At 43.6% G+C, this 72,089-nt stretch overlaps 3 protein-coding genes across 4 annotated transcripts; 1 reads left to right on the top strand and 2 right to left on the bottom strand.

The window, feature by feature from the left end:
- Positions 1-9,262: 9,262 nt before the first annotated feature.
- RPL14 (ribosomal protein L14) lies at positions 9,263-21,622 on the top strand. Its single transcript, XM_073599067.1, has 6 exons — positions 9,263-9,319; positions 13,381-13,482; positions 15,210-15,304; positions 20,176-20,275; positions 21,119-21,172; positions 21,519-21,622. The coding sequence occupies exons 1-6, from the start codon at positions 9,317-9,319 to the stop codon at positions 21,582-21,584; spliced, it is 420 nt and encodes a 139-aa protein (XP_073455168.1). The 5' UTR covers positions 9,263-9,316; the 3' UTR covers positions 21,585-21,622.
- Positions 21,623-23,851: 2,229 nt separating this feature from the next.
- Positions 23,852-47,153, bottom strand: LOC141107962 (uncharacterized). Of its 2 annotated transcripts, none has more exons than XM_073599066.1 (8): positions 47,074-47,153; positions 41,827-42,346; positions 38,353-38,438; positions 36,527-36,583; positions 35,386-35,527; positions 32,664-32,771; positions 32,464-32,559; positions 23,852-29,465 (listed from the first exon to the last, which is right to left on the bottom strand). In XM_073599066.1, the coding sequence occupies exons 1-8, from the start codon at positions 47,116-47,118 to the stop codon at positions 28,696-28,698; spliced, it is 1,824 nt and encodes a 607-aa protein (XP_073455167.1). In that variant the 5' UTR covers positions 47,119-47,153; the 3' UTR covers positions 23,852-28,695. The 2 variants fall into 2 exon arrangements, with proteins under 2 accessions (XP_073455167.1, XP_073455166.1); XM_073599065.1 differs by having other exon boundaries at positions 32,664-32,774.
- Positions 47,154-69,522: 22,369 nt separating this feature from the next.
- LOC141107225 (olfactory receptor 8D1-like) lies at positions 69,523-70,455 on the bottom strand. The gene has a single exon (XM_073597946.1). It carries the CDS (start codon positions 70,453-70,455, stop codon positions 69,523-69,525), a length of 933 nt encoding a protein of 310 aa, XP_073454047.1.
- Positions 70,456-72,089: the final 1,634 nt, after the last annotated feature.

Raw genomic sequence — 72,089 nt, forward strand, 5'->3', positions numbered from 1 at the left:
AGAGGGAAGTTTACATCCTCTTTAAGGATTTTGGGTTGCATTGGTGGAATCTACATAGTAATGGTCAGCCCAGTCGGGGCAGACAAAGCCAATGTCCTCAAATTCTAACTCTTCTTCACTTGAAAGAGGAGTCTTCCTTTCTTCATAACGAGATAGCTTTATCTCTTCTTTCAAATCTGCATCAATGGAGGCTCTAGTAGGTTTTACAGGGGAACGCACTCTGCCAGCTTCCAGATTTTGCCAATTAATAGTGCAAAAAAATGGGTGTCCCCTTATCCCATCGGTAAACCTTGCTCTATCCTTTGGTTCTTTTATCAATAGTTTCCTCACAAGGCAGCTTCCTTTTATATTAAGATTATAAAAGTCTGGATCCCTGTGAATAATCATCCCATGTATTTGTGCTATTGTCCTTCCATAGAAGGGGAGTTCTCTGGCCAGCATCTCGAAGACAGTTACTCCGAGTGAAAACCAATCAGCACTCACATTGTAGGGCTTGCCTAGTATTACTTCGGGGGCTGTATATTGTGGTGTCCCAGCAGTTCCATATTTTTTAGGTTTCCAATCAGGATTTTCTAAGGCAAGGCCAAAATCTGTGAGTTTTACATGTCCATCGCTTGTGAATAAGACATTGTCAGGCTTTATGTCTCTATGGATAATGTATTTGCTATGTAAAAACTGAATGGCACACACTAGTTCCGCAGTGATAAATCTCACCACTGTAAAGCTCAGTTTTCTTTTGCGCTGATATATCAGGTTTTGAAGGGTCCCTCCTTTTGCCAGTTCCATAACATAATATACATAGTTATCATTGTGGAATGCCGCATACCCAGCAATTAAAAATTGGCATCCGTGTGTTAGTTGCAAGACATCGTGCTCCCCAATGAAACCTTTGCAACGTAGCAGTCTCCTCTTTTTCAATCTTTTTACTGCTACATGTTTTCCTTTCTCATGATCGGTAGCCAGCAAGACGCGCCCAAAGTGTCCTGCCCCAAGTAGCTTGTGGAAGGTGAATTTTTCAGCCGAGAAGACGACAAGGCCTGTCTGGAGGCTGGTGCAGGACTGCCCTGGTTTTTCATCTTCTCCAGCAATCAAGGGTACAGGTTCGGGGTCTATAGCTGCTGGTTTTTCTGAAGTGCTTTCCGCAATCGAGGGTACAGGTTCGGGGTCTATAGCTGCTGGTTTTTCTGAAGTGCCTTGTTCTTGTTTACTTGATGCTTGTCTTGAAACTAAGCCTCCCTCTGATTTAGAATTCATCTTTCCCCCCATCTCCTCACCTGATTCACAAGAGTAGTATGTATCACTGCTTGTATGCTCGTCGGATGCTGAGCTACTTCTTTTCTCTGAGCCAGTGATGACATCTGGTGTTTCCTGATGTTGGAATTCTTCTTGCTGTGACTTCTTTGGAAAATGCTCTGTGGAGCTCCTTCTCTCATTCTCCAGAAAACCTTGAGGAATTTCTGGGCTCTCAAGAACTACTGGCTTTTCTGGGCTCTCAAGAACTGCTGGCTTTTCTGGGGTCTCAAGAACTACAGGCTTTTCTGGGCTCTCAAGAACTACTGGCTTTTCTGGGGTCTCAAGAACTACTGGCTTTTCTGGGCTCTCAAGAACTACTGGCTTTTCTGGGCTCTCAAGAGCTACTGGCTTTTCTGGGGTCTCAAGAACTACTGGCTTTTCTGAGGTCTCAAGAACTACTGGCTTTTCTGGGGTCTCAAGAACTACAGGCTTTTCTGGGGTCTCAAGAACTACTGGCTTTTCTGGGCTCTCAAGAACTACTGGCTTTTCTGGGCTCTCAAGAACTACTGGCTTTTCTGGGCTCTCAAGAACTACTGACTTTTCTGTAGGGCTCTTTTTAGGCTTTAGGAAAGCTCGAACTCTCTCTCTGAAGCCTCGTTTCGCCTTCTTTGTTGGAGTCTTTTTCTCATCTTTCTCTTTAGGACACTCATCCTTTGTCCTTCTAAGCGAAGCAAATAGTCTTACCCAGAATTTTTTCTGGGTCACCTTTTCATCATGCTTCCTTTGGTCTGGCTTTTCTGTTGGTGCCTGGGTGTTCTGTCCAACATACTTACCTTGTTTTGTTTCCTCTTCCGGTGACTGGGGGTCCTTCCTTCTCAGAAAATCGAAAATTTTATTTTTAAATATCCTGCATTTCTTTGCAGGGCTTTTTGTCTTTGTGAAATACATTAATAGATGTTGTTAAACTGAATACAATTTAAAAAAAATCAAGATAATTCGCAATAGGAATCTCTGAAAGTCACAAATTCACAGGAGCAATGTAAGCTGCTTCCTCTCAGTTTGAAGGTTTGCAGTTCACTGATCTGGTCCTGAACTGTTACAACTGTTTTAACAGTTTTTTTTTTTTTTTTCAACTGGACCAACTTTATTTGTCATACTAGATGAACATTTGATTTTTTTTAACCTAACCTGTCTAGCTATGTAATATTCTGTTGTTACAATATGTATTTAACTTTTTATGGAGATTTTTCTTTTACCGTATCCATTGGTGTAATGTGATTTCTATGTACATGATTACTTGTAAAGCTGTAACAATTGGAAATATAAGTAGGTGACATCTGTATACAGGGCTTACTACGGCATATACATAAGCGGAGTATGATGGGGGCAATTTGATGAGGCAGTATGATTGGGGCAGTATGATGGGGGCAGTTTTGATGGGGCAGTATGATGAGGGCAGTTTGATGGGGCAATTTTGGTGGGGCAATTTTGATGGGGCAGTATGATGGGGGCAGTATGATGGGGCAGTTTTGATGGGGCAGTTTTGATGGTGGCAGTATGATGGGGCAGTTTTGATGGTGGCAGTATGATGGGGCAGTATCATGGGGCAATTTTGATGGGGCAGTTTGATGGTGGCAGTATGATGGGGCAATTTGATGGGGCAGTATGATGGGGCAATTTTGATGGGGCAGTATGATTGGGGAAATTTGATGGGGCAATTTTGATGGCCGCAGTATGATGGGGGCAATTTGATGAGGCAGTTTTGATTGGGCAATTTTGATGGGGCAGTATGATGGGGGCAGTTTTGATTGGGGCAGTATGATGGGGGCAGTTTTGATGGGGCAGTATGATGAGGGCAGTTTGATGGGGCAATTTTGATGGGGCAGTATGATGGGGGCAGTATGATGGGGCAGTTTTGATGGTGGCAGTATGATGGGGCAGTTTTGATGGTGGCAGTATGATGGGGCAATTTTGATGCGGCAGTTTGATGGGGCAGTATGATGGGGCAGTTTTGATGGTGGCAGTATGATGGGGGCAATTTGATGGGGCAGTATGATGGAGCAGTTTTGATGGGGTAATTTTGATGTGGCAGTATGATGGGGCAATTTATGGGGCAGTTTTGGATGGTGGCAGTTTTGATGGGGCAATTTTGATGGGGCAGTATGATGGGGCAGTTTTGACGGTGGCAGTATGATGGAGCAAATTTTGATGGGGGCAGTATGATGGGGCAATTTTGATGGTGGCAGTATGATGGGGCGGTTTTGATGGGGCAGTATGATGGGGAAATTTTGATGGTGGCAGTATGATGGGGCAATTTGATGGGGGCAGTTTTGATGGGGCAGTACGATGGTGGCAGTATGATGGGGGCAGTCTTGATGGGAAAATTTTGATGGTGGCAGTATGATGGGGCAATTTTGATTGGGGCAATTTTGATGGGGCAGTATGATTGGGGAAATTTGATGGGGCAATTTTGATGGTGGCAGTATGATGGGGGCAATTTGATGAGGCAGTTTTGATGGGGCAATTTTGATGGGGCGGTATGATGGGGGCAGTTTGATGGGGGAGCTTTTTATATTTCTAGATTTATAATCTTTGTAAATGTAGATAAACTTCCTGGTTCCTGGGGGGGGAGAGGTTTCCATAGCTAAGGGGCAGCAACTTCCTCTGACACTGCTGTTGCTATGGAAACCTGACCTACAACCTATTACACCGCTCGTGCTGCTCTGAGCATGCGCGAGATCTGGAGGTGCATGCTGGGTAACCAGCATGCATGGAATACAGGAAGAGATACAGTCTGGCTTCAGATGCCCACACGTGAGATAGCCGCGGCCTGCTGGGATTTACAAATGTAAGAAATGCATAGTTGCCAACAGTCCCGATTTTCCCGGGACAATCCCGAATTTGGGACCCTCGTCCCGATAGGAGGCCATCCCGAAACGGGATTTTGAGTTTTGTCCATGGAAAACCGGGAACGTTTGGCTCTGGAGCAGTTTTCTGGCTCCTGGCTCCAACAAAATGGCCGCCGGCGCCCCTGTGAGAGCTTTGCTCTTGTGTTTCAGCTACATCACCTCTTGTTCCTCATGTTTGGTGGAGAGGGGAGGGGCCGATCCGTGCAGCCAATGAATCGGCTTCTCTCTTCACAATTCTCCAGCCTGGGTTAGCTGCACGGATTGGCGCCTCCTCTCTGCACTGAACAGGAGGAACAAAATATCTCCCTGGATGGATTTAAAGGGGTTGTAAAGGTAAAAGTTTTTTCACCTTAATGCATTCTATGCATTAAGGTGAAAAAACTTCCGACAATACCGCCGCCCCCAGCCCCCCCGTTTTACTTACCTGACCCCTCGAAAGTCCCGCGCTCGCTCCCGACATCCATTTCGCTGCTCAGCCTGGCCGCTGATTGGCTACAGTGGATGGATTGAAAGCAGCGCAGCCATTGGCTCGCGCTGCTGTCAATCACATCCAATGACGCGGCGCGCTGGGGGGCGGGGCCGAGTGATACAGTGAGCGGCTGTATCACGGGAGCAAGCCCGCAAGAACTAACCACCATGCGAGGGAGCTCGCATTAAGGTGGTTAGTTCTCTCGGGGAGGAGCTGAAACAGCTGCCGAGGGACCCCAGAAGACCAGGTTCGGGGCCACTCTGTGCAAAACGAGCTGCACAGTGAAGGTAAGTATAACATGTTTGTTATTTAAAAAAAAAAAAAAATTACCTTTACAACCCCTTTAACTTCATCCCCTTACAGGAAAGCAATGGTAAAGAAGTTGGTGAACTGAGACTGATTTTAGATACAAGAAGGATGGATTCATGATTTTAAAATGATGTGAAATGACTAACATTCCTATGTGATTATTTATATTATTCAGCTCACTAAAATGTCTAAACATAATAATATACTGTATAATGTTCATGCTGTGCACATGGGGATAGGAACATATTGTCTTAGCCTTGCAGTTGCATTATGGCTCCTCTGATTTCTGTCACATGTGGAGATGTTGGATAAGGAGGTTTTTGCAGAGCTTGAATTTTCACTTGTGTGCAGAACTGCAGAGCTTTCCCTTCATGCACTGTGACACATGACAGACTGCGGAATTATGCAGAGCTCCGCATTCAATACACCTTCAGATAACATGCTAGTGTCCTAAATGGGAATTCAGCACCAACAAGTATTCTATGTGCTGAGGTATCTGTGGGAACAGAGCAGCAAACCATAACCTTCCAACATGTCATGTGTGACAGGCATGACAAATAACTTCAACCGCATATCTGTAAATACTGCTAGTGCTATGAGCAATATCAGTTTTTCTTCCTTCTCCCTCTCTGATTGGTTGTTTTAGTAGTGAGTGAGCAGTAGTGGCCATATCTATACCCGAGAGGCCCTAAATTCCAGCAATACTATGAAAAGTGATTTAATGCCAGCTCTTCTTCCCACCCCCTCCACAAACTTCTATTCAAAATGTTGTTTTCTGAGACCAGGAAGGACTGCAAGGCCCCTTTCACCCCGGAGGTGGTTTGCAGGCACTATTGAACTAAAAATAGCGTTTGCAAACCGACCCGAAACAGCCGCTGCTATGTCTCCAGTGTGAAAGCCCGAGGGCTTTCACACTGGAGCGGTGCGCTAGCAGGACAGGATAAAAAGTCCAGCTAGCAGCATCTTCGGAGCGGTGCTAGCAGGATCTCTGCAGAGGAGCTTTGTGGTGGTTTTTAACTCTTTCTCGGCCGCTAGCGGGGGGTAAAACTGTCCCGCTAATGGCCAAATACCGCCGCTAAAACGACGGTAAAGCCCTGCTAATAATAGCAGCGCTTTACCGCCGACGCACCTCCCGCCCCAGTGTGAAAGGGGCCTAATGTAAGCAAATAACTGCTAAAATGTAGGGACTCCTTATTGCTTCATTCTGCTTGGTTGTTTATGGATGAGCAGTAGAGGCCACATCTATTCCTGAGAGGCTTTAGATTCCAGCAAGACAGTGCAAAATGATTTGATGCCGGCCCCTCCTCCCTTTCTCTACAAACCCTACTCAAAATGGTTTTATCTGAAGCCAAGGACTGCAATGTCAGTAGGGAACTGCTGTAATTTAGGGTTTCTGGGTTGTTTTAGTGGTGAGTTAACAATAGTGGCCATACAAAATAATGTAATGCCAGACCCTTTTTGTCTCTCTCCACAGCTCCGCTGCCGAGGACACCAGATGTAAAGGAGGGCTCCGCTGCCGGGGACACCAGATGTAAACGAGGGCTCCGCTGCCGGGGACACCAGATGTAAAGGAGGGCTCCACTGCCGGGGACACCAGATGTAAAGGAGGGCTCTGCTGCCGGGGACACCAGATGTAAAGGAGGGCTCCGCTGCCAGGGACACCAGCTGTAAAGGAGGGCTCTGCTGCCGGGGACACCAGATGTAAAGAAGGGCTCCACTGCCGGGGACACCAGATGTAAAGGAGGGCCCCGCTGCTGGGGGACACCAGATGTAAAGGAGGGCTCAACTGCCTGGGACACTAAATTTAAAGGATGGCTCCACCGCCGGGGACACCAAATTTACTGGATGGCTCCGCTGCCGGGGACACCAGATGTAAAGGAGGGCTCCACTGCCAGGGACACCACATGTAAAGGAGGGCTCCGCTGCCGGGGACACCAGATGTAAGGAGGGGCTCCACTGCTAGGGACACCATATGTAAAGGAGGGCTCCACTGCTGGGGGACACCAGATGTAAAGGAGGGCTCCACTGCCGGGGACACCAGATGTAAAGGAGGGCTCCACTGCCGGGGACACCAGATGTAAAGGAGGGCTCCACTGCTGGGGACACCAGATGTAAAGGAGGGCTTCACTGCTAGGGACACCAGATGTAAAGGAGGGCTCCACTGCCGGGGACACCAGATGTAAAGGAGGGCTCCACTGCCGGGGACACCAGATGTAAAGGAGGGCTCCACTGCTCCACTGGGGGCTCCTGATGGCTTCTGGTGGCAGGCGACGTGGCAGGTGACACGCTCAGGGGTCCCACTGATTCTGGATTATGGTGAGTTGAATGATTACATTCTATATTACCAGGTAATAATAGTAATAATGCGCTTCAATCACCTGACACCATAACAACCATGGTGCCGGGATGATTGAAGCGCTAACACCAGGTGTTTGGAGTGTTTTTATCTGCTGATTTGTTAAACTCTAAAATACACATTTCTCCATTCTTTCCTTCCCTCGTTCTTTCCTTCTTTCTCTCTCCATCCCTCTTTTCCCCTTTCTTTCTCCATCTCTCATTCATCTCAGACTCTAACCACACCCCCATTTGAACCACGCCCATGTAAGCCACGCCCACTAATGTAAACCACGCCCATTTTTGGTGCTGCACGCCACATTTTTCCTCTTTTTCCCATGTAACGCCTACAAACGCATGCCCCGCCCCTAATTACAATAAGACTCCACCTACAGCCAAAAAAGTGTCCCTAAAAACTTTTTTACAATGTTAGCAACTATGGGTGTCCCTCGATTCCATCTTAAAAGGTTGGGAGGTATAAAAATGACCTGGGCAGGAAGGGGGTGCAAGTGTCAAATCCAATCCATTTGAATCAGATTTGTTAAATCTAAGTAGATCGGCCAGTGTGGAATGTTATTTATCGTTTGAATACGATGGTAATTTGATGGATCAGATAATAAGATTACATGGTGGGATCGATAATTTATGATCATATATTGATTAAAACCCCATTCCCATGAGTGGCATATTGAACGCATTGGTTGGTGACTACAGATGTATTATTCCTAGATTCCTGATTTAACCGCTTGCTGACCGCCGCACACACATATACGTCGGCAGAATGGCCCAGGCAGGCGAATGGGCGTACAGGTAAGTCCCTTTAAATTTGCCGCCTTTCAGGCACGCATGCTGCGGGAGCGTGCCCGCGGGTCCCGGGAACTCAATGCTCTCTGTCGGCCCGTGATTGCGGTGTGGAGAGGTAGAACGGGGAGATGTAAACAAAGCATTTCCCCGTCCTGCTTTGTGTCATGACAGAGATCACTGCTCCCTGTCATCGGGAGCAGTGATCGCTGTCATGTGTGTTGAAACCCATTCCCCATACAGTTAGAATCACTCCCTATGACACACTTAACCCCTTCATCACCCCCTAGTGGTTAACACCTTCACTGCCAGTGTCATTTACATAGTAATCAGTGCATTTTTATAGCACTGATCGCTGTATAAATGCCAATGGTCCCAAAATAGTGTCAAAAGTGTCCGATGAGTCCGCCATAATGACGTAGTCACAAAAAAAATCGCTGATCGCCGCCATTACTAATTAAAAAAAATAATAATAAAATGCCATAAAACTATCCCCTATTTTGTAGACGCTATAACTTTTGCGCAAACCAATCAATATATGCTTATTGCGTTTTTTTTTTACCCAAAAATATGTAGAAGAATACATATTGGCCTAAACTGAGGAAAAAATTATTTTTTTATATATTTTGGGGGGGATATTTATTATAGCAAAAAAGTTAAAAAAATAGTGTTTTTTCAAAATTGTCGCTCTTTTTTTGTTTATAGCGCAAAAAATAAAAACCGCAGAGGTGATCAAATACCACCAAAAGAAAGCTCTATTTGTGGGAAAAAAAGGACGTCAATTTTGTTTGGGTACAATGTCGTACGACCGTGCAATTGTTTGTTAAAGCGAAGCAGTGCCGAATCGCAAAAAGTGCTCTGGTCAAAAGGGGGTAAAATCCTCCGGGGCTGAAGCGGTTAAAGAGATTGATTGGAAAATAAATTGATAATTTTCGGCTCCGCCCATTTACCAATTCAAAGCCAATAGAAGCTGTAAATCATGTGGACCAATGGTAATGCGCCTCAGGATTGTGAGCAGGACTGGTCAGACTGGGACTATTGGCAGAATGAGTAGTGAGTGGGGAATGTGTATTGGTGGGAGGATGTTATTCGTCAACCAATCGCTTAACACGTTTTTCTCTGCTATCACGTTACCTTATTCTGCCTTTCTGTTACTAAGAACCTTGACGAAGCCTTTGCCCTTTTTTTTCATTGGTCAAAGACCAAGGGATATCCGGAAAGCGCTCCCGCTGCTCCCTCCTTTCTGCTATCCGCCGCCATCATGGTAAGTAGTCTGTGCTTGTGCTCTGAGAGGCCGAGACCGCCGTGTGCTCCCTGGGGGGCAGGGAAGATGGGTGAACGAGCCCCGGAGAGCGGGCAGGGCCCGGGCTGTGTTGGAAGGCTCTAGGTTTGTATAGAAGGGTGTAGTGAGGGGATGTCGGGGCGGCATGGAGAGCGGAGCTCCGGCCTGGGGAAGCCCGGCGTGTGTGTTCATGTGCTGGCAGTGTGCGGCGCCTCCTGTGTGAGGGAGGCCCGGGATCCACATGGGAGCTGTGTGTGTGTGTCACATGGCGGGGCCTACTACTCCTCTACACTGGCCGATCCTTCCCCACACTTGCCGATCCTTCCCCACACTGGCCGATCCACACACCGATCATTGCTCCATGGCACCATTATATGCACCTATGCGTTCTGGGTTTTACCTCCCATTCATTTTAATGTGCAATTAGTGCAGGTACTCTTCCAGATCGTATGGTATGTGGTTTGATGGATGTGTTTGGGGTGCTATTAGCGATTGGCCCCCGTGTGCCCCTCACCAGGGCGATATGTTTACATGGAGTGCAGGAAATGCGTTGTTCCCACACTGCATTCAGGTGTGATCAGGCCGTTAGTCCTATGGGGGTGATGTGACACCCTATGGTGGTTTACTGCTTTGCCAGAGACAAGAGAACTAAGTCACCCCTCCATTCTTTGTATGACATGGACCCTTCTCAGCCTGGACCAATGAGATGGATCCCTCTGATCATTTGCTGATACATATTCTGAAACGTTCAGGGGCCAGGAGGGGAGCGAGCCGGGGAAGCTGACAATCACTACTACATAGCAACATGTTACACTTGTATTTGGGGTGAAACGTGTTGCTAAAACTAACCAACAGGGGCCTCACTACTGGGGTATATTTTTGGTACATGGCTGGAGTGGGGCTTTACTTGGATGCTCTGCGAGCAGAATAAGGTAGGTACATCCACCACTTACCCTAATGATTGGTGTAAGTGGTGGATGTTCCTAACTTATTCTGCTCGCAGATTGCAGAACATCCATGTAAAGCCCCACTCCAGGCACATACCAAAAATATACCACAGTAGTGAGGCCCCTGTTGGTTCGTTTTAGCAACACGTTTCACCCCAAATACAAGTGTAACATGTTGCTATGTAGTAGTGATTGTCAGCTTCCCCAGCAGTCCCTCAGGTATGTATACTAACATTGGGATAATCTGGACCAAGGTAACTGCAATAAAGAATCATGCCTGGAGTTCAGCTTTAAAGTGGTTGTAAAGTCAGAAGGTTTTTTCTTCTTGATGCATAAAGAGAAAAAAAAACCTATGTGCAGCAGCTCCCCCTCTGTCCATCGATGTCCATGCAACCCTCGGCTGTCCATGACTTTCCCTCCTGATTGGCTGGGACACTGCAGCGGAAGCATTGGCTCCCACGGCTGTCAGTCAGTTAGCCAATCAGGGCAGAGGGGCAGGGCTGACTGGCAGCTCCTTGTCTGAATGGACACAGAAAGCTGCAGCTCGGCTCAGGTGCCCCAATAGCTTGCTGTGGGGGAACTTGTAAGGAGGGAGGGACCAGGAGCAGTGAAGAGACTTTACAATCACTTTAATGCACTAAGATAAAAAGCCTTCAGTGTGCAGCAGCCCCTCTAATACCTGAGGCCATCTTGATCCAGCGATGTTGCACACAGGTCTCTCCCTTCTCATTGGCTGAGATAGCGAAGTGCCATTGGCTCATGCTGCTGTCAGTCGCAGCCAATGAGGGGAGGGTGGGGCCAGGCAGCAGCTCCGTGTTTGAATGGACGCACAGAGCAGTGGCTCGGGTGCCCCCATAGCAAGCTGCTTGCTGTGGGGGTATTTAACAGGAAGGGGGGCCAAGAGTGCTGAAGAGGGACTCAAAACCACTGAACAAAGCGGGTAAGTATAACATGTTTGTTATGTTAACCACTTCCAGACCGCCCGCCACTGTTTTACGTCGCTACTTTGAAGAGGAATACCGTTGTTATGGTAGCAGCTGGCTGTCATAACCCCGGTATCCTTCAAGAGCGGGTGGTCCGCTTCAAGATAAAAGTGGTCCCTGCGGCAAATTCAACGCAAGATCACTTATATCGGTGATCACTCTCCGGTGCCCCCTGCCGCTTACGCGAGCCGTTGGTAGCGGTGGAGGCAATCGGATCCTCTCCCTAGCCTGACATGGAGACGAGTGAGGGGAACATTCATTTTTTTTATTTTTATTGTATTTTAGTGTAAATATGAGCTCTGACGTCTTTTTGACCCCAGATTTCATATTTAAGAGGTCCTGTCATGCTTTTTTTCGATTACAAGGGATGTTTACATTCCTTGTAATAGGAATAAAAGTGACTCTTTTTTATTTTTAGTAAAAAAAAAAAAAAAATAAATAAGAACTTTTTTTTTTTTTTTATTTAAACGCGTCCCGCTGAGCTCGCGTGCAGCGAACGAAGCATACGTGAGTAGCGCCTGCATCTGAAAACTGTGTTCAAACAACACATGTGAGGTATCGCCCCAATCGTTAGAGCAAGAGCAATAATTCTAGCCCTAGATCTCTGTAACTCAAAACATGCAACCTGTAGAATTTTTTAAATGTCGCCTATGGAGATATTTAAGGGTAAAAGTATGTCGCCATTCCACAAGTGGGCGCAACTTTGAAGCGTGACGTGTTTGGTATCAAATTACTCGGCGTAACATTATCTTTCACAATGTAAAAAAAAAAATGTATATATGTTTGGGGGTTCTAAGTAATTTTCTAGCAAAAAAACTTTAACTTGTAAACACCAAATCTCAAGAGGCTCGGTCCTAAGTGGTTAAAAAGACTTTATCACTAGATAACAAACATTTAACCCATGCAGAGAGGGCCTCTGCAAGGGTGGTGGTTATTTTTAATTCCTAGAGATCAGCTTTAGGCCCCATGTACACTGCTGCTGCTAAACGGGCGTTCAGAGGCAGTTGGACACTTTTTTTTTTTTCAACTGCCCCTGAACTCATTCAATGTTATCTTATGTGTACATGTACACAGGTTTGTTTACTGTCGTTTTTAGGCCTTTTTTTTGAAGCGCGTTAACCCGCGTTTAGCCGTGCTTCGTTTATAGGCGTTTTTCACTATTTAAAAAAAAAATTTTTTTTTACTCTTCTAAACGCGGCATGTAAATGCTGCAAAAAGGATGTTTTAAACGCGGGTTACTGTCTGTCAAGTTAAATAGTTCAGGAGAGGTTGTAAAAACGTCCCTTGTACATGAAGCCTTACAGCAGATCTGTCTTCACTTCCTAGTGGAGACATGGCAGTAAAAATATGAAGGATTACCTAGGTCTTCTTATGACAATATGATTATTGAAGATTTTTTTTCCCTTCACTTCCTGTCCTGTTTGTGAGGATTGGAAGTAAGAATAAATGTCCCCAACAGGGACACACCAGGAAAAACCTAATTCTTGTTCGCATTATCAAAAACTAAAATCGTGTTTTTAGATCCAGTATATGGCTGCGTAGATCTGGTGTATTGTGATTTGCAGCAATTTTGCAGTACTTGAAGTAATACTTAAGTCTCCTTTTTAATTTTTTGTTAAAAAAACAAACGTTATACTTACCACCTCTGTGCAGTGGATTTGCACGGAGCAGCCTAGATCCTCCTCTTCTCAGGTCCCTCTTTGGAGCTCTTAGACCCTCCCTCCTGTTGAGTGCCCCCACAGCAAGCAGCCATTCAGACAGAGCCATGGCCCGGCCCAGCCCCCTCTCTCTCCCTCATTGGCTCGCTGAGTTTGATAGCAGCAGAAGCCAGAGGTGCATTGCTGCTGTCTCAACCAATGAGGGAGAGTTCTGGACATCCGGGTCTTTTGTGCAACATCGCTGGATAAAGATGGGGCTCGGATAAGTATTAGGGGGGCTGCTGCATGCTGAAGGCTTTTAATTTTCACGCATAGAATGCATTAAGATAACAAAAAACTGCCTTTACAACCCCTTTTAAATTCTGCAATGTTTTAAAGTTTAAAAATAAAACACTTTTTTGTCTAGCAAGTTAGTCTGACTTTTTTTTTTTCCTCCTTTTTTTTTTATCTTGCAGGTGTTCAAACGCTATGTGCAGATAGGCCGTGTTGCCTATGTCTCTTTTGGTCCCCATGCTGGTAAACTTGTGGCAATTGTTGATATCATTGACCAAAATAGAGTAAGTATTAGAATTACTTAGAACATAGTTTGTTGCTGAGATTTTTGCTATAAGTGTATGAAAGCAGTATTTATCCCAAAACAAAACATGTTTTGTAATGTAGTTTACCAATTCATGTGGTTGCTTTGTTAGTTTTCTTTTTTAGCACCCCCCCCCCCTCTGTTTTAACCTGGTGATTTGGCCAATAATACACCTAGTATTGGTGCCTCCACTCTGGAAGAATGAGCACAGGGGGTGGATTTGGACTGTAGCATTGTGAGTCTGGGGGCTGGGGGGAGTGTTTAAATGTACTAGCAGATTTAAATATACAAACAAATTGAAGCCAACTCCAGCTAAGGCAGTTCCTTTTTAGGGTTTTACAAAATAAATGAAAGCTGATCATTTTAAGCACCTCTGCCAGTGTTAAATTGTTTGTTTCATCCCTGTAAACTGCAAGAAAGCTTGTTCTTTGGAAAAACAGACTTGCTGGCCAGATTAGCAGATAAAAATAAAGCAAGGAGAGCCTAAAGAAAATTAATGCAGCCATCGCAAGAATTGGTAAGCTGCAATATCATTTTTGTTTTGGATTTAATGCCACTTTAATGTGACTGTTAGGTTAAGACAGTGTAAATAAACCCAAACTATCTAGTGGGGCCCTGAAAGACACTGTGTACTGCCTCCTCTGGTGGTGGCCTTATCTGCCCATCTTTTTCCTCTGTTCAGAGCAGCTTTTCTCCATGTCTTCAGCATCTTACACTTCCACAGGTGTTGGAAGCCTGATTCCCCGTTGCACATTAAAAGTGGAACTTCCACTTAATTGCTTCCCTCACCCCCACTCTGGTGTTAAATTTGGCACCTTTCGGGGGGGTGGGTTGACAGGCTCCCTCGAAGTTTGCCCTCCGCTGCGCTAATCAGAACGCAAAGCACGCTTTGTACATTCGCAGTAGGGAACCGTCTGTTAAGACCAAAGGCTTCACTGCCAGGTTCCCTTACCTGGAATTGCAGCGACTGCACCTGACTGTCGATCCGAAGATCGGCTGGGGTGCTAACATCGCCGGGCCCCTGGATAGGTAAGTGTCCATATAGTAAGTCAGCAACTACAGTATTTGTAGCTGCTGACTTTTTTTTTTTTTTTCCCCCCAAGTGGACCTCCGCTTTAAGCTTCATCCTCTAATCCCCTACATATCTTCTAATCCCCTACATATCTTAGCATTTTCAGTGGTGTGTTAAACAGTTCATTTTTCATTAATGTAAAAAATGCAAAACTATTGCTGCTTTGAGGCTTTTTTTTTCTGCCCCCTCCTCAAGCTGCAAAGGCAACCAGATAGGTGTACACATGCTGTGGCTGCAATGCTTTTCTTCACAGCTGTGCTAAAAATTATTATACACCTTGTCTGGCTCAACAGGTGGTACCACCACTAAACTTGACCCATTCAAATGACATGGGCTGCAACAAAAGTGCATGTAATGCACGATGATGCAGCATTTTCAGGGTAGAAACTTGGCCTTTATGTATCTGAGTAATTTTGTGTTGACTGTACATATTTAAGCAGCCACTGTCAATACTTTGCAGAAGAAACGGATGCACTGATGTCTGTCAGACGGTGTGCCAATATTCAAAATCAGGATTTTACCTTCTTCAATATGCTTGATTAAATCCATTTTCAATGTCAGAGCAATAATGTCACAAGAGCATTGCTGTATATAGCTTGCTTGTTTTAATTGTCTTCTTCTTTATCTTTCTACAGGCGCTTATCGATGGTCCCTGCAGTGGTGTGAGAAGGCAAGCCATGCCATTCAAGTGCATGCAGCTTACTGACTTTGTTCTGAAGTTCCCCCACAGGTAATTGCATGTTAAATACTAATTAAACTAAAACCACCCTTTTAAAAAAGATGCTTGCCTTTCTAGTAGGCAGTGTCCTAAAACTTTACTGTAGTTCAGATCTTCAGCTGCTGTTGGTATCTGACACTTTGAGGCTGGGTTCACACTGGTACGACACGACAGCCGTCGTACTTTGGATCCGACTTTGCCCTGCGATTTGAAGCTGACATACGTCCGACTTTCAATGAATAGGGATCCGACTTGGATCCCTGCCAATACCAGGCACTGTGTTTGGTATGAATCTTGAGGGGGAACTCAACGCCAAATTTTAAATAAAAAACCGGCATGGGTTCCCCCTCTTAAGAGCATACCAGGCCCTTCAGTTTGGTATGGATTTTAAGGGGAACCCCCATGCCGAAAAAACAGCAAGGGCCCCCCAAAAGTCCATACCAGACCCTTATCCGAAAAGGGGCTGGGGATGAGCGAGCGAGCCCCCCCCTTCCTGAACTGTACCAGGCCGCATGCCATCAACATGAGGGGGGGGCCCCCTACACTGCGCCCCCCACTCCAAAGTACCCTCTCCCCACGTTGATGACAAGGGCCTCTTCCCGACAACCCTGGCCGTTGGTTGTCGGGGGGAGGGGGGGGCTTATCGGAATCCGGGAGCACCCTTTAATAAGGGGGAGGGCCCCCACCTTATGTGAATGAGTATGGGGTACATCGTACCCCTACCCATTCACCTGGGGGTAAAAAAGTGTCAATAAAAAAACAGGTTTTTAAAGTAATTTATTAGGCAGCTCTGGGGGGGGGTCTCCTGCTCTTCGGTATCTTCTGCCGGGCTCTTCCGCTGTCTTTTGCCCGCTCTGTTGCTAGCGGTGGCTCGGTCTTCTCCGTCGTCTTCTTCCTTCTCTTCTGATGTTGACACGACGCTCTCTCCCGCTGTAATGCCGTGTGCGCAACGACGTGTATAGGCATGGGGCTTGGTCACGGGTTGTGTCACCGCCCCATCATGCCCCTGGCAGTGACGTCATAAGGGGTGGGGTCACTGGGTGACATCACCCGGCGACCACGCCCCATGCCTATATAAGTCATTGCGCACACCGCATTACAGCGGAAGAGAACGTCGTGTTAACCCACCCCCTTTCCTGACCAGCCAGGCTGCGTGCGCGGATAGGGGTCTGGTACGGATTTTGGGGGGACCCCTACGCCGTTTTTCTGCGTAGGGGGTTCCCCTTAAAATCCATACCAGACCCAAGAGCCTGGTATGCTCTTGGAGGGGAAACCCATGCCGGTTTTTCATTAAAAATTTTGTGTGGAATTCCCCCTCAAGATCATCAGAGCACAAGTCGCATGCCAAAGTCTGATCAGGCAAGATGGCGTTTCGACTTCAATGATATTCAATGGGCTGAAGCAGGATCAAAGTCGGACCAAAGTAGTGTTGGACCAGTTAAGACGGCTCCCATAGGGAAACATTGATTTTTCACACGTCATGTGACATGAGCTCCCAATGTCGGAGGATTTGTCGCACCAGTTTAAACTCGGCCTCAATGTGTTAAATGCCTGGTCCCCTGCTGCATGCTGTGGTTCCCATCATTTGTGCCTATGCAACTATATTAAGCAGTAATTTCAACAGGGAAGGGAATTGGATGGGCTTGCCCATCCTGTTATAGAAGGTTAAAATGGTTGTAAAGGCAGGTTTGTTTGTTTAAACCCCAACAAAATATAAAAAACAAGTCCAGAAAATAAAAGTCCAAATTTCCAAAGTAGTAAGTGTTCAGTATAAGTGTGGATGCTGTTCCAAAATGAGCTATGATTGCTCTTACCAGAAATCCAAAGATATAAGCAGATGGCAAAAAACCCTTGCCAGGGCCTCTGAGGTATTGGACCAATCAGCACCGTCCGTGGTCAGATCAAAATCCCCTCAATAAATGCAGGAGAAAAACAAACACAAGAAAAAACTGGCCATAGTGTAGTATGTTAAATGTTAAACATGGACAAACGAACATACCAATCACCCTGGTGTGCACATAAAAACAACCAAAAGAAAGGGGGGGGAGGGAAGTGAAAAAAACCCCACCACCGTGGCTGTAGATTGTGCTTACCAGATCACGATGATAAACAGATTCTTAGTGGGTTAGGAGCTGACATAAAGCACCTTGATACGTCCTCATTAACCCGAAGTTCACATCGTCAGTAAACCACCCAGAATATAAAAGGTAAACTCTCCATGGTGAAGTACGTTTAAAAACGAATTTAATAAATTAAATATTGCACTCACAGAATAAAAGCACTTATATCACATAAGTATATGTCGCCGGCCGGCATACAGGCATGGAAGCGAAGCTCGTCCTACTTCCTGGTCTCGTAGCGACGCTACCACGAGACCAGGAAGTAGGACGAGCTTCGCTTCCATGCCTGTATGCCGGCCGGCGACATATACTTATGTGATATAAGTGCTTTTATTCTGTGAGTGCAATATTTAATTTATTAAATTCGTTTTTAAACGTACTTCACCATGGAGAGTTTACCTTTTATATTCTGGGTGGTTTACTGACGATGTGAACTTCGGGTTAATGAGGACGTATCAAGGTGCTTTATGTCAGCTCCTAACCCACTAAGAATCTGTTTATCATCGTGATCTGGTAAGCACAATCTACAGCCACGGTGGTGGGGTTTTTTTCACTTCCCTCCCCCCCCTTTCTTTTGGTTGTTTTTATGTGCACACCAGGGTGATTGGTATGTTCGTTTGTCCATGTTTAACATTTAACATACTACACTATGGCCAGTTTTTTCTTGTGTTTGTTTTTCTCCTGCATTTATTGAGGGGATTTTGATCTGACCACGGACGGTGCTGATTGGTCCAATACCTCAGAGGCCCTGGCAAGGGTTTTTTGCCATCTGCTTATATCTTTGGATTTCTGGTAAGAGCAATCATAGCTCATTTTGGAACAGCATCCACACTTATACTGAACACTTACTACTTTGGAAATTTGGACTTTTATTTTCTGGACTTGTTTTTTATATTTTGTTGGGGTTTGGTCACACTATTAACTCACCCAACACATATAATTTTTGTTTTAGCGCAGTTTATTTATTTTTATTTGTTGGGTTGGTGTTGTCGCACTGTTTACTGCTGCTTATTCTTTTGTATTTCTAGCGCGGAATTTTTTCTGTTTTAGGTTTGTTTGTTTGTTTTTTTTTTTTTTTTTTTTTGTTTTTTCTTGCATTCTATGCATTAAAATAAGCCTTCTGTATACAGCAGCCCCCCTAAGACTTACCTAAGCTCCATCTCGATTCAGTGGTTTTGCACGAGTGTCTTGGCTGACCGGGACCCCCCTTGGCTGGGACAGCAGTGCAGCACCCTTGGCTCCTGCTGCTGTCAGTCCACCAATGAGGGAAAGGGGCCGGGCCATGGCTCTGTCTGGACACAGGGAGCTGTGGCTCGGCTCAGGTGCCCCATAGCAAGCTGCTTGCTGCGGGGCACTTAACAGGAGGGAGGGGCCAGGAGTGCCTGTGAAGGACCCGAGAAGAGGAGGCTCTGGACTGCTCTGCAAAACCACTACACAGGGCAGGTAAGTATATCATGTTTGTTATTTAAAAAAAAAAAAAAAAAAACTTTATCACTTTAGGCAGCAATGACCAACCCCCTTGAATTCCCTCTCCTATGTACAGCCATTACTGTGATAACGGCACTTATGTCTGCTGTAGATAAAAGCTGGTGGTTGGCCAGAGCTTGCTCCTTTGGAAAGAAATTTGCAATGGCACTTTCTATCCTGATGTGTCTGAGAAACATCCAGTTCAGTAAGCATTTGAAAAGGTTTAACAGTTGTCAAGCGGCTTTCTTGAGGCCCTTAAATCACTCTTCAGCCCAGTCTTGGAGTGATGAACGTAGAGAAGGAAATAAAGGGTTTTTCTGATAACCTTGTTCTGAGAATACTAGGTGTCTGGACTCCTTGCCTTGTATGTCAATGATCTGCAACAAACGTGTAGTATGTTTTGTATAGTGCCGACAGTTTACGCAGCGCTTTACAACTTGAGGGTAGACAGTACAACAACACACTTTAATACACGAGGAATAAGAGGGCCCTGCTCGTTAGAGCTTGCATTTGAAAGCGTATTGGAGCTCCTGATTTTAATGTTAATGGTCAGTGGGCTCAACATTGACAGCTTACATATTTTCTCTGTAAAGCTATCCCCAAATGGGAGTGAGAAATGTAGTTTTAACAAAGCTTCATTGCTGCTGCTAAAAAAACTTTGTATAAAATTACAGCAAGTATTCAGTAAGGAACTTGGCATTATTGAAATAAGGGAGCTGTCATTGCAGATATGGTGCAGGCTCTGTAGAAGTAATCGTTTTATAATACTCTGGGGTCATCCTTTTTATTATGCTCTGGTTCATTTTAAAGTGTAATTAATGTGTTTTTTTGCATTTGAGATAGATTGGTAAAGTAAGAAACCTTGTCTGTGTTTGGTGTGGGTTTTTTTTTTTTTTTTTTTTTTTTTTTTTTCTGTCCCCACTTGGAAGGTTCAGTCTCTTGTTCTGGTGACCATTGTCATTAAGAAAAAATAATAGGAAATGCAAACATTTTACAGTTAACAAATGAGGAAGTCAGGTGCAATCGTCCAATGACACTGTTTTGGGACCACTTTCTGGTGAGGAACTCCCTCACTATGGGGGGAGATCTACTCTTATTTCTGTTATGTTGACAGGACAGGCAGATCTTCCCCCCCCAATCATAAAATTGATATGTTTTGTGGACCTGAATAATAGCAAGCTGAGTTGTAACTTTAGATTTTCCTCTTTAAATAGCGGTGTATCCTGCATAGTCTAAAATTGTATTCTGGCATGCAGTATAAAGTTTACTATATTTTTTTTATTCCTTTATTTTTAGTGCTCGTCAGAAATATGTCCGTAAAGCCTGGGAGAAGGAGAAGATCGATGAGAAATGGACTGCTACTAACTGGGCAAAGAGAATTGATGCTAGAGAGAGGGTAACTCATGTTTTTAGAATTCACATTGGAAGGATGGATGATTATCATTCCAGAGGTCTTGTGGAACAGTGTTCTGAGGGGCTAGTTCACAAAATGAATCGCACAAAACATGTAATGTGTTCTGTGCACTTAAAATGCAATTCTGGTGCAGTGCAACTTTAGCCTATTCTTTTGAATTGGCAGAAATTGTGCTGGACCGCATCAAAAGTAGTGCATGCATTACTTTACAAAATGAACAACTGGATCGCATAGTACTACCGTATAATGCAATCTGGTGCGGGTAAATGCTCTGTTTGGGGTGCCCTTAAGGGAACATTGACACCCTCTGCAGATTGCAAGTTCAAAGCTTTTTAATGCAGTGCGGGAAACGTGCACGGTTTCCCACGCAGTGTTAAAGTATGTATGTAGTACCCCCTCTGAACAGCCTCAGAAGATACACAGAAATTAAGCTAATCTCCTGACATAAGGTTTACATGTATATCTGCTGTCTTCAGCTTTCTATAATTTTTAGAAAGTGCACATTGTGTTAGAAATTTTGTTTGTTGCAGCAGTGGGAGGGAAGTCTGGGCTTACTGTATGTGACAGCTGATTGGAGGGATGCATGAGTACTGTAGCTTCAGGTGGGTGGACCTATAACATGCAATAAGAGGATATGAGCAAGTGTGCAACAGAGTTGCTTTAGCTTGTTCAAAGTTGTGCTGACGGACAGATGTGAGGGCTGCCAGGTCATGCCTGTATGTCTACTGGATGTACCTGTTCACTCTGTCTGGGATTAAATGTCATACTTGGTGTGGGTGTGTAGTTTGATTCTGTATGATTAATTCCATTTTTGTTGTGTTTCAGAAAGCAAAGATGACAGATTTTGACCGTTACAAAGTCATGAAAGCAAAGAAAATGGTAAGCTTAGCCTGCATATCCATAACAAAACGTGTTTTAATGCTGATAACAGATGCAGAATGCATACGCTAGTTTCAATTGAATATCAAAGGCTGGGCAAAATAATCAGTTCAGTTCATAATTGAACATTGGAATAAACCTTAGAATGCTGGCGAAACAAGGGTTTTGTTTGTAAGACAAAGATCTTGTCTTCAATGTGTGTTGCTTTCCACTTGTTTCAAGCATCCAGTGCACCATTAAATTAATAATTTTATTTATTTTTTAATTTTTTTTTGGTGGGGGGGGGGGGTGGAGTGGATTTTGTGCATCCTGGATGTAATACTAATGGTTTACTTGTTTTTTTCAGAGGAACAAGATAATCCGACATGAAATGAAGAAACTCCAGAAAGAGGCTACCAAGCCAGCAGCATAAATTTCTCTTGAAAGAAATTAAATCCTGGTTTATACTTTCTTGTGTCTACTTGAATTTTTTTTTTTTTTTTAAATGTAAATGCAGCAATGCTGTATTTCATGTAACCATAGTCTCTATTCCTCTGTATTTCAAAACTGGACTCAGTTCAATGTTTTCTGCGCACTAAAATAACATGATTATTGTTCTGTGGACTTCTGTCAAATGGCAGCAATAAAAAAAAAATGCTTTCCACCATAAGGGCCCATTCGCACTAGAATGCAGTGCGGAAAAGCCACTTTCCCATGATGCAGGTGCGATCTGCTGCGGGGGTCAGTTCAAGTTAACACCACCCCAAAACTTAAAGATTTACATTATATAGATACAATGTATGGTTATTGGGCTAGATGTGTTTTTGGACTCCTACAATATTTAATATTCATTACTTCCCAACTATATTTATTTAGCTGGATAAGGATATTGGCTATGTCATTGAAACTGATTTATGAAGAGGGGCCAGAGTAAGCTGATCATGGAGAAGGTTGTTATTAGAAGTGGAGCTGCTCATACATGATTTACTAAGGGGAAAGTGGCAGCATGTTGGCTGGACTATGGAAGAGAATGAAAACGGGTTGTGGACTGGAGTTATTAGGGGACAGTGAAAGTTGACCATGGTAGGGAAAAAATAATTATAACCACAAGCCAACAAATGCTGATGCCTAAATATATATGGCTGCCAAACTGACTATGAGATTGTATTAGAGTAGTGGTTTTCCACAGTTAAACATGGGGGTAAATTGCACTATGGCTAATCATAATCTAGAAAAAATAGATGACTTCGCAACTAAGGAGTCTGAATCACTTCAGGAGTTCCAGGATGTTGATGGAAAGATGTGCTTCCTCTAATGACCATGTCCCCTGCACCAAAAAGGGTCTCTAGGACTCCGGCCAAGCCCAAAAAGCTGGCATCAGTCATGAGAATTTTCCACATTTTTGGGGAAAAGGGTTTTGCTGGCTCTGGGCTGGAAATCCACCATGCCAGAGAGAGACTGGTCTTGCATGTCAGAAGCATGGGCCTATACAAGGATTGAGTCTGTCCCATGCTTCCAGAATGCTGAGTTGTAACGGTCCTAGGTGAAACTGGGCATATGGCACCATCCCGAAGGAGGCTTTAATCGCTAAAGACCTGGGCCAAATGCAGGTATGAACCAAGATCCACCCTGAAACTGAAGGCATGTGAGTAGCTGGACAGAAGGGTCAGTGGAGTGCCAAGAGGAAGGTAGGAAATCACACTGTGAGCAACTACCTTAACAAGGGATACTAAGGCCCTATGACGTGCCATACATTTCAGCCCAGGTTGGTGTCCAAAGATCATTGTGCTGTACAGTGAGGAGCCAGGAGTTGCTGGCGCCGACCAGAGAATTGCTCGTGAAGGAAAATAATAGTACTCAAATACGTGGTAAAGCAATCGAAAATTAAATTACACACTGCTTGAAATGTCATAGCCTAGGCATAGGAGTGTCAGCACCCTGGGAGCAAGCCCTGCATTTGCCACAGCAGAGGTCTGTGTAATCTGGGCAGGAATATGGGGATTAGACCCCATTCTGAACCCAGACCCAGAAGGGGTTTTCAGGGAGCAGGGCTTCACTGCCGGTAGACCATGGCTCAGGTCTTTAAAGTAATTGTAAATGATCACCTTGTCAAACAATCCATTCAGTTTTAAATATAAATGAAAGGCAAAACATTTGTGTATAAAGGGGGGGGGGGGGAGATATTTATGTTATTTATTTTTTTATAAGTGATCACATACCCTCTGTTCCCAGCTGCGTAATAACTGGGGAGCAGCAGCACACTGAGCTTCCCAGTGAATGCCTGTGCAGCAGGGACGTGTCAAGTCTGATAATTAATTGGAGGAGAGCAGGCCGAGTTCCCAGCATAGCTAGAGAACTGACCAGGTGTGCTATCCTGCTTAGTGTGATCAGTTTTTAATAGGAAAACAAAGGGACTGTCAGGAACACCAGGGATTTCACATAAAGGAAGCAATACAAGTAGGACAGGATATTTTCTGATACAAGTACATGGTGGAGCAGCCACGTATCAAGAATATGAAGTGTTGGGGTAGCAAACGCTTCAAGTAGCTGCTAGGTATAGCACATGAAAAGGGAGGATTTTACATGTAAAATAGTATACATATATTGCCTTTATTTAAATTAATTTTGCTGTTTGGATGGAGTTGCAAAAAATACCTTGATTAAATTATAAAATAAACATAAAGGAACATTACACAGCTATAATAGTCATACTGAAAAACTTTATTCTGTTTGGTCTGTTTTGTACATGACACGGGAACAAGAATTAACGTCTACCTCAAAAGTATACTGTAGTAATTCTTAATCATTGTGCAACCTTATTTACATGTACACATATAAGCACAAAAACCCTGGTGTCAATTATTTAAAAGCTGAAATAAAAAAAATGTAGGTATGGCATAGTGAAAGAAAACTTGAAACTCACATAATGCCAAGTTTCAAAACTCCAACAGATGGTTCTCAATAGCCAAGGACCCCAGTAACAGCACAAGGGATACCACTCTAGTCAGTGTCAAAACACGCCTTCAGTTTGCACATTGAATAAAATGTATTCGATCTTTTGATATTTAAAAGTGAAAGGGGACAATTCAGGTTTTGTCAGCACTTAAGCTGCCTCTAGATACTGTCTTGTATAATCATACTGTTAAGTAAGATGAGTGAAGTACGTTATAAAGAATGCTGTCCATAATGGCAATGCCAAGTTGGTCAAACTTGTCTAAAAGCCTAACTACACGTTTAATCTGCCTTTAAATAGTACGTTTGGTTCAAGTTGGCCCAAACAAACTATTTAACATGCTGGGTACCCCGTATTTACTGTATGTAGCCTCAGCTACATACAGTATACAATGAAATGGAGGAGAACTTGTCTCACTCCTGGAAAAAAAGTGCTGCCCAGCCATTCACAGGAAGCTTTGCAATTAGCCATAAAATACAAAGCTTCCTCTGAATGGTAAAACAGTGCTCAGCCCGACTATTTTATTCCGGGAGTGGAATGGGAAGATCTCGACCCACAGCTACATACAGTTAATACAGCATGCCCAGCAAGCGCACCTGTGCAGTAAATAGTTTGGGCAAGTTTAGCTCAAACAAACTATCTAAAAGGGACTTTAACCACTTGCCGAGCGTGGGACGTCCTGGGTTTGTGGGGGTATATCTGAATGAAGCCTGCAGCTAGAAGCATCATTCAGATATTGCCGTTTTCAGTCAGCGATTCCCTACACCAGTGGTTATTAACCCTGTCCTAAGGGCCCACTAACAGGCCAGGTTTTATGTATTACCTTGGGGAGATGCAGACTAGAATACTGTAATCACTGAGCAGCAAATGATATCACCTGTGATGTATTTCAGTTATCTTGCAAACCTGGCCTGTTAGTGGGCCCTGAGGACAGGGTTGATGACCACTGCTCTACACCATAAGGATCATAGCGGCGGGTCAGCTGCTTGATCGTTCTTACGGGCAGCGGGAGGGGACTCCCCCCCCCCGCCGTCCTCCAGTGCTTCTACCGACTCACCTCTGCGATCGGAGAAGGATCCGCCGGATGTCCACCATAGAGATTGGTTGCCGGAGTCTCTATGAACGTCGGAGGCCGGGCGCGATGTTATGATGTCACGCCCGGCCTCTGCATTCAAAACAGCGTCGATTCGGCTGGGAAGCGGTGATCGTTTTTTTTATTAATTTTAGGCTTCCCAGCCTAGAGGTGAGATGTGGGGTCTTATTGACCCCATATCTCACTGTAAATAGGTCCGATCTTGCCTTTTTCCTATTACAAGAGATGTTTACATTCCTTGTAATAGGAATAAAAGTGATCAAAATTTTTTTCTCTTTTTTAAACTGCTTGCCGACCGCCTCACGACGATAAACGTCGGCAGAAGGGCACATATAGGCGAAATCACTTACCTGTACGTTGCCCTTTAAGAGGCGGGCGCGCGGCGGCAAGCTCTGTGATTCGGGTCGTGGGTCCCGCGGACTCGATCGCCGCGGGGATACCGGCGATCGCCTCACGGGGAGGAAGAACGGGGAGATGCCAATGTAAACAGCATCTCCCCGTTCTGCCTAGTGACAGTGTCACTCGATCTCTGCTCCCTGTCATTGGAGCAGCAATCAGTGAACTGTCACACATAGCCGCCACCCCCCCCCCCCCCAGTTACAAACATGCCCCTAGGACACACTTAACTCCTACACTGCCACCTAGTGGTTAACCCCTTCACTGCCAGTGACATTTTTACAGTAATCAATGCAATTTTTTAGCATTGATCACTGTATTAATGCCAATGGTCACAAAAATGTGTCAAAAATGTCCAATGTGTCCGCCGTAATGTCGCAGTCAGGATAAAAATCGCTGCCATTCAAAAAAAAAAAAATATTAATAAAAATGCCATAAAACTATCCCTTATTTCGTAAACGCTATAACTTTTGCGCAAACCAATCAATAATCGCTTATTGCGATTTTTTTTTTTTACCAAAAATATATAGAAGAATATGTATCGGTCTAAACGGAGGAAAAAAAATTTTTTTTTATATATTTTTGGGGGATATTTATTATAGCAAAAAGTAAAAAATGCGTTTTTTTTTCAAAATTGTTGCTCTATTTTTGTTTATAGCGCAAAAAATAAAAACCGCAGGGGTGATCAAATACCACCAAAAGAAAGCTCTATTTGTGGGAAAAAAAAGGACGTCAATTTTGTTTGGGAGCCACGTCGCACAACCGCGCAATTGTCAGTTAAAGCGACGCAGTGCCAAATCGCAACGTGCTCTGGTCAGGAAAGGGGTAAATTCTTCAGGGGCTGAAGTGGTTAAAAAGTCAAATTAAATTTTTTTAAGTAAAATTACCAATAAAAAAAAAAAATTTTAAAGCGCCCCTGTGCTCACACGCAGAAGCAAACGCATACGTAAGTCCCGCCCACATATGAAAACGGTGTTGAAACCACACATGTGAGGTGTCGCTGCGAACGTTAGAGCAAGAGCAATAATTCTAGCCCTAGACCTCCTCTGTAACTCAAAACATGTAAGCAGTAAAAATATTTAAACATCACCTATGGGGATTTTTAAGTACCGAAGTTTGTCGCCATTCCACGAGTGTGTGCAATTTTGAAGCGTGACATGTTAGGTTTCTATTTACTCGGTGCAACTACATCTTTCACATTATGCAAAAAAATTGGGCTAACTTTACTGTTTTTTTCTTTTTAAAGCATGAAACTGTTTTTTTTTTTCTAAAAAAAACACGTTTGAAAAATTGCTGCGCAAATACTGTGCAAGATAGAAAGTTGCAATGACCGCCATTGTATTCTCTAGGGTCTCTGCTAAAAAAAAAACATATATAATGTTTGGGGGTTCTGTGTAATTTTCTAGCAAAAAAATGATGATTTTACATGTAGGAGAGAAATGTCAGAATTGGCCGGGTTGGTAAGTGGTTAAATGTAAAGTTAGGCTTAAAGGACAATATCACTATTAGTAACCCCCTTACCCCACTGAATGTAGCCCACCCATTCAAAGAATATAGTAAGAAGGGGACCTGCTTGGGATGGTTCTTTGCAAAGGTTATGTGGTGTCAGGCAAGGCCACACAGCAAAGATCACAGAAACAAGGAGAAAGGTAAGAATTTTAGCAGAAGAGGCTGCGCTCAGAGAAGTAGGGGTTACTAGAAAATCTCACTTAAGGTGAAGTTGTCCCCTAAAACTTCCATGTGTGGCCAGCATTAGAGGTAACCTATTCCCAGAACTCACTATGCCTCCTCCTCCTCCTGAGGCACAGCACTATCACTGCAGCTTTTATGTGATCTTTCACAGAGAAATAATCAATTAATATGATGACTGGAAGTCACTTTTTTTTTTTAACACATTTCATGCTGCAATGTTCTCCTTCATTGCAAAAAAAAGTAGCTCCGTAAGGAAAGACATGTTCAGTCACAGAGAGATCTGGATGGCTGTATTAGGATTTCTCCAGACACAAGTTGTGTGGACAGATCAGTTCAAGGACTGCAGAAAACAATACAAAATATGTTGCTGGTATGTATTTCATGTTTTACCTTGTCATAACAAGATATACAATGACAGTTTTGGCACTTCTCCATTGTTTCAAAACAATGTAGTAAAGCGTCAGTTCCACTGTAAGAAACTTTCTGTGCAAGCAAATCAGTCGGGAAAATGATGTCCAAGACATAATAAGACTGCACGAATATTAGAAAGTCCTTAACTTTAACCATTAATCTGAGCTCTATGTAATCCCATGCAGCCAGATTCATTAGGGTTCTCATTCGGCTTCTGGGCATGACACGCAATTTTGTTCTGCTCAACCTCCCTCTCATGCTCCAACGTGGCTAACTGAGGATGCAGCGAGTTCAGAAAGAGGGTGACACTGGGACAATAGAATACTTGGCCTATGTACTCTCATGCCGCATACACACGATCGGATTTTCCGGGAACAAATGTTGGATGTGAGCTTGTTGGCGGAAAGTCCGACCGTGTGTATGCTCCATCGGACATTTGTTGTTGGACTTTCCGCCAACAAATGATGGCTAGCAGGTTCTCAAATTTTCCGCCAACAAATGTTTGTTGTCGGACTTTCTGATCGTGTGTACAGAAGTCTGTCGCACAAAAGTCCACGCATCCTCGGAATCAAGGATAAGCCGGAAGCGCTCGGTCTTGTAAAACTAGCGTTCGTAATGGAGATATCACATGACTATTGAACTTCCTTTTTATCGGCTCGTCGTACATCTTGTACGTCACTACGTTCGTAATTGTTGGCCAACATTTGTGTGACCGTGTGTATGCAAGACAAGTTGGAGCCAACAACCTTTGAACAAAATTCCACGGTTTTGTTGTGGGAAAGTCCGATCGCGTGTACGGGGCATTAGGCATAAATTCAGAAGCTCCGATTTACCTTCCATGACAATCTGATGGTGAAAATGAGTAACACTCAGCAAGAAGGTTGTGGTCTTGAAGTTTAAATAAACATTTTTCATGTTTTAATGGAGCATTTTTTAGCATATAATTAATGGATGAATTTAAGTCTGCTGATCTATATCACAGGTGCCACCAAGCAACTGTCAGGGTACACTCAGTTTTTCTATTCCATGTGTTCGAAGGTGGAAGTTAAGGTAGGACCACTTAGTGAAACTCTTCTTACACTCAGGGCAACTGAAGAGTTTGTCAGAAGAGTGCGTCCTTTGGTGTGTCACCATGTGAGAGCTCTGTGTGAACCGTTTGCCACACTTGGGGCAAGCAAATGGCTTTTCTCCAGTATGGGTACGGTAGTGCGTCAGCATGTTTGACCTTCGACTGAACTTTTTGCCACAGTCAGGACAGGCATAAGGACGTTCTCCTGTGTGAGTTTTAAGGTGCATTCCCAAGTGTGATCTCTTAGCGAACCGTTTCTCACAGTGGCTGCAAGCATAGGGCTTATCTACTGAAGAAGACTGACCAAATGTGATTTGGTGGATGAGAAGGTTATTCATGGTGTCAAACAGCTCACTACGCTCCTCATGGGTGGGATTGGGATCTATAAAAGCTGGTTCTTCACTATAGCTGTAGTTAAACTGGCTGTTCTCTTCCTTAATTTGCAGTGGCTCTCCCGATGTGTAACTGGGATCTCCAACATATCTCTCATAGTCGCTCCAAGCCTGTTCTTCACACTGACCAGATGTAGAAGAATAAGCAAGATTTTCCATTGCCTGCTTTGGTGACTCAGCGGGCATAGATCCTTCCTCATCTTCTGCTTGGGAACCATGCAACATGGTTTTGCCATCTTCTACTATCTCTCCAGGGGAACAAGTCATAATGTAGGGCTCTTCTCCCAAATCACTGCTTTTAGACTCATCTGTTTGAAAGAAAATCACTAAATGTCAACATCTATATTTTTTACTACGTTTTTTACTTTTTTTTTATTTTTAGACAGATATGTATGAAATATTGCATATATTTTGTATTTGTGATCACTTGCCAGGTTTATTAGGCTCATGTTAACTGTTCTGCAAAAAAAAGTCAACTGTTTACAGAGCTCACTAGCTGGAGTTCAAATTTTACATGGCACTGAATGAGTCCAAAATTATCAAAACCCCTCCCCCTCCTAGCTCTGTACAGCTCTGTGCAATTGGAGATGGACCGTCTAAAAGCAATTAGCTAATGTTATTTTCTCTCTTTAGACATCAATGCTTATGACACCAGTGTCATAGGTGTACCCTTTATAAAATTTTTATTTGTAAAAAAAATATAATGTATACAAAGTCGCAAGCTATAAAACCATTAGCCTAAAAAGATGTAGACTTAACAAATTTGAAATAGAATTGACCACAACTAATAGAGTTTTCTTTTAAATAGACCAGAATTATTTAATCTAAATATAGAATATGGATGGAGCTAAAATTAGAACATTTCACACTTCCTATAAATTTCCCATGTCTATGCAGAATGCCAACCTCAATGTGTCTTCTGGTATGGATTCCACATCATCTGTACAAAATATTATGCAATTTTTGTACAGATGATGGGGTATCCATACTGGAGGACACGTTAAGGTGGGCATTCTGCAGGCAGTGGGAAATTTATAGCAAGTGAGGCCAATTGCAGTGGTGGCTTTGGGATTTAACGGTGTGGCATGGATTATGTTGCTTACATTCCGTTTTTTGGACAGATACATTATATTGACGAAAGTATTGGAACACCTGCCTTTACACACACATGAACATTAATGGCATCCTAGTCTTAGTCCGTATGGCTCAATATTAGTTGACCTACCCTTTGCAGCTATAACAGCTTCAACTCTTCTGGGAAAGCTGTCCACAAGGTTTAGGAGTGTGTCTATGGGAATGTTTGACCATTCTTCCAGAAGCGCATTTGTGAGGTCAGGTACTGATATTGGACAAGAGGGCCTCCATCCCAAGCTCACTCATCCACAATATACTGCCAAAAGTATTGGGCTACCCCTCCAAATTATTTGGTAAAGGAGGGATTATGATGTGGTGATGTTTTTGAGGAGTTGGGCTTGGCCCCTTAGTTCCAGTGAAGAGAACACTTAAGGCATAAGCATACCAAGACATTTTGGACAATTCCAGGCTCCCAGCTTTGTGAGAACAGTTTGGGGATGGCCCCTTCCTGTTTCAACATGACTGCACACCAGTGCACAAAACAAGGTCAATAAAGACATGGATGAGCGAGTTTGTGGTGGAGAAACTTGACTGGCCTGCACTGAACTCAACCTGATAGAACACCTTTGGGATGAATTAAGAGTGGAGGCTGCAAGCCAAGCCTTCGCGTCCAACATCAGTGCCTGACTTCACAAATGCGATTCTGAAAGAAAGGTCAAACATACCGATAGACACACTCCTGAACCTTATGGACAGCATTCTTAGAAGAGTTGAAGCTGTTATAGCTCAATATTGAACCCTGCGGACTAAGATTGGAATGCCATTAACCACTTCAGCCCCGGAAGATTTGGCTGCTCAATGACCACAGCATTTTTTGCGATTCGGGACTGCGTCGCTTTAACTGACAATTACGCGGCCGTGCGACGCTGTACCCAAACAAAATTGACGTCCTTTTTTTCCCACAAATAGAGCTTTCTTTTGGTGGTATTTGATCATCTCTGCGGTTTTTATTTTTTGCGCTAAAAACAAAAAAAGAGCAACAATTTTGAAAAAAATATCCCCAATTTTTTTTTAAAAAAAAGCAATTTTTTTTTCTCAGATTAGGCCGATATGTATTTTTCTACATATTTTTGGTAATAAAAATCGCGTAGCGTATACTGGTTGGTTTGCGCAAAAGTTATAGCGTCTACAAAATAGGGGATAGATTTATGGCATTTTTATTATTTTTACTAGTAATGGCAGCAATCTGTGATTTTTATCGTGACTGCGACATTATGGTGGACACATCGGACACTTTTGACACATTTTTGGGAGGATTGACAATTATACAGCTATCAGTGCTATAAAAATGCACTGATTGCTGTATAAATATCACTGGCAGGGAAGGGGTTAACACTAGGGGGTGATCAAGGGGTTAACTGTGTTCCCTGACTGTGTTCTAACTGTAGGGGGAGGGGACTGACTGGAGGGGATGACAGATCATGGTTCCTAGCTATTAGGAACTCATGATCTGTCTCTCCTCACAGAACAGAACAGAGATTTGTGTGTTTACACACACACACACACGTCCCTGTTCTGCCTCTCGTGTCCGCGATTGTTCGTGGCCGGTGGTCATCGCAACCGACGGCCACAAGCATCGGAACCTCCGCAGTGCAGCTGGCGCGCGCCTGCTATTCTGCTTAAAGGAGCCGACATATAGCTACGATGGCTCGCGGGATCGTGCCGACCTGCCGCCGTGTAATGACAGCGGCTGGTCGGCAAGCGGTTAAAGTTCATGAGCGTGTAAAGGCAAGTGTCCCAATACTTTTGGCAATATAGTGTATCTTTTTGCAAGATATGTGAAGGACTCTGCTGATGGCACCTTTTATCTTGTTTTTTTCTTCTGTACATGTGTTGTAAACCATTCAACTTACAAGTGAACGTGGATCCTGAAGAAGCAAGCTAAGCGAAAAACGCGTTTATCTACCAGGCTTTCACAATATGTTGACTGCATATTTTTTTAATTTAATCTAAATATGGTATATGGTGTAGTTGGTTTTATATTTTAGAATTTTTTTATTTATTATAATAAAGATTCTGTAAGTTTATTTTCTTGTGTAATATTTCTATTTTGGCACAATTAAATTACTGCATTCTCTTAATTCCTGGAAGTTTTCCAGGAAGATAAAGGAACTCTATTTTTCTCAATTCTTTTATCTGCACAAGTGAGTGCTCGCACTTTCATTTACGCACCCGTATAGGCCTCCTCTTGCTCTTCAATGGTCTCCATGGAGTTGTTTACACAAAGCTCCTCTATTTCTTGATCACTTGACGCAGTACTTGATTCACCTACAGAGACCAAACAATACTGTAAAGCAAATCTATACACAGCTTTTATAATTCAGCTGTACATCAGATAAAACATAAATATACATTAATAACCCATCACTCACTTGTGAATGTGTTGGTTGCAACATCCACCTGTTTAAAGTTCTCTCTGCATTGGCCATCGTCATGCTTATCAGTAACAGAGGTTTGTGTTACAAATTCATTACAGAGCTCTGCTAAATGAAAGCAAGATAAAGAAAAAATATTTTTAGAAAAAGTATGTTAAAACCTATGAATAATTTAAAAATGTTGACTAAAGTCACAGCAACAATATCTTTTTTTAAAGAAAACTGTACTTTTCATCATTGCAATAATCAGTGTGATACATGTTCAAATACCTAAGAACAAAAAAAGGCATCATACAGGTATTGATATTTATCATTTCATAATCTACTGTAAAGGCTGGGTAGTAATGCGATCTATTTGAGTGGTAATAAATACCTGTAACATTTACCCTTAAGCATTACTTAGCATGGATTTATAAAACATGAACAAATATATGAGGATTCTATAGAAATTTGCAGAAAAAGTGCACAAAGTCAATGTACTATTATTTTGTCCCAAACAAAGGTAAAAATGTCTAGTATTTTTGCATTTAGCAAATTAACCAAGCTTACATAAGGTATGGTTCTTCATTTGTTAAGATTTCAAAATCTTTTCAATTTGACCTGGAGGAGTAAAAGTAAACTTTTCTGGTATAAGGCCTCCTGCACACGGTACTGATGTTTGAGCATCAGCATTTCTGGACATAATTTAAGGCATTTGTGTTGCATGTATTCACGTGTAATTGTGCATATTATAGTGCACAATACATTTCTAGGCAAAAATCTATTAATATTTATGCTTTTCCAATATGCTAAACAGATCCTCATCCGTCTCTTTTTGGCGGATCGTATTGGGTGTAGAAACGGACATGAGTCGCTCTAAAAAGGAGAATAAGCCCGCCACTGTCACTGTGGGTCTCCACCGTCAACGATATTATGTGAATGGAGGAGATGCTTGCGCTGGATAATGATACCTTAGAGAAGTTCAAAATCCTATGGTGTGTGTGGCTTGACTTCACCTCTGCTGCTCTTAAAAACATGCTATATCTAATCTATTAGTATACACTCTTAATAATTATTAATTCTTCTTTACCCCTTCATCGTCTGGCCATAAGAGAACCTGAATTCTCTCTTTTCTACTCTTTCTTCCTTCCTTAGGCCTCTCTAGGCCTTTACTTCTCCCCCCCTCCCTCTTTTTTGACCTTACTTTCCTCTCTCCTCTCCCTTTAATCTTGCATAATCACACACCTGATCTGTTTTATGGTTTTACCACTTAATATAAATATCAGTGACATGTGTGCCTCTTTTCCCTGCCATGTTACCTTGCAATGTTATCACTTGTTTACTTAAACGCCTTTATCATTGTTCACTTAAACAGTTTATTTTGGGTAAAACCCATTGTTGTATTGCTACTGGCGACGGAAAAAAATAATAAAAATACATATTTATCTCTAAAAAGGAGAATACAGGTTCCGATCGGGTGCCCTTGAAAAATGGACGGGCAGACCCGATCAAATGCACCTGTGAAAGGGGCCATAGACATAAGGAGAATCCTGGGTATTACAACAGACCAACTAGATGTGTTTTCCAAAAACTACACTTCTTTACTAACAATGTTTAGTCACCTATACCCACACATAGAACGCATACAGGACATTTTACATTTTGGTTTTCATTGAAAGATAGATCCACGTGACCATGTCTTAGTGTGCTTATTAGTGATAATGAAAATTAAATAATTGCTAATTAATTCGTTTTAATTTTCCTGAGCATTACCTAAGCATTTCCATGTAGGCCTGACTGATGTACAATTACACAATTTAGAAATCCAGGAAAGAAATTATATGATTGAATATAGGCTAGACAAATCTTCAAGCATATAATCAGTAGAATAAAACAATTTGAAGTTACCGGTTAATATAGATCCTCTGCTGCTATTTGTGAAAAATAAGTTGGCCATGTGTTCTAAACTCCCTTTATCAGTCAATGGCAGGATAAACTTAATCAAAATGGTTTTGTTACCCAAATGCCTGTATGTCACTTCGCATATGCCTGTACTAGTACCTAAGCCCCTTTTCAAATCACTGGACAAGTTGTTCACATATTTTATGCCCGTTGTAAGCTTAAACTTTAAGAGTTGCAAGACTGAAATGTGAAGCACTTATATTACCTAGCAGGGCGATTGAAACATATAGTTGACAGGTTAGATCCTAAATTCCCCAATATAGTGGAGACCCATTTAAAAAAAAAAAACTTGGCTGTGCGGGGCTTCGCCAGCCTGGCCGCAATTCATTCACAGTGTTCTGCGAATGTGAAAACTACAAGTACTGACATCCTTTGCAGCTGTCGGCTTGTAGTTCTCAATGAACTACCAGGGAGCTGTTGAGAGCTATGGTAGTTCATTGAGTCTTCCTGTTAGACTGCAACTGCCTGCCCATACGAGGTACGAGCAGCCAGCCTACACAGGCTGTCTACAAGATCTGCTGATCGCCAGTGCGATGCTTTACAAGTCCATAGTAAATATAAATAATAAATGCACATTTTTTTACCTGCAAAAAGATGTGCATTTATTATTTTTTTCACAAAAGGTGAACTTATCCTTTAAACAGATTCATGTATTACTGCTGTTGTGTAACTTAGGTCAAACATTGCATTGTGTCATAGGGAAAGGGAGTATACAGAAAACTAAGGGAACTGGTTTCTAGAGATACCCAAAGGTTTTATTTTAAGCAAAGGGAATCACCTGGTTCTTCTGGGGGTGAACAACTGCTAGGCCTTTGATCACTTTCTGCCATCACCTCCTGATAAAGATCCTTATGGTTTTCTATATAATCCCATTCATCCATGGAGAAAGAGATTGTGACATCGCCACATTTTACAGGCACCTGAAACCCAATGAATAAGCACCACTGAGAAATAAGGATACAAATACTTTACACATGAATCAAAGTTTTTTGAAATACCAGCTCCCTCCCTACAGTATTTTGCAAAGCACTCTGGCTGTTTTTTGACAGCTGCTTAGCAAAAACCTTCCAGGGTAAACACTGCAGACTCTTCTCCCCCTCCCAATCACTCATTGTGATCCCCAGGCTCACCTTGCTCCTCTGTGAGCACAGGACCGCTGTGGTGGGATTCAGGATGGAGAATGGCAGGATAACTGTGAACTGCCATTCACCAATCTCTTCTAGGCTAAATGAACCCGGACTCACTCAACTCTTTCCAGGTACACAGCTGTCAAATCCAGATCTGTAGGGACTAGAGGAAGTGGAGTAGGCATCTACTAAAACCCTGGTGCCTTCGTAGTGAATGCATGTTACTGCCTATGTACCATAGTATCAGATAGGGGGCTTGTTATTAAGTTAAAATTATATACTGTAATTAAAAAATGAAATAAAGACACCTTGGCAAGTGCACATGCATTTAGAACACATACATACACATAAAAGCCTATTATGTGAAACATACTAGGTATCCCCACGCATGCTAGAGGTAAACAATAATTTAATGGCCATCATTTAGGTAAACATCATGAGCTGTAAAGTTTCTTAACGCATCGCCTACTTGAGATTTTTTGGTTATTTTAGTTTCTCGTTGTTTTAAAAGCACAGGTTTCATATTGATTATCTAGACATTGGCTATATTTGGTATTTGTTAACTTAGTACAGTCTGATCTTTTATATTTAGTGGAAAATTTAGATTAAGAGATTATACTCGGTGTGCAATAAAAAAATAATAATAGCATGTTTCATAAACATGTGTGCATTTTACACAGTTTTTTTCATTTTTGTACCACCAGGCTACTTTTTCAATCTCACCTAGCTTAAATTACATTCTAGGGAAAACACTGCTATACCCAGAAATGTCATGTACAGTGCAATGCTCACCTCCTTTTTTGATGTGGAGTTAGGTACATGGGAGTTCTTTTTCACCATCATGTATTCCTATACCATAAAGAAAGCAGATACACTTAGAAAGAGCTTCTGTGGTCACATGTGCACATACAGGCAAACTACTAAGGCTATCTCTTAAAAGAATACAATATAATGATAAAGGATACTGTTAATTATATAACGCTATTAATAATCTGTTAGATAAATTATAGCAGTTGTCAAAAATAATCGTTATCTTGGAAAAGCACTATGCTAAGCTTAGTTCTGTGTTGAACTTCAGTGCTTTGCTGAAACTAAACCATTCTGCAACAGAGTGAGAGAGCATGCACTGCGCATGCATGAGTCAGAGAGCTTGTTCAAGCTTTGTAGTGCCATGCGCCCAATATCCAGAGCATACTGCCACAAAGGCAGGAAAAAGAGGGCGAGAACTCAAGAGCTTTGGGGACAGATTTGGAAGAGGCTGGACAAAAGGTACTTTTAAGAGAAGCTTTATTATGAAAATTGGAGCACTACTTTGTAATGCAATGCGCAGAGCTTTTTTTTTTTATTGTAGAGGTGAACTAACCCTTTAAAAAGTGAGAATGTACAAAAGCAATATTCAGTACATAATACTTTCCCTTTTTTTCCTTTTTGGATGACAGGCTTTCCCAATCCCTTGGAGACACACGTTGGTATATTTTTGCCCAAGTCTCTTTTTCACTGTAGGGTCATACAGCTTAGGATGCTGTTCCGCTTCATGGATCAGAGCAGCCACATTGACAGCAGCCATCTTGATCAGCAGAGTATACAGGAAGTGGCTGCTGCAAAAAATCTCATCTACTCTATCTTTTTTACATGGCTTTTTGGGGTACGTTGTTTCTCCAGTTTTGCCTCCTGATGTTTCAAAAACATTTGTCAACTGCTATAGGTGCATTTACAATGCACTTCAATGGAAACACCTGCCAGCTACGATGTGTTTAAACTGCACTCCAACCTGTCCTTCTACACTACTCTACTCCTCAAAGAAGAGGAACAGGTTGTAGTGCTTCTACCACTTGTTCAATAAAGTTCAAGGAATCAATAAAAGTGTGCAGTCTCACTTCGGAGTTGTTAGATGTCTGCTGTTCTGGAGTGTTAAGGCATCCATGGGTTTTCTGATCACAAGGGATGCAGAAGCAGCATAGCTTGATCCCCTGGCCACTCAAAGTGTCTAGGTACCAGAAGCCGCAATACATTGTGTGCAGTGGACACATCTGTCATGGGAGCAACGCACTACACACCCCCAGGGGGCGCGCCAGTGCGCATGTGCTGGGTGACATACAGGTACGTCCCCAAGCTTGCAGCTGGCCACAATGGTTTTACTGCAGGCGGGTGAAAAGTGGTTAAAGCACATTATCCTAAGCTTTGTCCTTTAGTGGTTAGGGTTTATCTCCATATGGACAATATGACTTGGAGTGTCTGCTAAACTGGGTCTGCCATCTCTGAAATGTTTCCTGTTTTTTGGCAGTTGGTCTAAATATATCATATTTAACAGAAGGTGGTCTTTGGTAGTCTGGTCACATGATCCTGCAGCTCTGGTTCCCCTGTGTCAGTGAGTGGCAGCTGCAGGGGAGCCAAGGGAGCACCAGCAATGGCCATGTGAGCCTACAGGTGATGTCAAGGCTCCCAGAAGTCACAACCTTTGTCGAGCGCTCCCTTTTACTTCCACTTGAAGATACAGGAGATTTACACACTATAAAACCGTAGATTGTCAGATTTATTGCATAGAAAAAGTGTACTGTGAAAGATTTTACAATTATCTGTCCTTTACTAGTCATCATACAGTATCAACTATTTCTCACCTCACCAGCAAGCATAGTGATTATTTCCATTGCAATGTTTAGGAGTCTTTTATTCAGCATCTTCTCAATCTTGCTCTCAATGATATCTGCAGAAAAAAAGAAAACGTCAGAAACAGACTTACTCTAAAGTGAATTTGACTCTACACAGGGCCCAAAACACCAGACAAACTTTGCTAAATACTTTTAATTTGTAATCCCATTTTCACTGCTGTTATCTTGTCTGTACATATATTTTGTACAGTTATTCTTTCTTTCATTAAAAAGATATTTAAAAATGTTAAGCTGATTCTCAGTGTGGCAGCGAGTGTCACGCGCATTTCTAAAAGTTCAGAATTGCTACAGCAGATGCTGTGAACGGTGCGTGTTTCCATTAAAGCAGGTGGTGGCTATGGTTTGTGTGTGTAAATGGTTAAGAGTGGAGGCAACTGACTCCAGTAGCGATCACTCCCAGCCTGTTGGTGGTTACATTATGGTCTTGCAAGCTGGAGAATCTCTGCACAGGGCGAGGCTGAGAGTGCAATTATCACATACTGGTGGCAGCAGTGTGATTACAAACTACTGCCATCACAGAAGACACATTTGCGCATTACATGCACAGGCTCTGATTACTGTTTTGCAGTGCTAGGGTTGTGGTTTACTACTCTTAGAATTCTACACTATGAGTTGGTCAGCACACTGAACATAATGCATTACCATGTGGCTTATAACTTATGTCCATACTTTATAGAGGAAGCAAGTAACAGCAAAACAAAAAAAGGACTACTGTTATTGATGCATGACTGGGGTACCTGTTTTTAGTCCTGTCTCACTCCTTTCTCCCTGAATCTGCTACTGGTATTTTTAGTTATGGGGGGCATGATTTAGCCTGCTTCAATGCAACATTGGGTGATTGAGCAGCCAATCCTCAGACAGTTCAACTGCTGTCATGTGGAAAAGTGGGTAAGGTGCCTTAGCCCTATGCATGATTCAACATTTCTGTAATTTGCATAGGAGTCTGAAGAGGGGCTGATCCTGAAGTCAAAGGAACAAGGCAGAGGTAAGAGAAGGCACCTTAAAGCGTTATTAAAACCAAAATCATGAGGAGGTACCAGGTCTGACGTGCTATATGGTGAATTTGGATGGCCACTCAACGTCGCTTTCTGCGCCCGAACCAACGGTCTCCTGCTCAGCCAATATCGGGTAACCCCGTTCCTACCGCATTTTCGTACTATGCTATTCCCTCAAGTTTGGGCATGTTATGGAAACAGGACTCTGATAGACATTATGTACCTCGGATGGCCTTATGTCATTTTCCCAGCTGTCTAGCAAGTTTCGCCCGCCTGCCTGCCTGGATGCAGTTTTGCTATTTCCAATTACAACATGATGCCAGAACTCAATTTCCCCAGGTGCCTCTCCTCCAGGCTGATCCTATTGCTGTTGGCCCCAGGAGACCTGAAAAAGCCCCTTTCGTCCTTATATGGAGAATTTTTGGGGGTCGATTCCGCTAAGGTTGACCGTCTGTGGGAACTATGGAAAACAGATCTTCCTTCCCTGGATAGGGAAGACTGGGAGGCCCCAAGCTTGTTATCTTTTCCAGAGATAAGCTAAATAAGCTAAGCTATAATAGCATCCTATTGATCTAGCATTTTTTCGGAGATTAATCTAAGGTTGCAGCTTTCTTTCTCTATTTCCCCAGAACTCGCATTGTTAGGCATTCATGAGGCTAGCCAACGGCTCCCACCACTCCAAGTTACTGATTTCCTATCTATTGTTTTATGGCAAAAAAGGAAATCCTATTAAAATGGTCCTCACTGACACCTCCGAGATTATCCTTTTGGGAAGATATGGTGGATGTGGCCCTACCCATGTATAAAATCACTTATATAAATAGGGGTTGCCCTTGGAAGTACAATAAAGTATGGACTCCCTGGACCTCTGGTTGAGGTGTCAGTTGTTACATAATGTAGATGTTGTGTTGGTGTGCACTGGACAGGGTGAAGGGTTGGGTAATCTCATCTCTGTTTCCCAACCCCCCCCCCCTCTGCTCCACCATCGGCATAATTATTTACACTGTCTATACCATTTGTAACATCATTGTGTTTTCAATTCAATTTTATTTTATCTCTATGTGTATCATTCGTTGGATCTGTCAGGCATTGTATCATGTCACTGTGTATGATTTTATATTGTTATACAATTGTCCAAATAAAGCACTTCTATTTTGTTAAACCCAAAATCAAAAATGTATTGCAGTTTACCAATTCTTGGATGTGATGGTTATATTAGTTTTCTTTTTTTAGACTTTCCCCTTGTTTTTACCTGTTATTTTTCAACTTCTTTAACACTGACAGAGGAGCTTACAATGGTAAACTTTTGTTTGTTACATAAAACCCAAAACTGAAAAAACTGTTGCTATAACTGCTTAAGAAAGTGTTAGCTTATTTGGTAAGTCAAGTCCATCTAAATCTAATTGCATATCCCTGTGCTAGTCTAACACTACCATCTCTCGAGATTGACAATGCAACTCTGTGAAGGGGTCTTCATTGCACCTCCATTCAGAGAGGAGCCACCCTAAGATAGGAAGCATGTTACTGGCTGGATCACCAAATGAAAAAGAAAACAAATGCAGCCATCACATTAAAGCGGAGCTCCACCCGATTTTCCTACACTAACTGCAGCTGATTACCGCAATGTCCTAATGATAAAACGGCATTTTTTTTTTTGCAGGCTTTACCTTTGTTGTTGAAGCTCTCTTTGTTTTTTCCAGGAAGCACAGGCTGCGGTTAGGGGCGTGTCTAGAGCGGCTAATTACTCACTTCCTGTAAGCCGCACTGGCTCCTGGGAGCTTGTGTCATTGTTCCCAGGAGTCAGTGCGGCCGCCTGTTCCAAGAGTTATCGAGAGATTTCCATGGGAGTGATGTCATTACATAGCTGTTGACGGCGCTCCGATTTCGGTATAATGCGCATGCGCGAGATCTGAAAAGAACGGGCGGTGCATGCTGGTCGATCAGCAGCACCGTATCCCGGAAGAGGATGCCTGTGGGCTTCACATGCCCACAGGCAAGATGACAACCATCAAGATTTCATTATCAAAGTTCATTTATTAAGCTAAAACAAACAGCAATGTCACTGAAAAACGGAACAGGTGAGTTCCCTATTGCTATATAGTAATCAATGTCATTTGGACAAAAAAAAAAAAAATTTAGAGAGAGTGGAACCCTGCTTTAAGGATTGGTAAGCTGCAATATTTTGCATCTGATATTGGGTTTCATACTGCTTTAAGCGCTGCTAGAATAGTTGTAGCTCCCTGTCTAGTAGCTTCCCTACAAACCTCTGTATTAATAACATACATAAAATAATTGGAAGAGAAATGGTGGAAATCAAAGAGTTGTACCAAAATGACATTAGGGTAAACACTGCGATTACACTGAAAACACACTATACTCCCCCTTTAAAAATAAGTATGATGAGGACCAACATGTGCATCTATCTTACCATAGTATGAATCAGTACCGACTGCTTTATCAATCATTTTCATTGTAACTGTCGAACATTGTTTATCTTCCATACATTCAGAATGTTCTTGCTCATCTGTATGTAGATGTCTTTGTTTGTGTTGCGGTGAAGTGGGCTGATTCTCTACATAAGCCTTGGATGAAGCAGAATGTAGACGCGCGTCTCCTTCTTCTCGAACCTTCTGGCATGATGAGCCTTTGGAGACACACTGTGCTTCTTGGAAAACTGTGGGAACCGCATCTGACTTCAGAACCATTTTTGTGCCATTGAAAACGTAACTTTTTGGGGAGAAATGTTTGGAGCACATCTGATAGCGGTCAGATCTAGAATAGAGAACGTTCCGTGCAAATGCATCTATGTCGCTGAAGCTGTTACCTGTCTGTTCCAACCAAAGTTTAATTAGATCAAGAGAGCTTGGAAAACCGTGTAGTAAGACCCCACTGTCTGTCCCAGAATTACTGTGACAGTCCTTCACAATGCACTTGGTCATGGTGGACACCTGTAAAGGGATTGAGTCAATTTTATATTAAAGAATGTATGGATATAGCTAAGAACACCGGTAATTTACCTGGGCTTCTTAAAGTATAACTAAATGCAAAACTTTTTTTGAGTGGAGAGGGATTAGAATGCTTTTTAGTTTTTATTGCCGTCTGTGTCCCCGTTAGGGAGATTCACCCTATTTGTCCTGTTTACCATTATCATTGAAAGTAAAAGTAAAAGAAAATCCCAAATTTTGAGTTGTCCCCAGAAAAGTAATATATTATTATTATACAGGATTTATATAGCACCAACAGTTTGCGCAGCGCTTCACAACATGAGGCCAGACAGTACAGACACAATACAATTCAATACAGGAGGAATCAGAGGGCCCTGCTCCTTAGAGTTTACAATCTAGGATAGAGGAGATCTTACAATGGGGACACTAGTTCTGGAGACCTAGGGGGCCCCCATGGAATTCCCTTAATTTGCAGGAATTTCCTCTCACTTCCTGTTTGGCTATGGGACAAAAAGTGAAGGGAAATCTCTGCAATGGGACACAGATGGCAAAATAAAAATCTGACAGGAGTTATAACCCTTCCTTGCTCTATCCAAAAAAATAAAAAACACACACACACACATATACACACACACACACACACACACACACAAAACATACACATACATACACACTGTATATATACACACACACACATTTAGCAGCCTAAATGGGGCGTACACATTGTCGGACTTTTTTGCTACAAAAGTCTGACAGCCTGTCCGACAGACTTTCAACAGACTTTTGGCGGACTTTAAACAAACTTTCTAACGACCGGACTTGCCTACACATGATCACACCAAAGTCCGATGGATTCGTACGTGATGACGTACACCGGACTAAAATAAGGAAGTTGATAGCCAGTAGCCAATAGCTGCCCTAGCGTCGGTTTTTGTCCGTCGGACTAGCATAAAGACGAGCGGATTTCTGGGTCCGGCGGAGTTATGACGTAAAGATTTGAAGCATGTTCCAAATCTAAAGTCCGTCAGCTTTGCGACCGGAAAAGTCAGCTGAAAGTCCGCTGAAGCCCACACACGATCAGATTGTCCGCCGGCGTCCGGCGGACTTTTGTAGCCGAAAAGTCCGACCGTGTGTCCGCCCCATTAGACTGACTGTACACTATACAACTTGATTGTACAATCTCCTTTAGATCTACCATCAACTAAGTAGTGCAAGAATCTGCCTAATTTATCACAACCTGAATGGACTGTGTAGATGTGTTCTTCCATGATATAGTATTAGTCACTCTAAGTAGATTATACAGATATTGTACAATCAGATTATATAGTGTATGGCCAGGTTAAGTATAATGCCGCGTACACACGGTCGGACTTTTCATCTACAAAAGTCCAACGGACGCCGACGGACTAAAGCTGGCTGGTAATCCGATCGTGTGTGGGCTTCTCCGGACTTTCAGCAGACTTTTTCAGCCTCAAATCCGACGGACTTTAGATTTGAAACATGCTTCAAATCTTTACGTCGTAACTACGACGGACCCCGAAATCCGCTCGTCTGTGTGCTAGTCCGACGGACAAAAACCCATGCTAGGGCAGCTATTGGCTACTGGCTATGAACTTCCTTATTTTAGTCCGGTGTACGTCATCACGTACGAATCCGTCGGACTTTTGTGTGGTCGTGTGTAGGCAAGTCCGTTCGTTAGAAAGTCTGCTGCAAGTCTGCCGAAAGTCCGCCGGAAGTCTGTCGGACAGGCTGTCGGACTTTTGTAGATGAAAAGTCCGACCGTGTGTACGCGGCATTACAGATTATACTAAAAGTTGCTTGGATTTCCAAGTATGTATACTGAAAAGCAGCAAGCATCATTGATACTAGGGCTGAAATATCTAATTGATTAATCGACAACCAATCGATTATGAAAATAGTTGTCAACTATTTTCATAATCATTTCATTGGCCAGCCGATTAGTTGGCCTGCATGCAGAATGCACTATTTGTTTACATATCAGGAAATACAGAGTAGCACACTGGTTTTCCTTCCTTGGATCATTTTTGGCTGGTCCTGACCATTGCAGATCAGGAGTGAGGATGAGCTCCAACGTGTTCGCATGCTGCACGTGCCGAGCCCGCTGCACAGCGTTAATCACAAGCAATGAGACATTTCCCGATGTGCGGCTGCAGAGATCGGGAAATGTCTCACTTCCTGTGAACAGCGCAGCGCATTGCCGACTTCCTGGCGGGCTCAGCACGTGCAGCATGCGAACACGCCGGAGCTCATCCTTAATCAGGAGCATCACACAAAAAGCTGCAGTTGATCTGACCCAATCATCTAGCCATTACAATTTGGTCATTGTCTAAGTAGCTACCCCATTTTACTTACTTACGCTTCCCCCATCTACGCTTGCCCACTTTTTTTCTGCTTTCAACTTCAGGGACAACATGTTCACTTGCTGCCTAATATATCCCATCCAATTTCAGGTGCCATTGTAACAAAATAATCAATGTTAGGCATCTTTCACATGGGCGTTCCATTTGTCCCTTTATTTTCATCTATTGACGGATGAAAAATGGATAGCAATTCATTTCTATTGGCAAACATACACTATATTACCAAAAGTATTGGGATGCCTGCCTTCAGGCTGGATTCACACTTGAGAACGCAGCGGCTCACAGTAGGAGTCCGGTGCGTCTCCATTCACCGCTTCAGGTCAGATTTCAGTCCGAATTTTGGGCTGAATTCAGACCTGAAGCAGACTAAAAGACGCACAGGACTCCTGTGCAATTCCCACCGGAGCCAATGCGGAGATGAGTGAACTGGCTCCATAGAGAGCCAGTCACAATCTCCTGCTATGCGAATTGGATGCGGCGTAAGCCGCATTCAATTCGCACGGGTGTGAACCCCACCCAGCCTTACACGCACATGAACTTTAATGCCATCCCAATCTTAGTCCGTAGGGTTCAATATTGAGTTGGTCCACCCTTTGCAGTATAACAGCTTCAACTCTTCTGGGAAGGCTGTCCACAAGGTTTAGGAGTGTGTCTATGGGAATGTTTGACCATTCTACCAGAAGCGCATTTGTGAGGTCAGGCACTGATATTGGTTGAGAAGGCTTGGCTCGCAGTCTCCACTCTAATTCATCCCAAAGGTGTTCTATCGGGTTGTGGTCAGGACTCTGTGCAGTCCAGTCAAGTTCCTCCACCCCAAACTCGCTCATCCATGTCTTGCTTTGTGCACTGGTGCGCAGTCATTTTGGAACAGGAAGGGGCCATCTCCAAACTGTTCCCACAAAGTTGAGAGCATGAAATTGTCCAAAATGTCTTGGTATGCTGATGCCTTAAGATTTCCCTTCACTGGAACTAAGGGGCCAAGCCCAACCCCTGAAAAACAACCCCACACCATAATCCCCCTCCATCAAATGATTGGGACCAGTGCACAAAGCAAGGTCCATAAAGACATGGGTGAGTGAGTTTGGGGTGGAGGAACTTGACTGGCCTACACTTTGCCCCTTAGTTCCAGTAAAGGGAACTCTTAAGGCGTCAGCATATCAAGACATTTTGGACAATTTCATGCTCCCAACTTTGTGGGAACAGTTTGGGGATGGCCCCTTCCTGTTCCAACATGACTGCACACCAGTGCACAAAGCAATTTCCATAAAGACATGGATGAGCGAGTTTGGAGTAGAGGAACTTGACTGGCCTGCACAGAGTCCTGACCTCAACCCGATGAAACACCTTTGGGATGAATTAAAGCAGAGACTGCGAGCCAGGCCTTTTTTGTCCAACATCAGTGCCTGACCTCACAAATGCACTTCTGGAAGAATGGTCAAACATTCCTATAGACACACGTCAAAACCTTGTGGACAGCCTTCCCAGAAGAGTTGAAGCTGTTATAGCTGCAAAGGGTGGGCCAACTCCATATTGAACCCTACAGACTAAGACTGGGATACCATTAAAGTTCATGTGTGTAAAGGCAGGCGTCACAATACTTTTGGTAATATAGTGAATGTAAACAGGTGGTAATCCATTTACATCCATGTCCGTCTTTTTAATCCGATAAAACAGAACAGGATGGAAGGGATGTAGATGGATGCCGTCCGTTTACATCTGTTTTTAGGCAAGAAACATTTTTCCTTTTTTTACAATTGTCACTTCTGGTTGTTTTCTGCAATAACTTAAAAAACGGACACAAAGACGGATGTAGAGCGATGTAAACTGAACAGAAGGCGGATGTGCAAACTGATGTTAACGGATGTGATCTGAATGCGTTTTCATCCGTTTTTACTTGTCAATAATTGTAAATGAACGGACGAGGCCCATGTGCGCCCATGTGAAGGGCCTCATTCACTTTACCTAGCAGTCATCATAATCTTATGGCTGATCGGTGTAGTCATCACACAATTCTATAGCATCTGAAAATCCAGAAATAAAATACATGATCATGACAAAGTAGTCTGTATTCCATACTTTCCTGGAACGCAGAGATATACATTCACAGATACTACAACATAGAAAATCCAGAGAAGTAAAGTGTACTGTGATCTATTGGAGGCAATCATCTATCAGCATTCCATTGTACTTTGCCTGGAAGGTCTGTAACTTCTGCTCAGCAGCTGTAGCCAGCAGTTGTGTGCAATGCATTGTCTATGGGGCCCTGTGCACGCACCACACAGCCTTCTCCCTCCATATCAGCCCGCTCCTCTATCCCCATAAATAAAATACACCGTCTATATACTGTACCTTATTGTAATCAAGGACTCGTCTGCTCTCAGTGGGCGTTGTCATATGAAAATCCGTCCGCGCTCATTGGTTGACCTTCTGTCCCTTACGCTGGCCACGAGCACAGCCTTCTGGGAAATGTCGTTTTTTCTGGCAGGCTGGGCGGACACTTGAAAGGGGCGTGGACTACAACTCCCAGAAGCCTCTGGCAGCAGCCGTCCCCCGGACAATCAATACGGGTCTGCCAATCAGCGCACAGCGGAGATATTATCTCACACTTCCTGCAGTGTTGATAGTGATGGGTTTTAATCTTTTACAGTGTACAGAGGCCTGTGTGGGAAATGACAGAGGACCTGGGCCCGGTGTATAAAATGAGATTGCTTAATGCTAATAATCTTGCAGGCATGTTGTTTGTCTAAGGAGGGTTTACTGGGACTTGTAGTTCCAAAGAAGTTGGAAAATAACAGTTTTTTTGAGGTGAATGTGTCCCCCACTTGTGGGAAGAGCTGTGTGTGCTCTGTATCAGAAAGAGAGTGCCTATTATCATAATAAAGAAACATGGAAAAGTATTGCTGAGTGGTCATAGTGGTTGAATGCGGTACTAAACCGTCCCCAACAAAATATAAAATTGTGCCACCTGCAGTGTTTTGCGATAATGTACTAGTATGCAACCCATACTAGCACATTACGACAGACTTACCTGACAGAGGCCTCCAGCGCAGCTCTATCACGGTTCCCTGGCACCCGGTCTGCCTTCTGGGTTTGTGGGCTTCAACTGTAATGCCCTGTACACACGATCGGACATTCCGACAACAAAATCCATGGAATTTTTTCAGACGGATGTTGGCTCAAACTTGTCTTGCATACACACAGTCACACAAAGTTGTTGGTAAATCTGATCGTTCTGAACGCGGTGATGTAAAACACGTACATCGGGACTATAAATGGGGCAGTAGCCAATAGCTTTCATCTCTTAACCACTTCAAAACCAGGCCCTTATGCACCTTCCCACCCAGACCAATTTTCAGCTTTCAGCGCTCTTACACTTTGAATGAAAATTACTCAGTCATGCTACACTGTATCCAAACAAAATGTTTATCATTTTCTTCTCACAAATAGAGCTTTCTTTTGGTGGTATTTAATCACCACTGGGTTTTTCATTTTTTGCGATATAAGCAAAAAAACAGCAAAAATTTTGAAAAAAAACCTACTTTTTTTTAGTTTCTATTGTAAAATTTTGCAAATAAGTCATTTTTCTTCATAAATTTGTGCCAAAATTTTTACTGCTACATATCTTTGGTAAAAATTACCCAAATTAGTGTATATTATTTGGTCTTTGTGAAAGTTATAGAGTCTACAAACTATGGTGCCAATCACTGAAAATTGATCACCTGATGTACTATCTCACCTGAAGGCCTATCTTATTTCTTGAGACACTAACAAGCCAGGAAAGTACAAATACCCCCCAAATGACCCCTTTTTGGAAAGTAGACAGTCCAATGTATTTACTAAGAGGCATGGTGAGTTTTTTGAAGCTGTAATTTTTTCCCACAATTCTTGGGAAAAATTAAGATTTTTTTTTTTTTTTTTACACAAACTGGTCATATTAACAGGTTATTTCTCTCACACAGCATATGCATAATTGCAACTACACCGCAACTACACATTCTGCTACTCCTCCTGAGTATAGCGATACCACATGTGTGAGACTTTTACACAGCCTGACCACATACAAAGGGCCAATACTGAAGTAGCACTTTCAGGCGTTCTACAAGCATAAATTGCACATATCCTTTCTCAACCACCTATTACACCTTTGAAGGCCCTGGAGCACCAGGACAATTGAATTGTCCACAAAATTACTCCATTTTGGAAAGCACACACCCCAACGTATAATCTATGAGGCATAATGAGTCTTTTGAACGGTTCATTTTTTTCCAGAAGTTTTTTGAAAATGTGGAAAAAAAATGAAAATGCATTTTTTTTACACAAAGTTGTCCATTTATAAGATATTTCTAACACATAGCATGTACATAGCAAAAATGACACCCCAAAATGCATTCCTCTACTCCTCCTGAGTATGGTGATACCACATGTGTGAGACTTTTACACAGCCTGGCCACACACAAAGGCCCAACATTGAAGTAGCACTTTCATGCGTTTTACAAGCATAAATTGCACATATCCGTTCTCAACCACCTATTACAGTTTTGAAGGCCCTGGAGCACCAGAACAATGGAATTATCCACAAAATGAACCCATTTTGGAAAGCACACACCCCAACGTATAATCTGTGAGGCATAATGAGTCTTTTGAACGGTTCATTTTTTTCCAGAAGGTTTTGAAAAAAGTGGAAAAAAAATGAAAATGCATTTTTTTTACACAAAGTTGTCCATTTATAAGATATTTCTAACACATAGCATGTACGTAGCAAAAATGACAACCCAAAATGCATTCCTCTACTCCTCCTGAGTATGGCGATACCACATGTGTGAGGCTTTTACACAGCCTGGCCACATACAAAGGCCCAACATTGAAGTAGCACTTTCATGCGTTTTACAAGCATAAATTGCACATATCCTTTCTCAACCACCTATTACAGTTTTGAAGGCCCTGGAGCACCAGAACAATGGAATTATCCACAAAATAAACCCATTTTGGAAAGCACACACCCCAACGTATAATCTGTGAGGCATAATGAGTCTTTTGAACGGTTCATTTTTTTCCAGAAGGTTTTGAAAAAAGTGGAAAAAAAATGAAAATGCATTTTTTTTACACAAAGTTGTCCCTTTATAAGATATTTATAAAGCATAGCATGTACATAGCAAAAATGACACCACAAAATACATTCTGCTACTCCTCCTGAGTATGGTGATACCACATGTTTGAGACTTTTACACAGCCTGGCCACATACAGAGGCCCAAAATCCAAGTAGCACCTCCAGGCATTCTAGCAGCATTAATTACACATATCATTTTCTGACTACCGATCACATTTTTGAAGGCCCTTCATATTTCTAACACATAGCAGGTACATACCAAATAACAAAAGATTACCTGTGGTTTTAGAAGTGCAGTGGTCCACAGAGGAGAGCATCGGTCCAGGCAGCAGGCAGGAATGAGGTCAGCGACAGCAAAAGCAATCATCCAGGCAGCAGGCAGGAATACTGTCCATAGTTCGTACAGGCAGAGATACTGTCAGCACAGCCAGAGTACAGCCAAAGCACAGCCAGAGCACAGCCAAAGCACAGGTCCAGGTAGCAGGCAGAGGTGCCCCGGCAGAAATACTGTCCAAAGTCAGTAGAGGTAGCAGGCACATATATGGTCAACACAGCCAAAGTATTGGTCCAAACAGCAGGAAGAAACATGGTCCATAATGTCATGGGTCATTAAAGGCAGCAATATGGTCAGCACAGCCAAAGTATTGGTCCAGGCAGCAGGAAGGACCATCAAGCTTAGGGCCAGGGGTAGAGGCTTCTCCCACCCAAATCGCTTTGAAGCCTCCGGGCAACCAGACCCTGTTCTGGGAGCACAGAAAACTAAACTGGTTTTCTCTACTCAGAACGCTATTCTGAAGCCCCTCAGATATGTGAGACCCCTGTGTACTAAAGTAGATGGCCAAAAGATCAGTCCAAGTGGCAGGCAAAAACATGGTCGATTAACAGGCCAAGGTCGGTGCACGTGGAAGTCAGAAACGTTGTTTAAATCGGCAGGCAGAGGCATCGTCTGTAAACAGGCTGAGGTTGGTGCACGTGGAAGTCAGAAACGTGGTTTAAATCGGCAAGCAAAGACATCGTCGTTAAACAGGCCAGGGTCAGTTAATTAACATGGTAGCAGGCAAATGGGGAAATGGCAGTCTGGTAATAATACAGGGAACTAATATTGGATGGATGTATGATCAGTTTTTGAAGCAATCTCCGATGCACAGGCCAGGTTGGGAGGTACATTGGGGACAATAATAGCTGGAATCTCTTCTTACTCCTCCTCTGCTGCATACACGGCATTTCAATTGGCGTCTTCTTCCAGATTCTGTGGGGGGAATGCTATAGGGAAAGTGTTGCTCGTGAAGTCGACTCACATTATCCGAGCGAATGCTTCCTGGGAGGGACCTTGTTGGTAAATGAGGGCAGTGACAATATCTTCAATATACTTGAGGTAGGTGATTTGTTGGTTTTGAGTTTCTTTTTGGTAGCAGACAAACAAATTAAAAAGAGCCATGTGAAACAGGTGAAAGGCAACTTTCTTGTACCAGTAACGGGACTCTGGTTGATAAAAAGGGCTGTAGCATCTGATCGTTTAAATCCCCCCCCCCCCCCAGTATACATATGGTAGTCGTGGACACATTCGGGCTTTACAATGGGGCCGCGTCTTCTTTGGATCTCCACCACGGTGTCATTGTGGATGGTAGAGAGGATGTGGACATCTTTCTTGTCCCTCCACTTCATGGCCAACACCTCCTCGTTCCTCATGAATGCCGATTCTCCGTTTTGTAATTTTTTTGTCAACAGATTTTGTGGGAATCCCTTACAGTTTTTTTTAAGGTACCACAGGCCGGGGTTTTTTTACTGTAAAGATGGCGAAAAAGGGGCAGGCTGGTATAATAGTTGTAATAGACATATAAATGGTATCCTTTTTTGAACAGGTGGTACGCCAGCTCCCAGACAATTTTCCCACTGGTTCCAATATATGTGGGGCAGTCACGGGGCTGGAGCTGGGAGTCTTTGCCTTCGTAGATCCGGAATGTGAAGACATATCCAGTGGCTCGATCGCATAATTTATTTAACTTCAGCCCATACCTGGCTCTCTTGCTTGGTATATACTGCTTGAAGTGCAGTCGGCCAGTGAAATGTATGAGGGACTCGTCCACGCAAATTTTTTGGTCTGGGATGAAAACTTCTCAAAATCCCTGGGAAAAGGAATTGATTAGGGGGCGTATCTTGTACAATTTGTCATGGTTGGGATGATCTCGGGGAGGGCACTGTGAATTGTCATTGAAGTGGAGAAAACGCATAATCATGTCGTATCTTGTCCTGGACATGACAGCGGAATATATGGGCATGTGTTGGATGGGGTTAGTGGACCAATATGCATGGACTTCGTTCCTTTTTGTAAGCCCCATATTGAAAGTTAGGCCCAAAAACAATTTAAATTCATCCAGTGTGACACATCACCACTGGAACATGCGGGCGTAGGAAGAATTGGGGTTGGCAGCAATAAATTGGGATGCATACAAATTAGTTTGATCCACCATATTCTGCAGAAAATCTTGTGGCAAAAATAAAGAAAAATAATCAAATTGAGAAAAATTTGTAGTGTCGGGCTGCACACCTGGCTGTGCGGTGAAAGGGGGGATGATAGCGGATCCTGAGTTGGCAGGCAACCATAAGGGGTTTGCCAGGGCATTGGGAAGGTAGGACTGGGACTGGGTTCTTCGGGTTGGGCGGTTAATTCCAGTACTTGTACTGGGCTCCTCTTCCTGGGATCTGGCGCTGCTGGTGGTGGGCAGATCTCGTGATCTTGGTCCTGATCTTATTCTTTTGGGAGGTACGGTTTCCTCCGCGGACTCGGACTCTGATCCACTATCCTCCAGTGGCTCGTATTCTGAACCAGAATCGGATGATGTGAGCTCCCTGCTGCTCTCATCATCTGACATGGCAAGAATTTCATATGCCTCCTCAGGTGAGTAAACCCTTTGGGACATTATGGCAATGCTTATTGGCCGGCCTGTGTAATGGTACTGCTGGTGGTAGTGGTACCGATTGAGGTATTAGTGGCGGGCCTGTGTGATGGTGGTACCAATGGTGGTACGGGTGGTGGTACCGATGGTGGTACAGGTGGTGGTGGTGGTGGTACCGGTGGCTGTACGGGTGGTGGTGGTACCGATGGCGGTACAGGTGGTGGTGGCGGTACAGGTGGTGGTGGCGGTACCGGTGGTGGTACGGGTGGTGGTGGTACCGATGGCGGTACAGGTGGTGGTACCAATGGCGGTACGGGTGGTGGTGGCGGTACAGGTACTGACCATGGAAGCGTTGTGTCCAAGGGACACTCGCCTTCCTCGATCCCTGCTCTGAATGCCTTCGGCGGCGCGCACAGGTGATCGGCTGTGACTTTGACACAGCCGATCACGGGGTAAACAGCCAATGAAATTTGCTGTTTACCATGATCAGGGAAGCGCTGTGTCCGAGGGACATACGCCGTCCCTGATCGCCGCGCTGCGCGCCCCCGTGGGCGCGCACCGGCATGTTATCCTGCTGGACGTCATATGACGCCCAGTCAGGATAACGCAACCACTTCCCGGACGTCAATATGCTATTGACTGGGCGGGAAGTGGTTAATTTATTCTGAGCATGCGTGGCACTTTGTGCGTCGGATTTGTGTACACACGATCGGAATTTAAACAATCGGATTTTGTAAAAATTTTATATCCTGCTCTCAAACTTTGTGTGTCAGAAATTCCGACGGAAAAAGTCTGATGGAGCCCACACACGATCGGAATTTCCAACAACACAATCCGATCGCACTTTTTCCGTCGGAAAATCCAATCGTGTGTACAGGGCATTAGAATGGCTGTGATAATGTCACATGTGCAGAGGAACCCCGCCACAGAGTTTTGAAGGTACAGCACGGGTACGCCCTCCTTTCAGAGTGCATGGGCCGTGACGTCACCGACTGCATCCCGGGTGAATATCTCCTAAACAGTGCAGGTTTAGGAGATATTCACTGTACCTGCAGGTAAGCCTTATTATAGGCTTACCTGTAGGTACTAATTAAAAAGTGGACTTTACTTCCACTTTCTTTACTTTACTTTCTTTTACTTATTCTTTACATTATTTACTTTACACACTTACTTTACATTCACTTTACTTTACATTCAGAGGGCCGAAAATCAGCGGATAGTTTCCTGCATTCAGAAGCAACTAAATGGCACCCTCTGGACGCAGAAACATGGCTTTGGCCACATACAATTGGGCAACTAGGCCTCATTCACATGGACCTATGTGAGGGCTGTGTTTACCCACACAGGGATGAACAGGTATTCCATGCAGGCATTCCCATTCATGTCAAATAGTGTATACTTTGGAAACTGAAGTTGTAATAAATATCACCAAAAAAGTAAAACAGTTTAGGCCAAGCCCCATTTTTCCAAACATCATGTATTTTTATAATTCCAAGTTAATTCCAAGTGCTTTTTGCGCACTATTCTGGTTATAGCAGAAGTATAGGCAAAACATTTTTTTCATTTTGGATACAGTAAGGGAGGGTTATAACTCCTGTCAGTTTTTTTTATTGCCATTTGTGTTTTATTGGGGATATTTCCCTTTATTTCCTGTCCCATAGCTAAAACAGGATGTGAGAAAAAATCCCTCTAATGCCCCGTGTGTATGCTCCATCGGACTTTTGCTGGCGGAATTCCAGCCAGCAAAAGATTGAGAGCAGGTTCTCTATTTTTCGGTCGGAAAAAGTTCCTATCCGAAAATGCGTTTGTATGCAATTCCGACGCGCAAAAAAACACACATGCTTAGAAACAATTCAACGCATGCTCAGAAGCATTGAACTTCATTTTCTTGGCTCATTGTAGTGTTGTACGTCACCGCGTTCTTGACGGTCAAAAGTTCAGAGAACTTTTGTGTGACCGTGTGTATGCAAGGCAAACTTGAGCGGAATTCCGTCGGAAAAACCATCCAAGATTTTTTCCCATGGAAATTCCGCTCGTGTGTATGGGGCATTAAGTGAGGGAATCTCTAGTTGTCACCAGAACTAGCATCCTCTCAGAGATAACTGTCACCTGGACTAATAGGGCGGGTAAAACTTCCTAACATAGACATAGACAGAAATAAAAACCTGACAGATGTTCTAATCCCTCTCCACTCTATTTAAATCGACATAAAAGGTTTTACCGTTTGTTATACTTTCATTAAGACAGAGCAACTACTGCTGCCACATGGGGACTGGGATGCAAACACGCTTTCTCATAAATGTTTCTCCTAACTGTTTCTCCTAACTTTCAACTCTCCAGCGTTGATGTAAATCCTATGCAGGTACACAAACAGAAAAAGGCAAGCAGATGGAAAAAGGACCAGTCACCAGTCTGTGGTCTCCCTGCAGCTGATCTTTCCATACTGACTTGTTTTGCAATGGTTCTCTGTATGGAGGCAGCCATATTGGTAGAGGCAAGGTTTTACTTTCTAATGTCATAGCCTCCAGCAAGGAAAACCGTGAGAGGCAAAATAGTGGCATTTCCAGTTCTTTTGAAAGTAGCAGTCAGAGGCGGCAGTGCCTCAAATGATATCACATTGCAGATATACAGCTATGGGGCTGGAGGCACACTCGCATACCAGAAAGTGCACTACTGTTTTTCAGGAGAAATTCAAGACAAAAGCTACATTTTCAGGGTGCAGACAGGGCATAATTAACATTACTAGATGTTCCCTTTAACATGGCAAATCTTCATATATTGAGTTCTGGCCTGCTTTATTGTTGGAGCATTCTGCTGTGTACTAGATCGTTGGTGGAACTTCACCATGTGGTTCCTGCAAGTAATAGTAGTAAGTAATAGAGTAGTTCTCAGGGCTCACAATGCATTGGAAAACGAAGACAGAGCTTTCATAAATGAAATATTTTGTAAAATTAAATAAATGGCACATATACAATTAAGCACAAAAACTTTAATTACATTGATTGGCTGTTTTCATGTACTCTATTTAACATTTAAATGTATGAAATTCAGGGCGTGGCTTGCCACATGGAGCAGTGAGATGTGTCTTCTCATAGCTCCTGGGTCCCTCGGCTCCACGGGCTTCATTTCACCTGGAAACTCCCTTCCAACTCTGCACATGGGGAAGGACAAACATAAGGCACAGAAGGGCTCCAGCAGCAATCAATCAGGAGGCGATTAGAGGCACTTTTTTACTAGATCTCTGCCCACAGCACAGCGCCAACCAAAAAACAAGATGGCGCCAGGACCGCCATCTTCAGCCTGCTCTGACTCAGCCTTGCACACAGGTGAGCTCACATGAACATTTCCCACTCTCTGAGGACCCCTCTAGACTCACCAGACGCCGCTCTAATGTCTCCCTGGGCTCGGGTGAGGGCTGGGACATGGAATCACAGATGAGGTCCCTGCACAGCTATATCAGATCCCTGCCCACTAAAGCAGACTTTGAACACTGTGTTCACAGGATTGAGAAAACATACAAAAAGGAAATTTCTGACCTAAAGAAGGATATAGGGGCTCGCTTTGAGAACATTGAAAGCACCGCCTCAGTAACACTGTTCAGGCTCATGAAGAAATCCTTAACACTCACAACGTCAAGCTGCAGCAGCTTTCTTATCAACAAGATAATATTGAGAATCACAATTGTCGCAATAATATCTGCATACGCGGGATCCCTGAGACTGTAGACCCAAAAGATCTGCCCGCGGCTATAATGGCTATCTTTAACCAATTGCTGCCTGCAACATCCCAAAGATGACCGCATTGAACGGGACTGTGTGCACGGGACCTCTGGCCCCTCCTTTGTGCGAGATACCCTGTGCCGGGTTCACTTTTACAGGATCAAGGAAAACATCATGCGAGCTGCTAGCTTCCAGAACACTATCTTGTTCAATGAAACCCATGTGATGCTTCTCCTAGACCTCTCCCGTCAAACGCTGGCAATGAGGAAAGCATTGAAGCCGCTTCCACAGCTTTTACAATCTAGTCAGATGAAAATATCAGTGGCACTTCCCCTTTCATCTCCGGGTACACCACGAGGGTAAAACTGCCATCTTCCTTCATTCCTCAACACGTTAGAGCTCCCACAAGTCTCTCTTCTGGACTGGCTATTCGCACCGATTACTCCTGGCCTGCCCTTTGCTCCACAGTGGCAGAAACAGGTCCGCAAACGCCATTCCAGACCTCTGTCTCAACAGGATCCCAACGATTGAATCCTGCATGGAGAACTATTCCGGTTAATTTTCTCCTTTACAGGGAGTGTCCCTGTGATAACCCAGGGAATATGCAAGTGCACTCCTACTGAAGCGTGCCTTCCCTACATGTTACCACCCTGCTCCTTTGTGGTTGTTTTTGACTTTGCATGCTTCCTCAAAGTACATTCATTCTGAAACCTGGACTGTTATTTTTGTTGTTTTCACTCCTTCCTTCCAGGTTGTTTTAGCCAATAGGTACCTGATTTATGCCACTTCATGTACAGCAGGGTTGCCAACCTCCCGCAGCATTTTTTACTGACAAAACCTGGGAAATTACTGGTGGAGCACATTTTTTACTGGCAACCTGAGAAATTTCAGAACATCTATTGAAACTAACAAAGTGAATATTTGAACAGTATAAACATGATGTGGAAACGCTGACAATACCTATAACAAAGTCATTTGCTTGATTTACACCTAAAAAGTCAGCACAGCATGAAATCATCAGCCCCTGATATTTACTGGCAGTTGTAAAAAAATCGCAGATTTTTACAAACTGTCAGTAAATTTACTGGCGGTTGGCAAGCCTGATGTACAGTGTCTTTCTGTTTCTTTCTAACATTTTTCAGTATATGACCATGTCACATTACTACCTTCCACCAATACCTCCTTCCTTATACCCACCCTCAGTTTAACTGTATACTCCTCACCATGTGGAGTTTCCTCTGACCTGATCATAACCATTACTATGCTTTAACATTTTACATTTATGCTGTCTGATTATTGGTTTTAAATATTGTTTGATACCCCATGGAACCAGGGACCCGGGGGCTGCCCTGCCCTGTGAGTTTTCCCCGCACCCCTTTAGGATTTTTGGTGGTGCCACTATGGGCACCTTATGGTATACTGCTGTATACCATGTTGTAAGGTTTTTTATTCCTTACTTGTAATCCTTTGGAGTCATCTAGTGGCCTTTTTTGTTACTGTTAATTTTTTTCTCCCTCTGACCTATTTGTCCCTTTCCCCATTGGTTCTGAGAGAATTCACCCCATTGTCTCCATCCACCATTTTTGAACCTGGGGACAGTGACAGTGACCGAGACAAATGTTCTTATATGTTTAAGGTTTCCTCAACTTGTGTCGCTCCTTTTCCCTCTCTTTTTTGTTTGCTCTCTCTTCCTTTTTTTTTATTCTCTCTCTCCTTCCCTCTCCTCTTTTTCTCCCTCCCTACCTTTCCTGGTTCCACTTTCTCTGCCAAGAACTGCTGATCGACGAGACGCCTGGATTCACTACCTCCCCCTGTATCCCCTCCCCTACCCTACTAAATGTCCCATGGCGACTGTTTGCCCGATTAATTTAGCATCTTTTAATTGCAGGGGGTTTAATGTGCCAGAGAAGCGGAGCCAGATTCTTTACCACTTTCATAAAATGCGCTCTAATATTCTATTACTACAGGAAACACATTTTCGCACAGGCTCCATACCTGCTTTGTGTAACAGATATTATCAAAATTGGTTTCACAGTACTAACCCTCATGCCAAATCTAAAGGGGTTTCCATCGCTTTCTATAAATCTTTCAACCCTGAGGTCCTAGAATCCCTTATTGAAGCCAGGCAAAGATCCATCCCAATGTAGCAGCTATCGGCCGATATCTTTGTGCAACATAGATCTTAAACTGTTCACAAAGGTATTAGCTAATCGCTTATCTCCTCTTCCTCCAGGGGTGATTCATAAAGATCAGGTGGGATTTGTTCCCGGCCGTGAGGCAAGGGACAATACAACCAAAACAATCCACCTTATCTCATTTATCCAGCACCAAAATCTGAAAGCCTGCCTCCTGTCTTTTGACGCCGAAAAGGCGTTCAATAGGGTCAACTGGAGATTTCTACGACTCTCACTAGAGCAACTAGGCCTAGGAACATCTTTTATCTCCAAGGTGATGACCTTGTACTCTTAACCTTCCACCTCTGTACTAGTGCATGGCACTTCCTCAGAACCATTTGACATTTCAAATGGCACACGGCAGGACTGCCCACTCTCCCCCCTCTTGTTTGTCATTATCATTGAACACCTGGCTTGTGCCATTCATCAGAACGCCTCTATCCAGGGTATCCAAACACCCGCCTTCCATCACAAGCTGTCTCTATACGCTGATGATCTCCTGGTATACTTACAAAACCCTCATACCTCCCTACCATCTCTTTTCCTGAAATTCCGCCGTTTTAGCTCCTTTAGTAATTTCAAACTCAATATATCGAAAACGGAGGCTCTCAATATATCTTGGAAATGGCTTTGCCCACTATCGACACCCAAGACTCCTTGGAACTCGATAGGCCCTTGGTCGTACCCGAGTTTCTGGGCGCCATTAGGGACCTGAAGATGGGCAAATGTCCTGGACCAGATGGGTACACCCCTCGTTTCTATAAAACTTTTGCCCCCCTGTTAGCGCCACTCTTGACTAAAGCTTTCAATGTCATAGACGACTCTCACCTGCCTTCTAAGGGGCTATTATCTGCGAATGTCTCTATTATACTGAAGCCAGGCAAAGATCCATCCCAATGTAGCAGCTATCGGCCGATATCTTTGCTCAACATAGATCTTAAACTGTTCACAAAGGTATTAGCTAATCTCTTATCTCCTCTTCCTCCAGAGGTGATTCATAAAGATCAGGTGGGATTTGTTCCCGGCCATGAGGCAAGGGACAATACCACCAAAACAATCTACCTTATCTCATTTATCCAGCGCCAAAATCTGAAAGCCGGCCTCCTGTCTTTTGACGCTGAAAAGGTGTTCGATAGGGCCAACTGGAGATTTCTACAACTCTCACTAGAGCAACTAGACCTAGGAACATCTTTTATCTCCAAGGTGATGTCCCTGTCCTCTTAACCTTCCGCCTCTGTACTAGTGAATGGCACTTTCTCAGAACCATTTGACATTTCAAAAGGCACACGGCAGGGCTGCCCCCTCTCCCCCCTCTTGTTTGTCATTGTCATTGAACACCTGGCTTGTGCCATTCATCAGAACGCCTCTATCCAGGGTATCCAAACACCCTCCTTCCATCACAAGCTGTCTCTATACGCTGATGATCTCCTGGTCTACCTACAACACCCCCATACCTCTCTACCATCTATTTTCCTGGAATTCCGCCATTTTAGCTCGTTTAGTAATTTCAAACTCAACATATCCAAAACGGGGGCTCTCAATACCTCCCTCTCTACCTCTACGATGTCCTCACTACGACAAACTTCTCTTTCCAATGGCAAACAAAAGGCATATTCTACCTAGGGGTCACTATCCCCTTCAATCTCTCCAATTATATTCCCCTACTTTCCCGCATACGGAAAGACTGAGAAGAGTGGGGAGGTTCCCCTCTGCCATGGTTTGGGCGAATTAATGCTCTTAAGATGGACACCCTGCCCAAACTACTGTATCTTTTTCAAACAATCCCCATCATGGTTTTTCCTCCAATGATTGGAGGTGGGGTAGTGGACAGTGTCAGTAGAGCAGTGTGTCAGTAGTTTTTTGTTTTTTTTTATTTTCTCTATTGTTTTTTTGTTGTTTATTATTTTCTTTAAATATTTTTTTTAAATATTTTTTTCACAGTGCTTCTGGGGTGGGGAGTATGTGGCGGTGATAGTGTCAGTAGGGCAGTGGATGGTGTCAGTAGTTTTTTATTTTTACATATTCATTTTTTTTTTTACAATTTAAATTTTTTTTTTTAATTCACAATGCTTTTTGGGGGGAGGGGGTTGGGGCAGTGGACAGACTTGGTATGGCGGGGGGGGGGGGGTTGGGGGTGTCAGTAGTTTTTTATTTTATAATTTTGTTTAAAATTTCATTTTTTAATATTTTTTGCATTTTTTATCAACCATGTTGGGGGGCTTTGGTGAGATATCAGGGGTCTAAAAAGACCCCTGACATCTCCCCTTTGAGACAGAGAAAGAGGTTGAGGACACAGATTCCCCAGTCCCTTTCTCGGCTTTGAAGATGAATGGACAGGAGACAGCATCTCCTGTCCATTCATAAACTAAGAATAGTAACACACAGGTTACTCTGCTCAGTTTTCACAGGACACAGGAGTGATCTCGCTCACTGTGTCCAAATCAGAAAAGGAAGGGGTCAGTAAATGACTGGTCCCTTCCTCCGCTCTCCATCCTGACAGATCCCCACAGCCGGCAGGAGAAGAGAGGAGGGAAGCCAGCTGTGAGGGACGAGGGGGGGGGGGGGGGAGAGGAGGGGGGGGGAGCCGGAGAAGAACATAAGAGGGGGTAAAGGACACAGAGGGGAGCAAGGACATGGAGGGGAGCCGTAGAAGAACGGGGGAGAAGAACAGGGGGGGAGAAGGACACGGAGGGGGGCTGGAGGAGGAGGATACAGGGATCAGTTGGGGATGATCGCTGCAGCACGAGGGACGGCTGTGATCACCGATCTCCCTGTATAGATTTTTAGCCAACAGCTGCGGGAGGGAGAGAAGGAGAAGTGATTGTCAGTTATACAAAGAGACCTGTGTTCACAGCTGTCCCTCCTGCTTCACCGATCATCCCCGACTGTGAACCAGGGGACCACCCAGGATCAGCCCTGCAGCTGGGATATCAGGCAGCACTTGCGGGTGTCCGGGAGCCGCCCCCGAAATGCGGAAGGCTCCCGCACCAGGCGGGAGACTTGGGATGTCTACCACCCTATGCTATCATTTACAGGGGCCAGTTTGGGGTGCGCCCCATGGCTGTGTGCTGCCTGCAGGGTGCTGGGCAGCCTAGACAGGAATGGGGGTGACACCATGTTTTACCGCACCAGGTGACACCAACCCTAGTGACGCCACTAAGGAGAAGGAGGAGGATTCTGGCAGTTTGGAGGCATTGAAGCAGAGAAAGACATACGTCAAACAGTAAGAGATGGTTTTCCATCCCCAGAACCCTTGGGAGTAGTCAGAGGCGGCTCTAGGCTTTGTGAGGCCTTAGGCAAAACTTACACATGAGGCCCCACGGACTGGGACGCTCCGTGATGAGGCCCCTATTCCTCAGGCTGTGGGCAGTATCTGATTTGTCCGTCAGCTCCTAAGCCACAGAGTCCCAGTGGGGGTAGGCGGAGCCGCCGGCGTCAACTTCAGTGATTGAGAACAGGCAAATTAGGCGGCCGAGAGGCCCCTGTGAGTGCGAGGCCTTAGGCGACCGCCTAATTTGCCCAATTTAGAGAGCCGCCTCTGGGAGTAGTACTTGGCTGGGAGGAGGAAGTTCCAGATACTGTAATCCTCAGTCACCCCGAGGAGTCTGCTTCCCCATGCCTCCACAAATTTGCGTTGCATGGGCTCCCTCATGTTTCAAAGACTGCGAAAGGACCCAGGAATACGTGGCGTAAAGGGAAAGGTTCACTATTGGTTGGCAACCCTGCTTGACCACCGTTTTAAGGGGAAAGTCTCAGAACTCATTCCATCCCCACAAAGAGTGCAGAAGATTAAATCTCTTGAGGACACCTTAAAGAGGAGTTTATCGAATGCTTTTCCCAACTCTGGTAGGTTACAGTGTCGTGGAAAACGTAGTTTTGAGATGGAGAGCTTTCCAGTCGACGATCCACTGGCTTACTGGGTCATGAGAATAGTGGCCAGAACTTGCCCAGTATGCTATTGAGCTGCTGGGCTGCCCTGCATCCAGCGTGCTTTCGGAAGGGCATTCAGTGCTGCCGGAGGTTTTGTTACTGATCATAGAACGCGGCTGTCCACAGACTCCCTGGACCTTCTGACTTTTATCAAAATGAATCAGTCCTGGATTACCAGCAGCTATGAAGCCCCTGATGCCGAAGTCGCAGATTAAATGTGTTTTTGGGATGGGGAATCTCTGCAGGACTTCTAGGCTGCCTAGTGTTGTGGGTGTTGATTTCATCTGGAAGAATGTTTTTGGTGTAGGTTTCATGGGCACAATTAAAACCCAAAGAACAATTTTTCCACACAGTTTGATAGGGACTGTATTTTTTTTCCCGCTGCAGCAGATGGGGCAGCGAAATTTGCCAGTTATAGTCTACAGCTGGTGGTGTACTGCTGGCAGATGTGCTGAAAGCACCTGGGACACCCTGCGCTATACCATCATCCCTGTCAGTGGAGGCTGCTGAGAGGTCTTGAGGTATAGCAGCGACAGACTGAGGTGAGTAAGGAGGAGGGACAGATTTGTGCCCCTTTTGTGTGGCTTTTAGGTGCTCTTGCCAATGGGCTGAGTGATGAGAGGTTAAATGCCTTGTAAAGCATGTGGTAACCAAATGGTTGGTGTTTTTGCCATGCTTGATGCGCTTGAGACAAAGTTTGCAAATAGCAACAGTGCAATTGGCTGCACAAGTACTAATAAAGGCCCAGACAGCTGAGCTGTTGGAAGGGGGCCTGGAGATAACAGCTCCACAATGTGATGGAATAGGATGGCTGCTCTCTACTCTTCCATGATGGCTGCCTCGTTGGGGTTGTGCCTCCCCCTCACTTTCCTCCTCTGCTCTATCCGCAACCCAAGTTGAGTCAGTGACCTCATCATCATCATCTCCTCTATCCTCATTACCACTGGAGACAACTTGGCAATATGCTGTGGCTGGGGGAACAAGATTGGCAATTTGTGTACCAGTGTTCTCCCCTCTCTGTAGGCTCATGTTCCTGCCTGCAGTCAGAACCAACATCTGAATCGAGTAATGGCTGTGCATCATCAAGGAGCAAGTGTCTGATGCTGTGTTCAAATATCTCCGCTGACTCCTCCATGCCTAATGCTGGGGCTATGGCAGGAATAGCTGTGAACAAGAAGGCAGGTTTTGCCACTCTGGCATCTGCAGGGTACTGCGCACTAGTCTCTGCTTGGGTGATGAAGGATCAGGAGGATGAGGCGATTTAGTAAGCCAGTCCACCACCTCCTCTGCATGCTGTGGCTGGATAGCATGGGCAACATCACTAAACAGAGGAAATTTTGCCCTGCCTGGGGACTGACCATGTCCACCTTTTCTGCTGGCCCCCTTACAATGCCATGGGAACATCTGCCTCTCCTTGCTGTCCTCCCAGACATGATGGGGGGAGTGGGGGGTGCTTATTAACAAAATGTAATAAAGATGTGTAAATGTGTACGTGGATGCACTTTAATCAATGGAAAGTGGTGTTTGGTGCACATTAATTTGAGTATTCATGACACAGACAGACTCCACGGATACACTATAATATACTGCAATATATTGCGTCAAAGTTGCAGTAACGCACAGAACTATATGGCATTAAACTTGCAGTAAAGCAATTAAATATATGGCGTCAAACGTGCAGTAATGCACAGAACTATATAGTGTTAAACTTACAGTAATACACAGAACTATATGGCATTAAACTTACAGTAATGCACAGAACCATACGGCGTTAAACTTGCAGTAATGCACAGAACTATATGGCGTTAAACTTGCAGTAACACAATGAAATATATGGCGTTAAACTTGCAGTAACGCAAAGAACTATATGGCATTAAATTTGCAGTAATGCACAGAACTATATGGCGTTAAACTTGCAGTAATGCACAGAACTATGGCGTTAAACTTGCAGTAATGCACAGAACTATATGTCATTAAACTTGCAGTAACACAATGAAATATAAGGCGTTAAACGTGCAGTAACGCACAGAACTATATGGCATTAAATTTGCAGTAAGGCACAGAACTATATGGCGTTAAACTTGCAGTAATGCACAGAACTATGGCGTTAAACTTGCAGTAATGCACAGAACTATATGTCATTAAACTTGCAGTAACACAATGAAATATAAGGCGTTAAACTTGCAGTAACGCACAGAACTATATGGCATTAAATTTGCAGTAAGGCACAGAACTATATGGCGTTAAACTTGCAGTAACGCACAGAACTATATGTCATTAAACTTGCAGTGACACAATTAAATATATGGCAATAAACTTGAAGTAACGCACAGAACTATATGGATGGTGTGAAACTTGCAGTAACGCAATGAACTACACGGCGGTAAACTTGCCGTAATGCACAGAACTTTACGGCGTTAAACTTACAGTACCGCAATAAAATGTACTGTGTTAAACGGTCACTACACTCACACTGACTGAACTATCCCTACATTCACACTAATGTAAGGTGAATGGTGTTCACTACACTCACAATGACTAAACTATTCCTACATTGACACTAATGTGAAGATGAATGGTCGCCCTTCACTCACAATGACTGAACTATCCCTACATTCACACTAATGTAAAGATGAATGGTCGCACTACACTCACACTGAACTATCCCTAGATGCACACTAAACTGATATTCTACACTGACAATAGAATCAGAATAGAACACTATAGCACACTGTCTAATAACACTGAACAGAGCCCTGTTGCATCTCTCTCCACGCTGCTATCACGCTACAAATGGCCGCTATGGTAAGAATACTTTTATAAGAGCAATGAGCCATGATTGGATACAGTCATCATGACAGCGTCCAATCATGGCTCTGACAGTGCTCTGTGCCCTGATTGGGTGAAGCTTTCATTGCTTCAGCCAATCAGGGCTTTCAATGCACTGTGTGGCGGCGCAGTGTATTGTGGTTGTTCGGCGGGCTGAACAAATGGTCGAATGACCCTATAATTAAGTTGTACAGAGAACTTCCAAACAGCCGATGTTCGGCCCGAACTTATGCTCGGGCCGAACCATTCGTCCATCCTTAGTGCTGACGCTGCTAAACTTATCAAGGGCTTCCGAGCTGCAACAGTCACAAAAAGGTTATCAACACAGCATCCTGTTGCTTCTGAATTATTTAATTCTGTCACTAAGCAAAATAGAACTGAATAAATAAACAATAAGATTTGCATTTCTAAGTAAATCCATATGCTAACAATGAGAGAGCCTTGGAGAGACATTATTTTCCCCATATATTCATTAGTTATTATTTCAAGGCTTTTGCACTTTACCTTTGCTTCAGCCTTCTTCATGTGGAATACAGAGCTAGCCTTGCTACTACCAATTTCCTTTCCACAGCTAGCTGGGTATATGACAACAAATTTTCCATACAATGGCCGGGAAAGTTGGGTAACTTTATAATTCAGTCCAGTTTAGCTGATTTGCCTAAATGTAGCGATCCCTGAATCTGATCAATCTTGACAAGTGAAAAGCTCTGACAATCCCAGCTATTCAGCATTAGATGGTATCCGTTAGCCTTGAAAATTGTTAGCACACCATACACAGCCTGTTTGTTGGAAGATTAGGTCTAAACTATATCCGATAATCATACTGAACAATGGCGTGACATGCTTGTGCACTGAGCATCAGCAGATTCTCCTACAGTCTCCATTGGCAATGTATGTGTCTGAGTGACATCACTGGACAATAATCAAAAGACAGGAGCAGTGTGCTGTCACCCTTCAACACAGGGGTGCTCAACCGATGGCCTGGAGACCAGTCCTCTGATGCGGCCCACAACCTCCCACTCTGGGATGGCGGGTCGGCAAGCCCAGATCGTGGGTTGCCAACCCGCCGTTTCAGAGCATCAGAGTGAATGGAGCTAATGCCAGAGAAAGCAAGCTGCTGCGGAAGGAGCAGGAGCCGCTCCTGTCCCATGCGAAGTGCATTTGGTATCACTCCACCTGGGACTGGAACCTTTCTAACAGCCCAGCGATGCCAGCAGGAGCTGAAAAATAAAAAGTCAGTTTATTAAGCATCACAGTTTAGCAATAGGGGAATAGTTTTGCAAGGGGCATATAAGAGAATTAATTAAAAAAAAAGATTTATTAGGCTGCTTTCATATTGATGTGACAGGGAGGCCGCACAGGTCTCTAGAGCATGGGGTGGGGTTGCAATTGCGACCTCTGACGCTACACCAGTGGTTGGATATCTCAACCATGGGGTTTTACTATGGGGTTTTACTGCCCCCCCAAAACCGCCCTTAGTAAGTAAGCCCTTACTGTCCTGAGACCCTATATGGCTTCTTTCACACTGATGCGCTGTGGTTTACACTCACCGCGGATACAACACAGTGCCTTGCAGCTTTCCTGCAGGTTAGCTGCACTGAGCCATAGACTTCTATTATATCCTGCTGGTTGCCCTGAATGCAGGAGTTTTTGTGCCCTTTAAGAAAGCGCACCACACCTGCAAGATATAATAGATGTCTATGACTAGAGATGGGCCGAAACACCCGAACAGAGAAAAAGTTCTGACTCAAACGGCGAACCCTATTAAAGTCTATGGGACCCAAACTTGAAAAATCTAAATTCCTAATTTTTAAGGCTTATATGCAAATAATTGGCCATAAAAAGGATACAGTGGCCTGGGTACTGCCCTCGGGGACATGTATCAATGCAAAAATTTGTTTGTAAAAAGATAATTTTTATAGGAGTAGTGATTTTAATTATGCTTAAAGTGCAACAATAAAAAAGAAAAAAATTCCTTTAAATATAGTGCCTGGGGGATCCTCTTAGTCTGCCTGTAAAGTGGTGCATCTGTAGCATGTACAGAGCATGCTGCAGCAAAAATTAAAATTCTAAAGAAAAAAAAAAAGAATGAAATTACGTTTAAATTGCCTGAAAAACAATACCATTGCCGGCAATAGAAAAATGTTTTAAAAAAATGGTGTGGGGTCCCGCCAATTTTTTTTTAAATGGCGCGGGACCTCCCCAAAATCCAAAATCCATACCAGACCCTTATCCGAGCATGCAGCCTGGCAGGCCGTCCATACCAGGCCACATGCCCTCAACATGGGGCTGTGGGTACTTTGGGGCTCTGCCCCCCCACCCCAAAGCACCTTGTTCCGATGTTGATGTTAACAAGGGCCTCATCCCCACAACCCAGGGCTGTGGTTGTGGGGGTCTGCGGGCAGGGGGCTTATCAGAATCTGAAAGCCCCCTTTAACAAGGGGGCCCCCAGATTCTGCCCCCCATCTGAATGAGTATAGAGTACATAGTACCCCTACCCATTCACTACAAAAGTGTCAAAAAGTAATAAAATTTAATAGAAAAATTAATTCAGTGTAGCGCAGCAGTAAGAAACAGTCCACAAAGTCCCATAAGGATGTGATCACATACACATCCAATAATGTTATCAGTGAAGTCCTCCATGAATGTGCGCTTATCTACTTCAAAGCATCCAGTGCCTAATATTCATGCAGTGTGATTATCCATCACAGAGCAAAGTGCCTGCTCACCTCCATACAGATCAAAGACAGCTTAACTCCTCACAACCCAGATAAATGGCTCCACTCCTCCTCTCCTCCTCGGCGGGATATAAACTTCCGTCCTCACAGGTCCCCACAGATTATATATGTACCAAAGCAGAAGGACAGGCATAGTGTACTACCATATAAACAGTTTTATTAAACCCCGCTTAAAAAGTTGCACTTACAAAAGAATAAATGAAAACACGTTTTTCATGTATCATCCGGCTCACCGCCTCACTCGTCGCGACTCTGTTTAACGTCACAGAGCTCTACTCCTCCCCTAAAAAAGTAATAAAAAACAGAGAGAGAGTTTTTGACAATTCCTTTATTAAAAATTAAAAAAACAAACAGTGTCCCCTGATGTGAATCCATTGTCAATCTCGACGCCCACCACACCCGAATGCACGGCTTGCCATTTGACAGTTTTTATATAGGTAAGGGCAGGGCCACCTGGCGATGTCACTTGGTGACACCACCCCCTAGCATGCACCGGTCGGTTAAAGGGGGCTTCTAGATTCCGATAAGCCCCCCACCTGCATATCCCCACAACCACAGCCCAGGGTTGTGGGGATGAGGCCATTGTCCCCCTGCCCCAAAGCACCCACCCCCAATGTTGGGGGCATGTGGCCTGGTATGGTTTAGGAGGGGGCACTCGCTCGTCCCCCCCTCTTTTCTGGCCTGCCAGGATGCGTGCTCGGATAAGGGTCCAGTATGGATTTTGGGGGGACCTTCATGCCATTTTTTTTCGCTTTATTGCTGGAAACCTTTTTTTTTTATTCAGCTGTCAGCAGGGAAGCCCATTGACAGCTGATGACTCATTGGTTATTAAGGACACGGCGGCCAGCTTCCTGGCCCCATTTCTTAACAACCAGCTATTCACTGTGCCCTGATTGAGCAAAGCTTTGGCCAATCAGGGTTTAGAATGCACTGTGCAGCACACAGTGCATTGCAGGGCGATCTGCGGGGCTTCCCAGCCTGGCTCCTTAACAACCAGCTATGCACTGCACCCTAAATGGGCAAAGCTTTGCCCAGTCAGGGCTTAGAATGCACTGTGCCCTGCAAATTCGGGTGTTCACCAAACGGGCGAAGAGGCGATATTCGGGCCAAACTTTTGCCCGGCCCAAACCATTTGCCCAACTCTATCTATGACAAAAAGCAGCTTACCCGCAGGAAAGCTGCAGTGTGAAAGCAATGTTATAGGGCACTCGAGACACTAATGGCTTATTTACATTTGCGGTGTTGGGGGCAGTAAAATCCCATAGTTGAGATGTGTATTTACCATTCACCCCCAACCACTGGTGTAGCGTGCCCCATGCTCCAGGGGGCCTGATATATGCGTTTAAATACAAAAAATATGTTGTTAATCAATGTTGGCTATATAGTCACATCTTTGTAAGATATTACTTAGTCGTCCAAAACCAACAATGCTTGAGTGCAGATTTAACATCCTTATTTTTTAAGCTGTAGATCAGTGGGTTCAGCAAGGGGACAGCAGCTGTGTTAAAAAGTGAGAAAACTTTGTTGGACTCTATAGTGTTCATTGAAGCTGGTCTTAAGTATTGACAGACAAGGGTCACATAAAGCAGAATCACCACAGTAAGGTGTGATGAGCATGTGTAAAAAGCTTTACGTTTTCCAATCTGGGAGCGAATGTTCTGTATAGTGTGGATAATGAAGACATAAGGGATGAAGGTGAGAATAAACGGAAAAGTGGCCAGAAAAAGTCCACAGATAAAAATCAAAAAATCTGAGAGTGAAGAGTCACTGCAAGAAAGTTTTATTAGAGGGACAATATCACAGAAGAAGTGATTTATTTCCTTTGATTTGTAACAGGTAAACCTTGATATTAAAATAACATGAGGCAAAGATTCTAAGAAACCCAGCACCCAGCATATACCAGACAAAATGCCACAAACTCTACGGCTCATAACCGTCGAGTAACGCAAGGGGTTACAGACAGCAACATAACGATCATAACTCATGGCTGTCAGTATTAGGAGCTCATTACATACTAGAGATGTGAATATGAACATCTGAGCCATACAAGCTTTTACAGAAACTGTGTTATCTCCTGATAGAAAGCTAAAGAGGATCTTGTGTAAGGTGACTGTGCTGGAGGAAATGTCCAAAATGGACAAGTTACATAAAAAGAAGTACATTGGGGTTTGGAGCTGAGTATTTAGACAGACCAGAGTGAGAATGGTTGCATTTCCACCAAGGATGACCAGATAAATCAGAAGAACCAAGAGGAAGATTGGAACTTGAAGGCTCGAAGCCTCAGAAATTCCCTTAATGATAAAATAGGTCAGCATTGTCTGATTTGTTAGATACATTGAGCTAAGAAATTGCCTACTAAATTTGGAAAGAAGTCATAAACCCAGTAATTTACAAATTCTAAACATGTGCATTTAAGAAATGTTAATGTCATTACTTCCATCAAATGATTTGGGGTTAGCAGAACATTTCATGTATTTGAGTGCTTTTTGTCTCCTTTTAGCCTTCCTTGCTGTTACACATTTCTGTTTTATTGCATGTGGGCTTCCAACTTTCAGGAACTGATAAGGGCCTAAAAACCAGAAAAATGTTATTGGGTTTTCAAAAATACAATATTCAAAAAGAAATCTTGTACCAAGCATTACATAAATAAGCGTTACAGGTTGGTAAGGCATAGAAACTAGTTATGGCACACATAAACAAGAATATAAAACAGGTAGGGATCCACTTAAGACAGTATAATGTGCAGAGGGTGTGGACATGGTCCCATGTTAAGCATGTACTAGACCTATTTACTTTCAGTTTATTAAGGTGGGAGGCAATAAATTGGTAAACTAGTCCATATGTAGTCAGGTGAAGCATGTCTAGATGGAGCTTTTGACACCCGTGAGTAATTGCCTTGACCTAAATATGCAGGGTGTTAGGTTAGGCTTGCCTCCCTGTATATGCTTAGTAGACAATGGTTGTGTATTTTGTGCTGTATCTAATAAAACTGTGATTCTGGATAAACAGTAAATGAAGGGTGCATCAAGTTATAATTTGATTGTCTACTATTACTCTCCTTTATATGAAATTAACATTTGAAGGACAAAATGATGGTATTATTTTATTGATAGTTTTTTGTTTTCTTCAGTTCTCCTCATTATTACCTGCCTAGTTGCACGGTCTTGATTCTTTTCATGTCCTACTTTATGGAAGATCAGGCAGAAAAAATAGCGTGCACAGATACTTGCCAGGAAACAGAAGGTTGATTCATGTATAAGGCTTAGAACATCAGAAGGGATCTCAAAAATCTTTGACCATTTTCTGACTGGCATTTGTGCAAACTATAGCTTCTTCCTCATTTCACAGTGCTTCACTGGCCAGGCATGGCCGTGGTCCTACACATGAATGGTGAGCAGCATCCCCAGCAGTAGGCAGTGGATATTTAGTATAATTTTTTCTTACTTCAGAGTAGTTGGGTGGTGATAGCTTGCTCTTCTGTGGCCTGCAAAGCTCAAAGTGCAATATTCAGGTTGTTTTAAATGCTTTATATTACAAAATGTATCTGTGTCATAAAACAAAGGTATTCAATATTTATTTGACCATAATGCGTAGAAGAATAATTTTCATGGCGCTATACACGATTAAGATTCTTGATTTTTGAGTAAGTGACTGTATCCTGTTTAATGAAAGCAATGCTGTATGTCACAGTACTTGAGGTGCAGCCTTTTAGGTCTTCATAGCCTACCTTATGATATTATGATTTCCCAATTCTAAACACCCTGGACTTCCTAAAAGGTATAAGGACACACAAGAAGCCCAGACTAGCCTTGGACAGTTTGGTAAATTATAAGCACTTACAGTATTTCACAAAAGTGAGTACACCCCTTATATTTTTGTAAATATTTTATTATATCTTACTTAGTTGATGGTAGATCTAATGGAGATGATACAATCGAGCTGTATAGTGTACAGTCAGTCTTAGGCTGTT

Source organism: Aquarana catesbeiana, linkage group LG09, assembly GCF_042186555.1.
Source record: "Aquarana catesbeiana isolate 2022-GZ linkage group LG09, ASM4218655v1, whole genome shotgun sequence".
In the NCBI taxonomy this organism is placed as follows: domain Eukaryota; kingdom Metazoa; phylum Chordata; class Amphibia; order Anura; family Ranidae; genus Aquarana; species Aquarana catesbeiana.

Coding starts and splice junctions, on each gene's coding strand:
- LOC141107225 (XM_073597946.1), bottom strand. CDS start 70,455: ATGTATCTAACAAATCAGACAATGCTGACCTATTTTATCATTAAGGGA.
- RPL14 (XM_073599067.1), top strand. Junction 15,305..20,175: donor GTTCTGAAGTTCCCCCACAG/GTAATTGCATGT, acceptor CTTTATTTTTAG/TGCTCGTCAGAAATATGTCC. Junction 21,173..21,518: donor TCATGAAAGCAAAGAAAATG/GTAAGCTTAGCC, acceptor TGTTTTTTTCAG/AGGAACAAGATAATCCGACA.
- LOC141107962 (XM_073599065.1), bottom strand. CDS start 47,118: ATGACAACGCCCACTGAGAGCAGACGAGTCCTTGATTACAATAAG. Junction 38,439..41,826: donor CGGTACTGATTCATACTATG/GTAAGATAGATG, acceptor TTTTTTCTGCAG/ATATCATTGAGAGCAAGATT. Junction 36,584..38,352: donor TCACTATGCTTGCTGGTGAG/GTGAGAAATAGT, acceptor TTTATGGTATAG/GAATACATGATGGTGAAAAA.